Source organism: Eptesicus fuscus, chromosome 19, assembly GCF_027574615.1.
Source record: "Eptesicus fuscus isolate TK198812 chromosome 19, DD_ASM_mEF_20220401, whole genome shotgun sequence".
Taxonomy (NCBI): domain Eukaryota; kingdom Metazoa; phylum Chordata; class Mammalia; order Chiroptera; family Vespertilionidae; genus Eptesicus; species Eptesicus fuscus.
In genome coordinates, this window is record NC_072491.1 from 50,675,907 (window position 1) to 50,747,550 (window position 71,644).

The following is a 71,644-nucleotide window of genomic DNA, read 5'->3' on the forward strand; positions in this document are numbered from 1 at the left end:
TGTGTGTTCATCACCCCGAGTCAAGTCTCCTCCCATCATTATTTGTCCCCCTTTATCCTCTTCTACCTGCCCCACCCCCTTTCCCTCTGGTACCCCCATACTGTGTCTGTGAGGTTGTTCATTTTTGTTTGTTTGTTTTGCTTAATCCCTTCACCTTTCCCACCCAGCCCCCAGCCCCTTTCCCCTAAAAGTCTTCATTTTAGAGAGTGTGTTCCTTAAAGGGCTTAAATGTTTCTGTGACTAGCAAACCCATGGATGCCATAGAGTTACTGAGTCATTTAAAGGAGAATGTTACACACACAGCACCCCTCCTCCTTGATAATGGAGGCTCCTGGGTCTTTAGATTCTGCTAGTGTTGTCAGTGTGCCACGTGACGGTCCCCAGGCAATTAAGGAGCAGAGCAAGGTTGTAGGGGGTAGGGCTCATCCCCACTAGTGGGTGTGCAGGAGGCAGTCGATCAACGCCTCTCTCACCTTGAGAGCCCCCCACCCACCGGAGCATGACCAAATCCTACCCAGGGATGAATCGGGAAGGACTTTCACACAGTGTCTTTATTAGGGGTTAGAATTTACTCCCTAAACCTCAAATTCAACCTCCCCCAAGGCACACAGCATGTCTTTTTGCTTGTCTAGAACTGCTATTTTTCTTGTTTATAGTGAAAGAGGGAAATCAGGGACTTCAGCATGAGTGAGACCTAACTTTCCAGAATATCAATTTTTATTCCATAAACTAATAGGTGCTGATATGGAAATGCCAGGATTTGAGGCTACTTAGCTATTGATTTTTAGAAACATTTTACACGTTTACTGTTTACATTTAAATTGATACAATTCTGGTGATAAGACAATATGATGCCGCCTTAAGTTAGCTGCTCTGGTTGATGGCCGGTCAACAGGGAAGAAGCAGGCAAGTGGAGAAGGCAGGGCGGACTGAGCCAGCTGCTGCGCCGACTCCCTCCCTGCATCTGACGTTCTCTTTTGTAACGGAGTCGGGACGTGAAGAAGCAGCCTCGCACGTTCCTGCCTGTGGCACGCCTCCGGCAGGGACTAAATCCGAGCCTCAGCACCCGCTGTTTTGTTCGCTGTTTCTCTCCCTGGTCCCCATTTCTAACCTTTGGCGTCTGCAAGCGACCTCTAGTCAAAGCAGGAGCTGAGACTTATGCACACGTGTTTAAAGAAACGCCACACACGTAAATTGTCATCCCATTCCCTTAGCAAGAAAAGTAGATTCCGCTTAAGAAAAAAGAGAAATTTGTAACTTAGGTGATTGGCAAGCAAAGCATTGATTACCAAACTCACTGAAACAGTGGCTTCTTGAATGTTGAAATTTCACAGTCGCTGTGAGGCCCTCTTTAACCCGCCGGCATGGGTGGGGCCACATCACCGTTCCAACAGGACCTGAATGGAGAAACGGTTTGCCTTTGGGGGATCCATCCGAATCTCATGTGCTGGTGGAGTGATGGGAGAGAGAGTGGGCAGATGCTGTGAGATGTTATCTCTGGACACCCAAGGGGATGACATTTCTTAACTGAGTAACTCTCATGGCCCAGCTCCTAGTGGGGATTCTGTCTGTGACTGCGCACGAGGTCATGTTTACTTAAGAAAACAAGGTCGCAGGGCCCCGTGTGCCTTGAACTGAGGGAACGCAGAGGCTGGCTAAGGGCGGTGGCTGTGGGAGACACACACGTTCCCCAGGGCGCATTCCGGTCTCCTGGGCGCTGCCTCTGAACAGAGGGGGGATTTAAAGGGCAAACCCACAGCCAGTTGTGCTTCGTGCGTGTCTATAAGAGTCGCCTCGTTACTTCTCTGCAGCAGCTGTTTGAACGAGGCGATCCGATCCGGAAACTCCCGTTTCCCCTTCATGCACACGCGCCCCCTGCACTCACGTGCACAACCCGCAGCCACACCGCAGCTCTTTCTTAACGACGCGCCAGGACGCTGTAAACGTGCCGCCTCCTCTCCCCCCGCAGGAGTGGGCTTTGCCACCAGGAAAGTGGCCGGCATGGCCAAGCCCAACATGACCATCAGCGTCAATGGGGATGTGATCACCATTAAATCGGAAAGTACCTTTAAAAACACGGAGATCTCCTTCAAACTGGGCCAGGAATTTGACGAAGTCACTGCAGACGACAGAAAGGTCAAGGTGAGGAGTGAGGGGTTGGGGCGGAGGCAAAGCCTGGTTTCCAATGACCAGCCACTGCCCTGAACGGCCCGTGAGAGGAAAGGCCGCCCCCCACAGGCCGGAGCCCCCTGACCCCCGCCCTCTGAACTTGGTTGCCTTAGATATTTAATTGGTGACTTTCACTCCTTCTTATAAAGTTGTCCTTATTATTTTAAGAAACAATTAACATAATCCTTTGTCATTTGATGTATATAGTATTTGAAGCAGATTAAGTAACATAATGTTAGAGAAATTTACAAAGTGTTTCCAAATTACTTAGGATACTACTATCTCAACGTAGATTTATGATCTATATTCTTTCACAGCATTTTTCGAATGCATGTTTGTATGACGTTCTGATCATAGCGTGCGTTGACATTCATTTAATTTCTTGTGGCAACATATTCTCATAATTTAGAGTTTCGAATGACCCCCAGGACGCCGCCCCACAAGGCGGCGCGGTTCTAGGTGCTTTCCCTGCGCGTGTAAAGCGCACCTGCTTTCTGTCGCCCCCAGAGCCTCATCACCTTAGACGGAGGCGCCCTCGTGCAGGTGCAGAAGTGGGATGGGAAGTCAACCACCATCAAGAGGAAGCGAGTGGATGATAAACTCGTGGTGGTGAGTATGTTCTCGCTGCCAGATCCTCCTGCGGGGCCATCTCCAGCCACCATTCCGCCCCAACACGCGGATAACCGCTGCCGCTGTTGGGGCACAAGCAGTGACTCCGGCGGGTTATGGGATTCATTCTGTTGCCTTGGTGCCTGCGGCTCAGCCGGGCACGCTCTCCACCGGGAAGCACGGCCTGACCCGGAGCACGCACCACGCTGCATCACGCACTTCTGCTTGTCCCCCTCACCCCCATCTAGATTGCGAGGCTCCTTAAGGGGGAAACGTGTATCTTCTTGGTCTTAATATCTCCCTGATTTATTACATCAGGTGTATGTAGGAACAAATAGCTGTCCTAACCCTGAAGGAGACAATAGACAAAGGGACGTGGCTGACCGAGAATGTTTTTGTGTGTCTAGGAGTGTGTCATGAAAGGCGTCACTTCCACCAGAGTTTACGAGAGAGCGTGAGCCGAGGGAGTGACCTGGACGGACGTTTGCATCGAGCTCTGTGACGTTCTGCTGGATATATTGTCCAAACGTATATTGTTGTTGTCCACTAATTAGCAAGCAACTAACTTCCCCCAATCAGAATTTATTCAATGTGGTTGCATTGGTTAAATAAAACATTTTAGAGTTAGAAGGTGATGTAATGATTTCTTCATTGTGCCAGAGAATTCTTCTAACTCAGTGCAAGAAATAGGAAATTGTACCATTGCTTTGTTTCTGGTGTAAGCAATATGGCTTTTCATAATAATCCAAGGTAAAACGTATAATATTCATGAATTCCCCATGTCTTGGTAATCCAAGGTAAAACGTATAATATTCATGAATTCCCCATGTCTTGGTAGAAATTGATAAACATGCTATTATGAAATACGCAGTTCTTCTTTAGTGCGTCTTCAGTCAAGTGACTCTCGCAGAGCAGAGACCGAAGGCAGTTTTAAAAGTGCAGTAGCTCCCCCTTCTCCACGGGATACGGTCCAAGAACCCCGTGGCTGCCTGAAACCACGGAGAGTACCAAACCCCACACATGCTATGATTTTTCTATAAACCCATAACTATGGTAACGTTTAATTTATAAATTAGGCACAGTAAGATATTAACACAAGTAATAATAAATATGGTAGAACAATTATAATAATGTACTTCGTACAAGTTTTGTGACTGTGGCATCACTAAGTAAAATAAGTCTTACTTGAACACAAGCACCACCAAACCGGGATCCTTGATCTGACATCCAGGATGCTGCCGAGTGGCTCACAGGTGGGGAGACGCTGGACAGAGGGATGAGTCACGTCCCAGGCGGGACAGAGAAGGACAGGGTGAGTGTCATCGGTGAGTGTCATCGCGCTCCTCAGAACAGCGTGCGGCTTAAAAGTGATGAGTTGCTTATTTCTGGAATTTCCCATTTATATTCTCCTACCTCAGTTGGCCTTGGATAACTGAAACTGTGGAAAGTAAAACCGTGGTTCGGGAGGATGACACACACCCCTAGGAGATTTTGTGGGTTCAGTTCCAGACCACCTCTGAGATAAAACAAGTCACATGAAATTTTGGGTTTCCCAGGGCAAATAAAAGTTATGTTTCCACTATTAAGTGTGCAATGGCATTATGTCTAAAACAATGCACACACCTTAATTAAAAAGTTCTTTAGTGCTAAAAAATGCTAACCATGATCTGGGCCTTCAGCGAGTTGTCATCTTATTGCTGGTGCAGGGTCTTGTCCTAGTAATATCAGAGATCACTGACCACAGGTCTTAAGAAATCCTATATAATAAAAGCCTAATATGCAAATCGACCAAACTGCGGAACGACAGGTCACTATGATGCACACTGACCACCAGGGGGCAGACGCTCAACGCAGGAGCTGCTTCCAGCCTGTAGGCTCCAGGCCAGCCAATTGCCCTGCTGGTCACCCCACAGATCGGCCCTGATCACCAGCCAGGCCTAGGGACCCTACCTGTGTAAGAATTTCGTGCACCAGGCCTCTAGTAGACTAATAAGAATAAAAAAGTTTGAAATATTGTGAGAATTGCCAAAGTGTGACCCAGAGACATGACATGAGCAAATGCTGTTGGACAAATGGTGTCGATAGAATTGGCCAACACAGGGTTACCACAAACTTTCCATTCATTGAAAAAGCACAGTGTGTGTGAAGTGCAACAAAACCAGGGAAGTCTGGTTCACAGCCTGCTGGCCCGGGCGCGGTCACTCACACCTGCCTGTCCTGGAGCAAGGAAAGAGAAGTGGAGTCACAATGCAGGTCGTAGGAAAAGGTTCTAGGCTGCCATTTTTAACCTGAAAAGTCGTTGGTAAACCAAGCTATCTCTGGAGTCTCTCAGGAATGAGTGTCTGGGTTGAGGCCGCAGACGCTGCAGGATCCTGAGACGCTGAGCGAGGCGGAGGGAGGCTGGGAAGCCCTCTCCTGGCCAAGGACCATAATGAAGGCCCGTCACACAGGCAGGCCCGGCGGGAGCAGACAATCCCACAATATTCATTCTGGAAACGACGCGACAGCCTGTAATGAGTAACGATAAAATTGTCCTCACAGTGGTTCCCAGGTTTTTCTCACCCGTGGAACTTTTTATTCATATAAAATATTAAATATATTCTGGAATTTTTTATTCAAATAAAATCTGCATAGAATTCCAACATATAACGCAGACAAAATGCTAATGAGGCTTTTCAGGCAGAGGTGTGTGAGTTACTCCTCTGCCCTGTGGGAGCTTTGGGGCACCTCTCGCGAGCACTGAAGGACCCTGCACATAGAATGAAATTTCTAAACTATATAGTAAGCCAGCATCTGCTAAAATGTGTGCTGCAGGTGATATAGTCGTGTTTCTGATACTTCCTTTAAAAACATGCTCATTATTTTCTGAACACCTAGCCTATGTCCTGTATATCACCAGCATATGAGGAGGCCAGGAGATCCGTTGCTGATCAGAAGAATTGAGCTAAAATGCAGCAGCAGTCCAAGGGTCTGCGGACAGATGAATGGATAAGCATATGTGGTCTATTCATTCGATGCAATATTATTAAGCGTCAAAGGAAGTTCTGAGCTAAGCTACAACGTGAATGAGGCTTGAGGACGTGCTGAGTGAAATCAGCCAGTCGCACCAACAAAACGTCCCCACCGGGTTCTGTATGATTCCTCTTACATGAGTTCTTAGAAGAATCAGAACCATAGAGACGGGATGTAGAACGGTGGTTGCCAGGGCTGGGGGAGAGGAAGAGAGGGGAGTTATTGTTTAATGGGGACAGGGTTTCCGTCTTGCAAGATGAAAAGTTCTGGAGATGGATGTTAGGGCGGTTGCACAACAATGTGAATGTATTTAATATCACTGAACTGCATTGGTTAAGACAGTTAATTTTATGTTATGTGTATTTTATCACAATAACAAAATTAGAAAAAAGTACAGTATGGTTAAAATAGTATATGTACAGCAACAAATTACCAGGCATATCTCTGGTATGCTTAACTTCACAGTATGTGTCACCAATGGAGAAGGTAGCATCTCAAAATTAAAATTTATTAAAACTGTTTAGTACCTAAAATGTCATGAGAAAGGAAGTTTATATAGACAATGAGATATTGGAGAAGCATATAAAATGAGTTAATGAAGAAATAAGCACTGAAATTATCATGGAAACAGGACGTGTAACTGTTCTATAACAAATTAGTGTATTCTAGCTCCTTTATTAGCATTAACAATTAAGAACATTCAAACTTGAACTATTTTTACTTGAGGAAATGGTTTGGGTTTGGTTTGTTTTTATGCTCAAACAAAGGTGCCAAAGGCGGCGGGGAGTGGGACGGGGGGGTGGGGGGCGCAGCACGAACAGGACGGTCTGGGTTGAGGCCGCAGACGCTGCAGGATCCTGAGACGCTGGGCGAGGCGAGGGAGGCTGCGAAGCCCTCTCCCCGCCGAGGACCATAATGAAGGGCCCGTCACTCAGGCAGGCCCGGCAGGAGCAGTGCATTCAAACCTCATCCCTGGTCACTGCTGGAGAGACTGGGATCAGCAAGGAGAGAGACTCAGTGAAAAAGAAGTAAATGCCGCTGATGGTCTTTGTTCACTCACCAGGCCCTTACTGAGCACCTACAGTATGCCAGGCACCGTCTTAGGGATGCAGAGGCGACTAAGACATGGTTTCTTTGCTTGGTGCACTCATAAAGTAGCTCGGGGGCCGCGGGACCTTAACTCGTTGCAATACTATGCGGAGTATTCTGCAAGAAACGTCTGTGACGGGGAGCTGTGTCACATAAAAGGGATCGCCAGCTCTGAGCCCGTGCCGCAGGGACGCTGGAGTTGGGCCTGGAGAGACCGCGGTGCCGAGAGGCTGTGCGCATGGCCAGTGCCCAGGCTGCGTGGAACCGCTGCTCTGAGAGTCCAAATTCATGATTCCAGGGAAGCTGTTTACAAAGGCATATCGATGACGAAGGCTTGAGGTGCAAGTCACAAAAACTCCAACACAAAACTCGTGAAAGATTAATGGAACTTATTAGTCAGATGATCAGAATTTCAGAAACAAAGTGGCCCGCTCCTCCCGCTTTGCTCTCTGCCATCCTGTCTCCACGTTACCTTGGAGTCGGGCTCTCTCAGGGGGTAAGGACATCCTATAGAAGCCAGAATCTGACTTTCCCATTGGTCTCACGGGCCTTATGGGTTCTAAAAGGGGCCACCACATTGCTTTCTGGATCCATCAATGGCAAGGGGACTGGAGAAAGGGTGGCTCCACTAATGGGAGACCTTGTCCCACTCGCCCACTGGCAAACACGAGTGGCCATGTAGGTCTGCTGTCTTCCGGAGAGATGTGTGCACACTTAGAACCGGTTAGGCAAGATCTCTTCATCAGAGCATCACCTCTGAGGACTCTGTCAACTGGGAAGGCACTTAATCTTGAGCCCGGGTCCTAGTTTCCTGAAATCAACTCTAGGGTTTTGCTTCCCTATGTACTTTAGTAACTATTCCACCTATGAATACACTGCATTATAAATTTCCTCTTGTGTTCATCAAAAGAAATTCTTTAGCCTATTTATGTTGTAAACTTGTGGTGCCAAAACACCAACCTTTAAAAAAACTTTTTCCCCACAAAGAGATGGTTTGAATAAATACTTCTTTGAAGAATATTTAACACTAGAGGCCCGGTGCATGAAATTCATGCATGGGGTGGGGGGCTTCCCTCAGTCCAGCCTGCACCCTCTCCAATCAGGGACCCCTTGAGGGATGTCTGACGGCTGGTTTAGGCCTGATCTCACAATCCGGGACCACTGGCTCCTAACTGCTCACCTGCCTGCCAGCCTGGTCGCCCCCCAACTGTCCCCCTGCTGGCCTGGTTGCCCCCAACTGACTCCTCCCCCCGCTGGCTTAACCGCCCCCAACTGCCCCCCTGCCAGCCTGGTCATCCCCTAACTGTCCGGAAGGAAGTCGGATGTCGGGAAGATGTTCATTCACCCAGTCTAATTAGCATATTACCCTTTTATTAGTATAGATAAGTGGAATCATATATATGTGGCCTCCTATGTCTGGCTTCTTCCACCTGGCATAATGTTTTCAAGACTCATCCACGTTGTAGCATGTATAAGTACTTCATTCCTTTTTATAGCTGAACTAGAGGCCCAGTGCACAAAATTCGTGCATGACGGGGGAGGATCCCTCAGCCTGCCCTACAACGACATAAGCATTCTGCGCCCGCCTGGCCAGAGGCCAGGCTCATGAATTTCAAACCGATTCATTTGCCAACTCAAAAACCATGGCTATAATCTCAACTGCTATCTGATTTTAATCTTCCTGAGTATTTACATATTTTCTTCTCTCATCCCTCCCAAAACTAATCCTAGAGTTTTGAGAATCTGGGAACTTGGGCAAAGGAGAAAACAACCAAGAAATCTGAAATCTCAGTTCATTACCTCAACCAAAACCAACAGTGCCTTTTTGTTTGTATTGGCCCAACTCAAATGATCAGATCATGTGAATCATAAAGCACAAAATACAGGTGTCCTTACTGACTGTGAAAAGTCCAAAGTGTAATTAAGTGTGCTCTTTCTTGGTGGCAGTGTCATTTACTCTATGCTTAAACGTTTGTGTTTCCTCTCTCTTTGTCATACAGGGACACACGGTTGCATCATACTCAGCGTCATCTTTGTTGGATTAATTTGCATACTCACTCCTGATTGGCTGGTGGGTGTCACGAAGGTATGGTCAATTTGCATCTTTCTTTTTTATTAGTGTAGATATACCCACAAGGTCCATCTCCATTATCTGGGTTGCAGAAGATGCTTTCAGACACACTGCATAAAGATTTAAATCACCTGCTCCTTGGTCTTTAGAATGCATGTATCCAAATACTGTATTTCTCCAGAAAACTTTCCTCACAATTTCAAGTGGTATATTTTAACACCGACCTTACTTTGTAAGCCTAAAAAATGAATTTTCCGAGCATTAGCTCTACCTCCCTTTCTGAGCTTAAATCACAGAACACTAATCAATGACAATTGCTACTTTTCCTTCCAGTCCACAATTACTCTTGATGAAGAACAATGATAATATTAATAATAGCCCACACCTCACTCCAAGCAAGTGTAGTATTACAGTTACATTAACTATTATCAGTTCATCAACCCTCAAGGAAGGGAGTGGAAGATACTATTTTAATGAAGAGAGTTCTCAGGCAAACAAAAAACTCCTGAGGTGAAGCCAAGCAAGGGTGTGCTTGTACCGGGTGGGAAAACACCTCAGCCAGGTGTTCCTTAGACATCGCCAGGAGATTCCTTCAGAGTTGACTAGGCATTCATTCAAAAGGCTGATCTCTATTGGAGTGTTTCCATTCCACAAGCTATACATATCAGGTGACCCTGGCGTATAAATCTCTTTGCTAGAAGCTATAATTGTTGACCTAAATTCAACTTACATGTTAATTTTCTGCACTTTAATTTGGAGGTAGATAAAATGAGTCCACGCCAGTGCCCAGACACTCTGGTCTTGCTGCTGCCCATTGGCCATTCCAGAAGTCACATGACGAAGGTGCCTTGTAAATGAAGATGTGGGGAGCACTGGATTGCCCATGTTTCCTGGCTTCCGGGTGTGAGCGCCTCTCCTCAGCAAGCTCTCCATCATGGTCGAGCCCTTCTTGGGAACCTGGAAACTGGAATCCAGTGAAAACTTCGAGGAATACTTGGAACAACTGGGTGAGAAATACCATTGCAAGGTTTGGAACCTGGCCATACTCTTGTGATAGGGCTGGGTTTGTACTTCACCATGGGTGTTCTTATAGTTCTCTCTTTCGTTTGTGATCCTAAGGTATGTTCACTTGAGATTAACAAAGTTTATGTAGCTACTTTTGCTTTTTCTATTATTAGTAATAATTGTCTCTTTTGGGACTACAGGACTCACATATATTTCCTTCTAGTCATCATCCATATATTTAAGTCCATTTATTCTTTATGGAAATATTTCAAAATATTTTGGAAATAATCCCCTGATAGAGTTTCTCTTTAGCTTGATCATTTCATCAAGTAGCTTTTCCCAGCTTCAAATTTATGGACACTAATAACTATCTATAATTAAATTTATCAACTAAATTTGTTCCAAGGTTTGCTTTAAGTTATAACTTCAAAAGAGCAATAACAACAAAGTTTTCAGTTGGTTAATTTTTAGAGTTCTGATACCTGTGGAAGATATTTTCAAAACATTATTTTGAAGAATTTCAAAAATTTTATTGGGAAAATGGAACGTTTTTCCTCATTAAATGTCTCACCATTAGCTATTTCTCAGAAGTGTAAACTCTACCCACTGTTGCACTCTTATCCACATTGCATAAACATCTATAATAGTGGCTTGGGTCTATAGCAACTAAACTATTCTTTACTAATGCTAGAAGAACAGTAATTATTTACTATCTAATTTAGAAATTTTAAATAATTCAGAGAAACCTCCCTTGAAATAACAAACTGTATATAAAAATAAAGAATTTTTTAACCAAATTTAAAAACTTGGCTGAAATAATCAATGCATCGTAAGAAGTCAATGTGTTCATAATGTAATCGTTGTTTCTCTTGCATAATCAGTATTAACTTCTCAGGGACTAATAAGAAACATGTTTCCCTATCTCTTCATGGATTCATAGACTCATCTGCTTTGAGTTTAAATTTGGGGGCATCTAAGAAACTTGGGGCTTCTGGCAAGAGTAGCATTTGTGCTGATTGGGAGCTTGGATTAAACAGAGGCAAGAGAGCATACAGCTGAGCACCTACTATGTGCCTCTTACCGTCTAAGTCCTCCCACTTCATCTCCCACACACCTGTGAGGTAAGGCCCATAGTTGTGCGCATTTGACTACTGAGATAACGAGCCCGGGCTGCGTGCTGGAGCCCGGCTTTAACAACTCACCCTGCCCTCCTCTGACCACGGCCGGCACTGCTTCCCGGCAGTCGGACCGGTCCCGTCCTCCCACGGTCTGAATGTGAAATGAGCTTGATATCAACACTGGGCGTGGAGTCAGCTCTTCGCTGCCTCCTGCAGGGGCCATGTGTGATGATGGACAGTCCCAACCTGAACAGCAGGGCCAGCTTCTCAGCCAATTGGTCTGGTTTGCCACCTCCTCTTCCCTCGGCCAGACGGGACTGAACCTGCATGTGAGACAGGACCTTGCACTTCATGTCATGTTCTTTTAGCACAGTTTAGGTGCTTTGAAATTTGTATCTATAATAATAAAAGCATAATATGCTAATTAGACTGGATGACCTTCCAAATGACTTTCTGGAGACCTTCCAGATGAAGCCGCAGTGGCAGGGGCCGGGGCTGTGGTGGGGGCTGAGCCCCTTGCACAAATTTTGTGCATCGGGCCTCTAGTTTCTTGATATTTTTAAGAAAAAATAGTGTATTAAAATTCTTTTTGTTGTTGTTTCCAATGCATTTATTACTAATATAAAAAATGTTAAAAAGAAAAAAAAATTCATTTTCAGTTCTCCAACGGCTCTCACCCGCCTCTTGCCCACACATCTCCTAACCCATAACCTCAGGGCCAGTTCAAGACTGAGTCTGCTCACTACCGTTTTCACAGAAAACAACCAGCGGCAGCGACACAGGGACGGAGGTGGGGAGAGGGCACAGGACTGTGCAGGTGGAGATCACAGGATTCACACGGAAGGCCTGGGGCCTCCCAGGACTGGTCTAAGGAACACGGCTGTGGAGAAAGAGGGCAGGCCCACCAGAGGGTTTAGAGCACACCTCATGGCCCGTGTGAAACCCAGAAAAAGCGACACCAGAAGAATGGGGGGCCAGGGAGGCAGTCTCGTGGGAAGTTGCCAGTGCTCCCTTGATGGGGTGGGGAGAGCCTAGAGGCACCCCAGCCTCACTCGTTTTGACAGAAACATTAGTGGGGGGGCCGCAGACATGCCCCGGTCCCGCTGCACGTCCCCCAAGCGCAGTGATCATAGGCCATGGCGGTGGGGGCCATGCTACTGATGGCGAAGCTGCGGGTCCAAGAGCAGGAATTCAGGAACGGACTCTGTCCTGTCATCCAAACTTGACCCCAGGCCAGACAATCTGGGAGTTCCTCAGAGCGGCTGCCAACATGAGGGGACAGGGCTCGCACATGGGGGACTGGAAACAAGCAGCAGAGGGAGTGGAGGACCCTGCTCCAGGCTCAGGGTGGCCCCGGGGCTGGTGGACAGAGACAGGAGGCGGCACCCAGTCCCCTCCTGCTCGGCAGGCAGTGGCGAGGGGGGAGGACCCAGGAGGCAGCGAGGGAGCAGAGATGGGGTCCTGAAGGCCAGGCTCTGGAGGCCGGATCAGCAGAAAGAGTGCCCACCTCACCCCAGTGATGAAACACAAGTCTGGACCCCAAATGGGGGAGGGGTGGACGGGGTGGGTGTGACTGACTGAGGGCGGGGGGGGGGGGTGGAACAGTCCACAGCAGCTGTCCGGGGCCACCGGGACATGCGTGGCCACTGGGTCCCGAGGGCGGCCTCCAGCTCGGCGGGAAGGCAGTCTCACAGGGAGGCACGTTGCCGCCTGGGTGGCAGGAGGCACAGAGGTCCTCATACCGACAGTGGCCTTTTTTGGCAAAGTGTCGGCAGACTGGGCGGTTAGATTTGTCTTCATAACCCGGGGTTCATCCTTGGGGGGCAGGTCTTTTTGACATGCGGCCAGCTTTTGAGCCTTCGAGGATGTCTCCGTTCTCTGTGGGAGCCTCCCCTGGGGCGGGGGGGGGGGGTCTACCTAGGTCTGGCCTGGGAAAGGGAGGGTCAGCACTGACCCCCCACCAACCACGACCATGTGGGCCAGACCGGGGGCCTCAGCCTCCCCAAACGGGGCCTCTGCCCGGGGAGGAGGGGGAGACCGGCAGTGGACCTCTGCGAGGAGAGCGCACACTGTCATGTCTGGCTCCTTTCGCTCAGCATCAGGTGTGAGGTTCGCCCAGGTGGCGGGTCGCAGGAGTTCGCTCGTTTTCAGTGCAGCATCGTCTCCCGTACACACACACACACACACACACACACACACACGGCCTATTTGTCCATCTACTGGTGGTGGACATGGGCGGGTCCCCGTTTGGGGCTGACTTGGGCCACCAGGCTCTCCATGGGCCATGGGGTGGGCCCAGAAGGCTGGGTGGTCCCGCAGCCGCCCATCGCCTTCGTCCCCGGCCTCCTCCTGCTCGGGCACCCGGGGCTGCGCAGCGGCTGCGGCTGAGTCTGCTTCTCTAGAGTCTTGAACAGTTAGAAAACCCGTGTTTAAGTTTCGCTCTGCTACTCACCAGACACCTGAGCTGGCATGAGCCTCCGGACCGCTTGGGGACACCGTGTCCTCCTCTCTGAAATGGGGATCACAACACCCCCACCCCGCATCTGATCCCCTCAGAGGCCCCGTCAAATACTCGTTTTAGATGAAGCAAAGGGTCAAAAAGTGAAGCTGCTCTGCAAAACGACCCGTGTAACTCCCAGACAGACCTCCAGGCGGGCGGGCTGGCTCCATCCAGCCGGCAGGCCTAGAGAGCATGGGAGAAACGGGAGAGATCACCGCACAGCTCCGGGACTTCCGGGGGGCCCGCACGCTTTTTACGCTTTTTACGTTGCTGCCAAGAAGACGGTTGGCACTTCTTCCTAAACGCCGCTGCTGTGTCTGCCCCGCAGGAGTGCCCGGCACCATCCGGCACCTGGCCGCCGTGGAGAAGCCCAGGATCCGCATCAGCGCCCCTGGGGACAAGGTGAGCATCAGGACAGAGACCTCTTTCAAGAACTTCGAGATCTCCTTCAGGCTGGGGGAAGAGTTTGACGAAACCACAGCAGACGGCCGGAAAGTGAAGGTAAGAACCAAATGGTCCTGGTCCTTCCCATCAGGAAAAGCCTAGAAGGTGGATGGGCGAGGTTCATTCATATCTAATTCATATTTGATTGATTACCTTGTTGTGGTCATTAATGTTGCACATCTCCAAAGTCAACCTTTTTGCAAATTATTCTGATGGTTGACAGGGCCCAAACCTTAACCTGTTTTCACTTTTTTTCTGATCTCTCTTTGCTGTCGGTGGGGGGGTTAGAGAGCAACCAAAGGACTTGTATGCATGCGTATTAGCATAACCAATGGACACAGACACTGGGGCGGTGGGGGCTTGCCTGGGGTGATAATAGCTGGGCGGGGGGCCGGGGGTCAATCAGGGAAAAAGGAGACATATGTAAAACTTTAGACAACAACAACAACAAAAAGCATATAGCCCTGGCCAGTGTGCCCAGTGGGTAGAGCGTCAGCCCGAGAACTGAAGGGTCTCAGGTTCGCTTCCCAGTCAAGGGCATGCACCTGGGTTGCAGTTCCATCCCAGGCCCTGGTCTGGGCGCGTGCGAGAGGCAACCAATCCATGTGTCTCTCTCACATGGATGTCTCTCTCACATGGATGTCTCTCTCTCTCTCTCTCTCTCTCTCTCTCTCTCTCTCTCTCTCTCTCTCCCTTCCTTCCTCCCTCCTACTCTCCCATCCACTCTCTTAAACATATCCTCGGGTGAAAATTAACAAAAAAATATAAATAAAAAAATAAAAAAATTGAAAGCATGTAGAGGAAAACAGTTCTCCACAAACCACTTGGGTACGTCTGTCTGGTGGAGGAGGGCACTAAGTGAACAATCTCTGGAGGCTTCTCTAGTCTGACGGTATTACATTATAACAAGAACTGAGATGAGGATTTGGGAGGAAAAAATTTCAAAATAGAAATTAAAGTGTCGTCTTGTGTCGGTTAAAGTGTTTCTAACTGATTCCTTTATGCATTCATAGAGCGTCGTAAGGTTAGACGGCAACTCATTGGTCCATGTCCAAAAATGGCTTGGCAAGGAGACAACAATCGAAAGACAAGTCGTAGATGGGAAAATGGTGGCGGTGAGTTCTCTCCAAATGGAACTCTTTAGATGCTCCTACTGGAAGCAAGCCTCCCGAGTGGCTCAGCTTCTCCATCTGCACCCGACTGTCGGGACTGGGGAGCAGGGCCACAGGGGCTTAACCTGTCAGCTATCAACTCTAACAGCCTCCTCTTTGCTTTCAGAAACACACCATGAATAATGTCGTCAGCAGGCGAGTCTTCAAAAAGGTATGAAGAAAGCAGCCACATATGTGAAAACGCACTCACTAAGAAAACACGGGGGTTGAAGATCTGCCTCAGGGCTAGGGATTTTAAAAATTGCCTAGTATAAACGCTCAATAAAAACATCAGCTTAGGTGCAGTTTCAGAGCTGTGTTATATTGGGTTTGGGACATGGTGATAAATCGGTGGGGCAGGAAGCTACTGGCCTGTGGTGTGATTGTAGGAGCACCAGCGCCCTCTTTGTTCTCTGCCACCTACCCCCCAGGGCCTGCGGTTCCCTCCAGGGGGCCCGGTCCACTGCTTTGGGCAGCACAGATGCTAAGAGCTAACATCGCTGGCTTTTTATTTTTGCAGAAGGTTGGACCTGCTTAAAGTAGTTAGGATGGATGGATGGATAAATGGATGGACAAGCAAATAGGTAGATAACAAAATAGAACCTGGACATTAGACACTGTGTTTGAATTACAGCCTTTTTCATCTCATGGCACACATAAACTAATTGCTAAAATTCTACAGCACACTGATTATATTTTTTGCTGATCTGACAAAAAAATAGGTATAACTTTGATTTATTCACACCAAAAGTCTATTGTTGTGTTGGTTGTTGTCATTTTTTAATTTGACAAGCTAAGGGAAAAGAGGTCAGTGCCCCTGACTAAATAGTCAGGTATTGCATGTTTTACAAATTCCTGAGGCACATTGGTTGAAAATTGCTGTTATCGAAGAACATTTAAAAACAATTATTGTCTTATTACCCATAAACCCATTTAACCAGGCTGGTATATCTGCTGCCACAGTTTACAACATGGTATTCACAGAATGACATATCATTACATGCCAGCCCTGAATTTCTAAATGTTCAGTAAGAAACTATTTGTTGAGCACTAGCTGGTTTGGCTCAGTGGATAGAGCATCGGCCTGTGGTCAGGGGTCCTGGGTTCAATTCCTCTCAAGGGCACAAGCCTGGTTGTGAGATCGATCCCCAGTGGGGGGTGTGCAGGCAGCAGCCAATCAATGATTCTCTCTCATCAGTGATGTTTCTCTCTCTCTCTCTCTCCTTTCCTCTCAGAAATCAATAAAAATATATTAAATTAAAAATAAATAAATAAATAAATAAATAATAAATAAATAAAATAAAATAAAATAATCATTGGAGCTACACAAAGTCCCAATGGTTTCCCCAAGTACTTTCAGGGCTCAGAGCAAACCTAGTAATACAGATAAAATTAATGGGTAAAGCCTAGAAAACGGAGGCTATTTGTAGCAGTGAGAGGAGGAAAGGGAGAAAGAATTATTTAAATACTAGAGGCCTGATGCACGAAGATTCGTGCAAGAATGGGCCTTCCTTCCCCTGGTTGTCGGCACTGCCTTTGCTCTGGCCAGAGCTGCCTTTCTACTCCGGCCCGGAGCCGCCTTTCCGCCTTCCCATGCTGTCCAGAGGCCCAGAGCGGCTGGGGTGGTGCCGAACGCCTGTGTCCGACGCAAGCATCCTGCCCCACCCCCAGCCACTCGGCACCTGCGTATGCAAATTAACCCAACAGCTTTGTTGGGTTAAGTTGCATACTCACTCCTGATTGGCCGGTGGGCGTCACGACGGTATGGTCAATTAGCATGTTACTCTTTTATTAGGCAGATTGTGTGCACCTTAAATTTAAAAATAGATAATAGTTGGTTAAAAATAAATCTGGAGTCATGTCCAATGTGTGCTAAAATGAAAAGTCCGTGTTGTTTGTCATCTGAACTGGGTGAGAAATGGCACTGGCCAGGACCACTCTCTGTGATCACACTTGGGTAACAGGCATGGACTGAAGCCATCCCAGGCAAACCAGGGCAGTCACGGTGTGAGGAGAGGATTGAAGGGCAATGCACAGGAGGACTGAGCAGGTCCAGGCCAGAACTGAGCCCCTGGCAGGAGAGGAGGGAGGGCTGTCAGATGAACCCTGATGACCTCTGAGCACACAGCCGTGTACCTGCAGTGACCACTTGGTGGTGGCCACACCCCTGCTGACGTGAGCAGGGACAGCCATCCCCACAGGACTTGTCCCTGCCCTTCCCTAAAGGACTCAGGTGTGTAGAGAGGTGACCATGCTCGCTCCCCAGGACCCACAGGGGCTTTCAGCCCCCCAGGTAGTGTCCTTTGCACAACAGGACCAGGGACCAACGCCTCCGTAGTCAGAGCATAGGTGCCTTGGCAGAGCCTCAGCAGGTGGAGGTGTGATTCACAACCACCAGGGAGAATATTTTACTCCAAAAAACACTAGACACTGACTCATTGAAATCTTTGGCATTACAGAGGCATAACTAAGAAAAAAAGTATACAGTCCTGAATCTTCAAGACTTATTTCTCTTCTCATAAATGGGACAGCTCAGTACAAAGAGCCCCAACAAGAAACAAAACCCTGGTGCTGGGTGTTTAGCAGGTGGCGCCTTCGTTCAGCGGGTCCTGACTCAGCCCCACTGCTGCCCATGCTCTCGGGAGCTGCACACAGGCACTGGGTTAGACGTGAGGTTCCGACTGCCTTCTGACGTTGCCAGTAGCAGAGGCATCACGAAGCCCTACGGCCTTTATTTTTATTCTCAGTCAAATGTCTGTAAGAAATAAGTTTCTACTGAGACTCCTTAGTCTTCTTAAGGAATTTTTATAAGATCAGCCTCTTGCCCTAGCCAGTTTGGCTCAGTGGATAGAGTGTTGGCCTGCGGACTGAAGAGTCCCAGGTTTGATTCTGGTCAAGGGCACATGCCTTGGTTGTGGGCTCGGTCCCCAGAAGGGGGCATGCAGAAGGCAGCCAATCAATGATTCTCTCTCATTATTGATGTTTCTATTTCTCTCTCTTTCTCCCTTCCTCTCTGAAATCAATTAAAAAAAAAAGATTAGCCTCTTGGCATATCTGCCTTGCCTTCAAAAGTCATTTCCTATATGTGAGTAGTCACAGTAATCAATTGCCTTAGATTTGTCATTATCTATGTACAAGGAAATGATAAAATGTCATTGTATCAAGTTGTATTGGAAATAACAAAACTATTCATTATAATGAGTTGAGCAACGAAAAGCCATTATTTATTCACTTGCCAAAGGGTTTGAAAAAAGGAAGTGAGTGTAGGTTTTATAAGCCACACAGAAAAATGCATTTTGTTTTAAAAAATGTTTATTAAACAATAAAGAACTTAAAAAATTTTTTTGTTCTGAATAATTTAATAGTAAACTATTCTATTTTAAATACAGACTGATGCTTGTAGGAAAACATAAATGATACCAAAATCAATCATAATAAAACCATGATTAATACTAGTATTAGGGAACTAGAGGCCTGGTGCATGAAATTCGTGCACGGGGTGCGGGTGTCTTCAGTCCGGCCTGCACCCTCTCTAATCTGGGACCCCTCGGGGGATCTCCGACTGCCTCTTGCAATCCGGGACCACTGGCTCCTAACCGCTCACCTACCTGCCTCCCTGTTCATCCCTAACCCCTCTGCCTGCCTGATCGCCCCTAACTGCTCCCCTGCTAGCCTGATCACCCCTAACCACCTCTGCCTCACCCCACACCTGGGACCCAGGATTCCCTCCTTCGGCCGGCCGCAGGCACCCAGGACCTGGGCCGGCTTCGCCCGGGCTGGTCACAGCTGCAGGGGACCATGGGTGGGCAGCTTTGCCTGGGCCTCAGCTGCAGGCACCTGGGACCATGGGGTGGGCGGCTTGTCTCTCTCCTGGGCCACAGGTGCAGGCGCAGCTGCTGGCGCCCAGGACCGCAGGGTGTGCGGCTTGTCCCTCTCCCAGGCCACAGCCTGGCTGGTTCCCATTCCTCTCTTCCCAGTGTCAAGTGTCTAAGCAGTTGCAGCATGATGGCGTGAGGGCGTGACAATGTGAGGGCATGATGACCATTTGCATATTAGTTCTTTATTATATAGGATAATTCACTGGATTTCTTTTCTTTCTTTCTTTCTTTTTTTTTTTTTTTTTGGTATCCAATACTATTTAGTAACTTACTGGCAAAAATAATTTTTGAACATCCTTAGTGTATTTAATTTTCATACTTTTACACAAACATTTAATAAACACAAATGGACATACTTTTTTTCACTGGCCATAGAAAGAGCTGACTAACTATTCCAAAATTAATAACAAAAAATTGATAGAAAATTAGGATAAAGTGTTAGGGCATAACCTAATCTCCAAATTATAGGTTCTAAAGGTTTCTTTTTGAACATTTAGGGGGAAATAGTGTCTGTCCACTTTGATGTTTGGTACCTGGATGCTGTGTGGTTTGGGAGGGGCGAGGAGGGGAGGGACCACCTACCCAGAAGCCCGAGACACACAGAGTCCATTGTCACCCAGAGACCCACCGGGTGAAGTTGGGGAAGGACCTGAGTCCTCCTGCCAGCGACAGCTGTGTGAGCACGAAATGAGCTGCTCAACCACCGAAATTCTCCTTTGCAAAATGGAGAGATGGTCACAGTGCTGTGGGGAGGGTTGAAGACCGCGTGCAATGGACCAGCACAGGAAAGCCCTCATGATTTTCTTCTTTTTGAAATCTTCACCCAAGGATATGTTTTCTTATTGATTTTTTGAGAGAGAGAGAGAGAGAAACATTGATGTACCAGAGAAATGTCAGCCAGTTGCCTCCCACACATGCCCCAACCACAGATCAAACCTGCAGCCTAGGTTAAACAACCACCTAATCGCAATGGTGAGGGCACAGCTCTGGCACTGGGGACCTGAGCCCTGGAGGCCAGCAGTTCTGCTGTCACGAGCAAGTGGACCACAGGATGCTTGATGGCTGGAAGAGTGCCAGCCTGATATACACATATAGTACCAGCTGCCTCACAGCCAGGAGGAAAGCCAGTGCGAAAAGCTGCTAGGAAAAGGCGTGGCAGCAACGAGGCATTTTTCCCAAGAGCAACACTCCTATTCGAGGTGGTTTGACATTTGCTCCCCCTGATCAAAGACTGGGGCTCTGATGACCGTGGGAGCCTGGGGGGTTCAGCTCATGACCTTCACCTTTCTTGACTTGAGAATGGGTGTCCCTGTCTAGTCCTGGTGACGTCAGGATCGCCTGACCATAGCCAGGGCCTCTGTGCACAGAGGCATAGGAGGAGCTGTGCAAAATATTGGTCTAGAGTCCCGGCACCAGGAACAACTCCCGGTTCAAATCCTGCCTCTCCTTAGTCAAGTGTTGGGAACAAGTTACCTAACTGCCATGACCCCCGCTTTTCTCTTTGGCAAAATGGTTAAAATACCAGTACCTAGCGCCTGGAACTGTTAAAGATGTATACATTAGGATTTATTTTAAAGGACTTAAACTCAAAGTTTCTGTATTAACTAAGAGCCTGCCTAATTCAGACGCAAGGGTTTTCTTAGATGACGATCTTCGCTGGGGCCAAGGAGCGTGTGGTGGCCCTATTCTTGTCCCCCGTGAATCCAGGCTCTGTCCCCGCTCTAACACACTGGCTGTGTTTGCCGCCCACTCTGCCCCCCTGAGTATGTGAGCTATGCCGAGCCTCCCTCACCTATGACCACGTCCGCACTCTGCTTCTGGCTTTTCTCTCCCACAGCCTGGTGGAGGCGGGCATCACAGTGCTCAGGGACATTTCTCCCTCAGTCTTCGCTTTCAGTAAGAATTCTTAATTGTGCAGACTCAGGATTGAGAGTGATCAAGATGCCTGAACACACACACACACACACACACACACACACACACACACACACGCCTTCATTCATTCATGCTCAGATCATTTAGTTCGGTATAGGACTCAACTACTGGAGTCTTTTCCAAAGCATTAATGGCCTAAGCACTTCTTAAAAATGTAAGATCAACCGAAAATTTTTTTTGAAAGTTCAAATAGTACTCTCATTGATTTTTATAAAAATTTTTGGAAATGAAAGGAAACATTATGTGGAGTTTTCTTTTGTCCTAATGGATGATTTATGAGCCATTCATTGCCTGCGCCTGACTCTGCCTTTCCCCATTGGGTCTCTGTGGGCCTCACGTGCCATGGGCGTCTTTGAAAAGCGCCTTCTGAGGCTCCAGCGTCTCACGGAGCCCCCTGGATCTCCCCGGGAACGGGGCTGCACTCTCCACAGCACCATGAGCAGCAGCTTTGTGGGCGCCTGGAAGCTCGTGTCCAGCGAGCACTTCGATGACTACATGAGAGCGCTGGGTAAGGAAGGCTCTTTCTTCTCCGGGTTGCCAAGGCTCGTTTGGAGACACTATGTGACTGTTGCCTTCTTCCTCCTTTTCCAGGAGGCTGGGGAAGTCTGCAGGCTGAAGTGCAATCCTCTGCTAGGGTTGATCCTCTCTTGTGCCAGATAATGGGTTTGCATTTCCTTTGTGGCAATTTTAATAGATTTTAACTTACATGAGAGTTGTTTAGATGCATGAAACTCCCACAATTTCCAAGGCGGTTTCGTATCAATAGGGCTTTGGGTTCAGAACCACAGGAAAGAAGTCTTTGATGTGTAGTCAACCCATTCCTCGGCTTTCCTGAATGCTGGCTTTGTAACAACTAAAGAGCTCATAATAGAAGGAGCTGAAGATACTGAAGTTAAAATGTTGATGTTTAGCTAAACTATAAGCTTTCTCTCTCTCCTTCTAGGTTGTTCATTATTACATAATCATGTAGATAGAGAGTTTGTAAAAAGAAGATGCATTAAAGCAGAATAACTAGGGAAGTTATTCTGATAAAAAGAATGGGTTGTGGCAGTGAATTCAAACTCAATTACACTAACATTAGACTTTCTTGGAGTTGGAGCAGTGGATGGAGATGGGAAACCCAGTCATTAGTGACATCAACTTTATTTGACACTATTTCTAGAGACTGTTCCACGGAAATGAGCCCCATCGATGAGCAGAATCCTTGGACACTTCCAGAGCTGTATCAATCCAATGAACAGTGATGCCAATGACCCAAGTTGCCCTGCTTGCCAAAATGCCTGTAGCTTTATTTACCTGTTCAGAAAGCCAGTGAGAAAGGTTCTTTATAGATAAAAATGAGCAAAATCCTGTCATGTTGCCTAGAAAACTATGAGACCTTATCATGGTCGATCGGCACTGTCAGATTAGTTAGATGCATGGACTTCACTTTAGAGCTGAGGAAGAGGCAAAATATGAGAATGTCTCCATGAAGGACTCCCTAATTCTGTCATTTTCAACATTTAGAGTGCACAGGAATGCCTGGCGGGTGGTAAAATGTAGATCCTCAGGCTCCACTGCAGAAATTTAGCTGGAAAAACATTGCCCTAAAGCATCCTATCTAATAATAGACAAATATGCAAATTGATCATACCTCCGCTACACCCAAGCCACGCCCACCAGCCCAAGCCACGCCCACCAGCCAATCAGGGCGAGTATGCAAATAAACTGAACCAAGATGGCTACAGCCACCGAGAGCAAGGTTTCCCAGGCAACAGAGGGAAACAAGCTTTCTGCCTGCCCTTGACAGGCCTAAGCCTCCACTCAAGCTACAAAGTTTCAATTATAGAAGGTAAACAAATTCAAACAGAATGGCGGCAGCCACGGAGCTGGAGAGACCAGGCCAGGGTTGCCCGCGGTAATGGAGAAAGCAAAGCTTTCCGCACACCCTGGCCGGGCTCAGGCCTCTGCTTAAGGCTACAAAGTTTCAATTATAGAAGGTGAATTAAGCCAAACAGAAATGGCTGCTGGCCGTGGAGCATGCAGGAGGCTTGGCTCTGTTCCAGGCTACAAAGTTTCAATTGTAGAAGGTAAATAAATTCCAGATACCAGTGCCTCCGATTGGGTCGCCAGGGGGCGTGGCTGGCTTGCAAACCACCACAGGCCCCTTGGTCAGGCTGCCCCATGCCCCAAGGGAACCCCCACCCTTATCTGGGACACCCTTCAGGGCAAACCAGCTGGTCCCCACCCATGCACCAGGCCTCTATCCTCCTATCTAATAAAAGAGTAATATGCAGATTGACCACCACTCCAACACACAATATGTCTGCCCCCATGTGGTCAAAGATCCTGCCCCCATGTGGACACAAGATGGCCACCACAAGATGGCCAGCAGGAGAGGGCAGTTGGGAGGCACCCGGCCTGCAAGGGAGGGAAGTTGGAGGTGATCAACCCTGCAGGGGAGGGCAGTTAGGGGTGACCAGGCTGGCAGAGGAGGGAAGTTGAGGGCAAACAGGCTGGCAAGGGAGCAATTAGGCATCAATCAGGCTGGCAGCAGAGTGGTTAGGGGGTGATCAGGCTGGCAGGCAGAAGCAGTTAGGGGCAATCAGGAAGGCAGGCAGGCAAGCGGTTGGGAGCCAACAGTCCTGGATTGTGAGAGGGATAACCAACTGGCCAGTCGGACATCCCTCGAGGGGTCCCAGATTGGAGAGGGTACAGGCTGGGCTGAGGGACACCCCCCCCCCTCCGTGCACGAATTTCGTGCACCGGGCCTCTAGTATAAGATAATATAAGATTAATCAGAATTAGAAGAGTACATACAGTTCACCATTCTTTATCAGGTCTAATTCGTCACTTCTTATTAGGTGGACACAGGGATGGGCAAAAGTAGGTTTACAGTGTAGTACAAATAAATAATACAATAATTTTAATAAATAATACAAGAAGGTGTCCCAAAAATGTATACATATTATAACAGCTGATAGATCAATTTTGAAAATGAAATGTATTTTAATAAACACTGCCTTTATAATTATTCAAAGTGTGTATGCATTTTTGAGGGACACACACACACACACACACATATATATATATATTCTAGTTTTCCCTTCATATATTTTAATATATTTCTCTCATTGGACATTTCCCCTTTTCCATGTATTTGTATAATCTTGGATACTAATAATAATACTTGAGTCTAATTTTGTTTTGTTTTTCAAATGCAGAAAAAAATTAATGCTTTTATTTACTAACTAGGGGCCCGGTGCACGAAATTCGTGCACTGGGGGTCGGGGGTCCCTCAGCCCAACCTGCCCCCTCTCACATACTGGGTGCCCTCAGGGGATGTCCTGCTGATGGCTTAGGCCTGCTCCCCACGCTCCTTTGTGGGAGGCAACTGGGCTGATCAGGGGAAGGCACCAACCCCATCACCCTGCTGCTGTAGCCACTGCCAGTCACCACAGCCACCAAGGTGTTTTCATCAACACGGACTCCAGTCCCTTCACCAAGAAAAAATGACAACTTTCTTTAGGCATTTTCAAGATGTGTCTTTCATAGGATATTCATTTTTTTTTAATCCTCACCTGAGGGTATGTTCCCATTGATTTTTAGAGAGTGTGGAAGAGAGAGGGAGAGACAGAGAGAAACATCAATGTAAGAGGGACACTTTGATTGGTTGCCTCCTGTATGAGCCCTGACCATGGGCACCAGGCTGGGGGGCATGCAGGGACCCCTGGGCCGCACGCAGCGGTGTCTGCTGGGGGTCTCCACACACCCCAGAGGCCAGCAGCCAGCCCCCCATCGTGTGCGCCAGGCTGGGGGCGTGGACCCAAACTGCCTCTTGGTGCTGGAGCATTCCCAAGCGGCTGGGGGCACTATGGTGACACGGGATGTTCCTGTCCCGCCCCGCCCCCAGCCCCTTGGCACCTGCACCTATAGGCTCAAAGTGGCCAGGGGGCGTTCTGGGACCCCTGCCACTCAGGACCTAAGCAAGGGGCCTACAGGCTCGGACTGGCCTGGGTCCTGAGGATGTTTGCGGGACCCAGCCCCTTGGCACCTGCACCCTTAGGCTCCAAGTGGCCAGGGGGCATTCTGGGCCCCTGCTGCTCAGGACCTAAGCACGGGCCTACAGGCTCTGAGCAGCCTGGGTCCGGAGGATGTTTACGGGACCCAGGCCGCTCAGTGCCTGCATATGCAAATTAACCGCCATCTTGTTCGCTCTGATTGGCTGTGGGCGTAGCGGAGGTGCGGTCAATTTGCATGTTTGTCTATTATTAGGTTAGATGATCATTTGGAATGGTACAGGTAGGTCTTGAAGGGAAATGGATTATTTCTTCTACCCACTAGATTAAGGGGCCGCAACAAATTTCAGAAATGAAATTCAATCAAGGATGTGGGGGGACTCTTTGCTATATCCATAATATGTTACTGAGAGAGAAAAGTCACGGAACAGTGTGCATCTGTCATAGCATCATTTAAAAAAAACACGTTATAATCTGTGTGCGAACTAAACTGTATTGGTCCATACAAAACTACAGTGGTTGATGCCCAGTGGAGGTGCGGGTGGATGTGGTGAGTGATTTTCAATGGAGGTACCGTTGGATGACTCACACTATTTGGGCTGTACACTTCTACCTTGCAAATTTGCAGACGTTACCTTTGTAACGAAACCTAAATATTCAAGTTTGCGACATGCATTTCCATTAGGAAGTGAAACATGGGAGGAGGTTCTTAGTTGTGGTTGTCACCACCTGCCATCTGCCCACCTGAGCCCAGAATGTGGCCCCCAGACTCTGTAGGTGCTCTCTCGGAGTCAGCATAATTCTAATTCTACCTTGATTTTCAGGTGTGGGGTTAGCCACCAGAAAACTGGGAAATTTGGCCAAACCCAAAGTGATCATCAGTAAGAAAGGGGATATTATAACCATAAGGACTGAAAGCACCTTTAAAAATACAGAGATCTCTTTCAAGCTCGGCCAGGAATTTGAAGAAACCACAGCTGACAACCGGAAAACAAAGGTAAACTTCAATGCTTCTCTTCAAAGTCTCCAGCTTGAGAGAGGATAACTCCGCTAGTGTTGAAAGGGTAGACTACTTCCTTCTGTTGGAAATGAACGTGCTTACTAACGCTTCTTTAATCAACCAGCGGCCACGAAAGTCAATTCTGTGAACTTGTCTTTGCAGAGCGTCGTAACCTTGGCCAGAGGCTCATTGAATCAAGTGCAGAAATGGGATGGCAAAGAGACCACAATAACGAGAAAGCTGGTGGATGGGAAAATGGTGGTGGTAAGTGTGTGTTTACTTCTAGATACAGAAATGATGCCATTGAAATAAAGAACTTGGTTATAATATTTAAAAAAATATTCTTTTTTCTTTGGAACCCCAACGGCTAAGAATGGCTGAGAGTGAGGCAGAATTAGTGTTTGGGTGATGCTTAAACTAAACTATCAAGAGTTCCAGTTTAAGGCTTGAGAACTTAGAACTAAGAAAGCCCACTTGTTACTTTAGAAATAACAACACCTAAAAATGATAGTAAAGTTAAAGAGGTATGGATAAATCTCACCAGTTGGGAATCACAAAGAAAAAAGCAAGTCTAAGTTCTACAAGCAAAACAAATCCAAAAGGCTCAGTTAGTGAATATTTGTGGATATCTGAGTGTTTTCAAGGATCCATAGTAACTTGGACTAAACCACGTCAGTGACTGAAGTTGAGCTCACAGCAGACCTCATTAGTCGGCAGATGAGAAGGGTGACAAAGGTTACGTGAGGTGACCTCTGATGGTTTTTTGAAGTTTTAGGTTCTGTGCTCACTAATTAGCACATACATTGACTATAAGTAGATTCACATGCTGTTTTGAATGTCTCTTCCTTTAGAACAGAGGGTTTTGGTCCCTGGCTGCACAGTAGACTTACATGGGGAGTAAGTTCCAATAGGGGCCATCACAGATCACACCTCTTGGGGCGGAGGAGCATCCGTATTTTTAAGTGTTCCCCAGACAAGGCAAATGTGCAGGCAATTTTGAAAACCACTGTTTTAGTAGACTTAAAACATGCATATAATGTTATTTATCTATTTATTTTTCCACTCAGTACTATTTTGTATTACTTTCAGGTGTACAGCATAGAGGAAGTTGCCATTTTAAAAGAATTCTTCTGCCATAGCATAGATCAACTTTAAAACTGTTTCTCCTGCTTTAGGGGCCATGGATTTAAATGACTGGAGACTGACATGCTGATATTTTAACCTTTTCTGAGTTTAATCTCGTGGGATGGTTTTTAATTTCTGTTATCACTACAAATTTGCCGTCCCCTCGTTTGGGCTTTAGTATCCAGTTGACCTCTCTCTTTTTTAAAGGAATGTAAGATGAGAGGCGTGGTCTGCACCAGGATCTATGAGAAGGTCTGAGAAAATCGATGCCTCGTTGACCTGATATTTGCTCAGCTGTTTCCGTGGCAGAGTCTGACAACACTGCAGTTTGCCTGTTCTTGCTTTCATCTTAATAGATCAGACAGGCAAAGGCCTCCACTGAGGATTAATTTACAATCCAGCATTATTCAAAGATGTTCAATTTGCTTGCATCTTTGCTGTCTTAAAGTGCCTAGATTGCCCTGACCTAAATAGTTGATAATGTCATTTAATTATTTGTAAAATTCTAACCTGTATTTTGCATACTTGCAATGATAATAAAAGGAAGCAAACATACTGATCAGGGGCCGCTCACACAAATACCTGCCAGGCGGAGTGCCGAGGGGAGGAGCAGAAGTGAGGGAATCCAGAGGAGCAGCTTCAAGGCGAGGGTTCCAGTTCCAGCCGAAACAAGCCGTCTCTACTCGACTCCAGCCAATTTTTTCAAATTGAGGTTAACTTATAGACAGCGAAACGCACATATCTTCAAAGTTTAACCCATTGCATGCACCCATGTCACTCACACCCTGTTCAAGACATGGTACATTTAACCCATTTAACCCATTGTTTAACCCATGTCACTCACACCCTGTTCAAGACATGGTACATTTCCTTAAGCCCAGAACGCTTTCCCATACCCTTCCCAGGTCATGTCTTGCCCTGTCCCATCTCCAACAAAAACAAACAGTGGCTTAGTTTCCATCACCATAGATTCGTTTTGCCTGTTCTCAAACTTCATGTAACTGGACTCATACATTATGTGTTCTTTTGTTTGCCTTTTTAAACTCTGCATGTTTTTGAAACTCATCCATATTGTTCCTGCAGCAGCAACGGTTTTTTTTGTGTGTGTGTGTTTTTTTTTATCGCTGAGTAGTATCCCATTGAGTAAATGTATCACAGATTCTATCTCTTATTATCTTAAAACAGTTGGGCTATTTCCAATTTGGGGCTATGATGAACAAAGCTCCTATAAACATTCTTATATGAGGCTGTTTGTAGACACATGCGTTCCTCTCTTTTGGATAAATTACGAGGCACAAAATTACTGGGTCCAGTGGGTTTGGACAGGCAGGAAAAGGGAACACTGTGTTCCAATAATAATGTAACTATTTCAGATGTATTACGTGATTGAGCAAATGAGAAGATGTATGAATGTTAGGAGCCAGAATTTTCCCTCTGGAAGAAGGAACATGTAGCTGTGGAATGAGGGGGAAACCAACAATGTGAAAATGCGCTGAAATAGATGGAAATTCACGGTTTCTAACGCATGTATTTGTATGTGTGTGTACAATTTGACATGTACTGATGTGTGTATGCACATATGTGTTTATGTGTATGTCTACAGTAGTTCCCCCTTAGCCTTAAGGGATACGTTCCCAGACCCCCAGTGGATGTCTGAAACCACAGATAGTACCAAACCCTATATATACTATGTTGTTTCCCTAAACATACAGACCTATGGTAAAGTTTAATTTATAAGTTAGACACAGTAAGATATTAACACCAATGAGTAACAATAAAATAGAACAATTATAACAATATACTCTAATAAAAGTTATGTGAATGTGGTCTCTCTCAAACATCTTGTATTGTCTTCACCTTTTCACTTAAAGGAAGCACTTTAAGGCATATCCGAAGCCAGCAGCACTCCTCTTGAGTTTTGGGGTCAATATGCAGTAAAACAAAAGTTGTTTGAACACAAGCCCTGCGATGTGATAACTCAGAGGCTGCTCAGTGACCCCTGGGCATGGAGCGTCTACAGTGTAGAGACGCTGACAGGGGAGTCACCTCCCAGGCTGGGCGGGCAGAATGGCGCGAGATTTCATCATGCTGCTCAGCACTGCGGAATTTAAAAGTTCTGACTTGTTTATTTCTGAAATTTTTCATTTAATACTTTTGGACTTCATTTACTGCAGGTAACTAACTGAAACCACAGAAAGCAAAGTTGTTTCCCAGCTCTATCTGCCAAAGAGCTTAGAAGCAAAGACACCTCCGTAGGAATGAGCACACCCAGCACCCGCACCTTGGTGTCTACACCTCATGCCCCACTAAAACGAAGGAGGGTCCCTTGGGAAAATGGCCAATCCCAATGTGCAAGCAGTAGGAACCACCTGAGTCTAAAATATCTTGTTATGCCAGAAAGTAAGGATGTGTTCAAACAAATAATGGAGGTATGTCACCCAAATATTTAAATGAGCTTGAAGGCGCTCCCATTGATTGGCCCAAACTGGGATAATTGGAGAAGCAAAATAATAAAGAAAAATCATAAATTATAAACCACTGGGGAAAAATAAGTATCGGTGAGTAACACTGGAGGGAGAGAAAGAGAGAGAGAAAGGAGAGGGAATTGTCTTCCTCACTGTAGAATGCCCTGGGCTCACTGGTAAACGTGGAAGAAGTGCGGGAATTGGAAAGTCATCACTTTTCAACCATCACAGTAAGTCATGGCTCAGGTAAGAATGATCAATGATGTTAAAGCTAGAGGGAAATTCTGGTTAGGAGCAGGGTATTAGCAATCCACACAGATTGCTCATTAGTTACAAGGGAAAGAACAGCAAGTGCGCAGTGGGAGAACTGGATGACCTCTTGACTGGGTCACTGACGTGAACCTTGCCCACGAAGCGCGGGTGGAAAACATGTCGCTTCCAATGTGACACCCTGAGAAGGAAGTGACATCCCTTGTGTCGTATTCTGGCCTGGAATCCATGTCTGGGTCTAATCGTGAAGAAACACAGATAAACTCTAAATGAGGAATGTGCTGTAAAAAAGGGGACAGGGGTGTTGGTTGAATTCTTAAAAAATGCCAGCGTCACAGAAGACAAACAGAGGCTCTGGGGAAATGTCCCACGTGGATGTGCACTAAACATACCTGGCACCACACGCAGTCAGTGCCTCTAGCTGGATGTGTGCAGATAAAATAAATACTCCGAGGGTCAATATTAGAGGCACTGGCAAGCTGCAATAAAGATGGCAACTGCGATTAGAAGTTTACTGTGACTACATAAGACAATATCCCTATTCTTGGGAAATACACATTGAAGTATTTGGGGGTCATGGTCCATAATGTATGCAATTTACTAAAAAATTTCAGAAAAAAACATTATGTGTAATATGTACATTACATACATACCTCCAGAAAGAGCAATTGATATAGCAAATGGGATAAAATTTAACAATGCATGGATCTAAGTACAAGCGATGTTTTCTTTGCCTTAGTCTGATTCTTGAACCTATTCTGCAAGTTTAAAATGATTTCCAAGCAAACTTTAAAAAAAATAAAAGACCTTCTCTGTCTCTGAGGTGTGCTTTATTTTTAAATTTTTTTTGTCTCCAGCCAACTAAACCCATAAAAAGGAGTGTTTCAAAACCGGTGCTATTTTTGGCGTTTTTTGGTAATATGACTTGCTATAAAAGGTATTCCTCAGTAAATACAATTGCACTTTTATACAAAAGTCATGGGTACTTTCTGCTTTCCAAACAGGAAACATGGCACTACACTGATAATGAGAAAGAGAAAATAATTATTTTAGCAGGTGATCATGTTGTTGGATGTGAAAAAGATTTTCAAATAACCGGAAAGGTGGGGGTGGGTGGTGACTAGACTTCTGCAGTATTCAAAAATAATCTTGGAGAATAATTTTGATTCCCTAGGTATTTTTTTAAAAGATTTTTAAAATTGATTTTAGTGAGAAAGGAAGGGAGAGGGAGAGAAACATCAATGTGATTGACTGCCTCCTGTACGCCCCCTACTGGGGATCAAGCCTATAACCTGGGCATGTGCCCTGACTGGGATTGAACCAGCAACCTTTTCGGTGCATGAGATGATACCCAACCCACTGAGCCACACCAGCCAGGGCTTCTAGGTCTTTTTGATAAATATGTCAGTTAAGAGCAACCTGACTGCCTAGTTCAAATTCCAATTTGCTACTGACTAGCTGTGTGTCATTGGATAAGTTAATTAACCTCTCTGACTCTGAGTTCCTTCATCTGTCAAGATGGAGATAATAATAGAACACACCTCAGAGTTGTGAGTAATAAGTTGATATATGCAAAGAGTTTAGAACAGTGCTTGGCCTAGAAGAAGCATGATAGAAGTATCTTGTGTTATTATCATTTATCTAGTAACTAGAGGCCCGGTGCATGACATTCGTGCACTTGGGGGGGGGGTCCCTCAGCCCAGCCTGCACCCTCTCACAGTCCAGGACCCCTCGGGGGTTGTTAAGCTGGCAGGCGGACTTCCCCCGAGGGGTGCTTAGTGTTGCTGGGGAGGCAGGAGAGGCTCCCACCACCACCACTGCACTCGCCAACCATGAGCTCGGCTTCTGGCTGAGTGGTGCTCCCCCTGTGGGAGTGCACTGACCACCAGGGGGGCAGCTCCTGCGTTGAGCATCTGCCCCCTGGTGGTCAGTGTGAATCATAGTGACCAGTCGTTTCACTGTCCAGTCGATTTGCATATTAGCCTTTTATTATATAGGATGTGCATGACGTTCAAATAGATCATTTTAGTCAACCTCAAAATGCAGAGATTGTACAAGATCTCAGAGCTGTTTATTTGCACATCAAACGACCAAATTTATTAAGAATACTAGTGGCCCAGTGCACGAAATTCATGCCTGGGGGGGGGGTGGGGTGGGGAGGATTCCCTCAGCCCAGCCTGCACCCTCTCCAATCGGGAACCCCTTGGGGGACTGGGCCTAACTGGCGGTCGGACACCCCTCTCGCAATCTGGGACCGCTGTCTCCTAACCGCTCACCTGCCTGCCTGCCTGATTGCCCCAGCCTCTGCCTGCCTGCCTGATTGTCCCTAACCTCTCTGCCTGCTGCCTGATTGCCCCTAACTGCCTGCCTGCCTGCCTGATCGCCCCTAACTGCCCTCCCCTGCTGACCTGATCTTGCCCCCAACTGCCTCTGCCTGTCTGATCACCCCTAACTGCCCTCCCTTGCCAACCTGATCTCGCCCTCAACTGCCCTCCCCTGCAGGACTGATCTTACCCCTAACTGTTCTCTCCTGCAGGCCTGGTTGCCCCCAACTGCCCTCCCCTGCTGGCCTGATCTCGCTCCCAATGGCCCTCCCCTGCCATCCTGATCTGACCAGCAACAGCCTTCCCCTGCCGGCCTGATCTCTCCCCCAACTGCCCTCCCCTGCAGGCCTGATCTTGCCCCCAACTGCCTTCCCCTGATGGTCTGATCACCCCTAATGGCCTCTGCCATGGCCCCCACCACCATGGCTTTGTCCGGAAGGAAGTCAGACATCCAGAAGATGGTCGGTTGACCCGGTCTAATTAGCATATTACTCTTTTAGTAGTATAGATAGATTATATAGGATAGGATTGCTTAAATGGGGTGGGGGGAAAGCCTTTTTCATCAGGAGGAGATGCTCTTGGAAGACAAAAATACATAATACCTATATCTGGACTGATAGCCAGCCATGTGCAGTATACTGCCAAACGGTCATTAAAAATTTGAACCTCTTTCTTACACCTTACACCAAACAACTGTTGCCCTTAAAACCCCTCCTCAGCCCCCACCTTAGGTTCTGCCTTTGCAGTTCATCCAGATTAGGTTTTGATTGGTCAGTTTCTATGCCAGTCAGCGTCAAAAGCTCCGCCTCCTAGGCAGCCATTGGCTCCTCGCACCTCACCCAGATTTGGTTCTGATTGGTTGGTTTCTATGCCATTCAGCATCTCTGGGCCTATCAATGGGCCTGATCAGAGAGGTGGGGCTGATCAGCAGCCCCAGTGGAGGCCTGAGAGAAAGAGAGGCACGGCTGCTGGCCAGGCCTAGAGTGAAAGAGAGAGGCAAGTGCTGATTAACAGCTGCCATGGAGGCTACAGATCAGACCCTGCTTCTCTCTCCAGGCCTCTCTTTGGGCCTGATCTGCAGCCCCCTCAGCAGTCAGTGCTAGGTCCGGGCTCCTGCAGCCAGGGCAATCAGTGCTGGGTCGCCACAGCAACCCTGCACTGACTTTCGGTCGGTCAAGCCTTTGGTCATGTTGGATGTTACAGACCCTGGTTTTTATATATTAGGATTATTTACATAAAGTAAATATTAAGATGGATCCATAGAAAGCTTACAAACATTGCCAAATAACTCTGCTGATATACACAACTTTAAAAATGGCAATTGATGAGTATCTATTGCAACCTAAATAAGTACAACTCATCCCCAAAGGATAAGTAACTTACTGATGTCAATCAGATAGAGATTGGCATACCTGATGTAGTTCTCTTAGAAGCAGAGCTGGCTTAAACTGTCCCACAGAGCTGATAGTTAGATTTTCAGGAATTTGGCACACTGGGTGGTAGCTTGAAATCAGTCATGCTGGGAGAATTTACACCAGGGAAATAGGCAAAATACAACTGGTTAAGGCTTTGTTTCTTGAGGATATGGTTTTAAACACTTATTGGCACACCACTTCCTAGAAGAAACATAGTATTTGGGTTTTGCTAATGAGAGTCTTAGTTTCATATTGATCATATATTTCCACTTTTTGTCTAAAGAGTTACTTTGATATTTATTAAAAAGTCACTCTGCTTAGGTTTTAAGATTATTTCTCCTAAACCAGGTGGCACCTCTCTAAGTATGGGTACACAGTAGAATCATCTGGAAGCTTTTAAGCATTCCAACACCAAGAATGCACCACAGACTCACTGAGTCATAATCTATGAGTCATGGGTGAGACCCAGGCATCAATATTTTTCTTAAAACACCTGAGGTGATTCCAGTGTGTGGCCAGTTTGAGAACCACTGTGCCAAGTTTTTCAAAGTTAGACATTTAACGTAGGCTATTATCATGTTGCTATTCATTAACTTGGAGTGAAAAGTCATCAAAGTCAAGAGTACTCCCCTAGCCAGTTTGGCTAAGTGGTAAGAGCGTCAGCCAGGGTTGTGGGTTCAATTCTGGTCAAGGACCCATACCTCGGTTGCAGGCTTGATCCCCAGTCAGGGCGCAGGAGACAACCATTGGTGTGTCTCTCTCACCTTGATGTTTCTCTCTCGCTATCTCTCCCCCTCCTTTCCACGCTCTCTATAAATCAATGGAAAAAATATCCTCAGGTGAGGATTAACAAACAAAAAAGTCAAGAGAACCTAATGTCTCCAACGTGACACTAAATAATAGCAGGTAGTGAAAATACTACCATAATGTCAACCCAGATGTAATCAAGTCCTTTGTTTTGGGAAGCAAGTGTTGACCTCTTATCTTTGTCATTTCCACGGGAGGCAACCCAATTAGCCATTATCTGTGACGTAGGGGAAAGTGAAGATTTAAAAATAGCAAAATCGGCCCTGGCTGGTGGGGCTTAGTTGGTTGAGTGTCGTACCAGGTATGGAGAGGTTTCTGGTTCAATTCCAGGTCAGGGCACATGCCCTGATTGTGTGCTTTATCCCCAATAGGGAGCATGCAGGACGCAGCTGGTGGATATTTCTCTCATCGATGTTTCTCTTTCCTCTCTCTCTAAAATCAATAAAAATATATTTTTTAAAAAAGAAATAATAAAAGACAGGTCAGTCTAGGAATTAGTATTATATGATTCAGATTTATTCCCACATGTAACTTGGAGTATAAGTTGGAGCTGCCATTTCCAACTGCACACATGCTGATTTTAGATTTTTTGAGTGTTGACGTAAGTGCAAAAACATTTGTGTGGCGAGGACACAGGAATCATCAGAAAACCACAGAATGAACTTCCTTTCAGCCCCCTGGGTCCTCGTGAGCTGCATTTAGTGTTCATTAAACCTAGAATTCCTGCAGTATTTATCAGCATCCGCATAGCCGGCCTGCTGATTTGTGTCTGTTTTGATGATTCAGCTGTGGAAATGGCTTTCACTCAGACTAGTCCAACTCAACAGATGTCTACACTAGGCATCTGCCTCATTTTGGGTCAAAACTCTCAGTACACAGTGGGTGAGGTGGAGAGAAGGCATTTGAAGTAACTCCCAGGGAAACACTGGAGTGACTCCCAGGTGCCCAGAAAGGGACATCCATCCATCCTGATGAGAGAGGCTCTCCTGCGGGGAAGGCAGGGAACAGGCAGCATCAGCAAATATCGAGCCTGGTCTGTCACGCTCTGCAGCATGTACTGCAGAAAATAAAAGGACGCTCACAATCCACAAGAACACTATGCCATTTCCCCACCCCGCTTTCTTGATCCCAATGAACATAGTGAAAAGCACATTGTTTCTACACCATCATTGTTAACAACCTCATGTTAAACATCACCTTCAACAAGTCCCCTGCCCAGCAAATCACAACCTAAATTCCATTGGCAGTCCTCAATCAACAGACATTACTGCTGACCAAGGAGGAAGGAGAAAAGGCCCTGCCTTCATGTAACTAAGTCATCTTGGTGAACCACGGGAGCTGGAAGACAAGGGCATGTTAAGGGTGGTTCATTGAGAATAAAACGTACAATTTTAATGAGCTGTTTGCTGTTCTTTGAGGATAGGTTTCAGGGAGATGGTTGACATGAGGTTCTTAAGCATAAATGTTCGGTAGCCCTGTCCTATATCATCCACTGTCAGACTTCACGGCATGTCTATACCTGGGTCTTCATAAGAGAACTTAAATCAACATTTCCCTTAGGACGGCTGTGTGGCTCTGCAGGACCTGATTGAGGGGGAGTTACCTGCCCTGCCCTTGTGGTCACAGACTAGGATGCCCGAAGATCTTAACACAAATGAGTCTTACCTGCCTGGCTGGGAGCCTCATCGCCAACCATGACCAAACCAAACCGCAGAGTCCATGAGTATGTGGGAAATCCTCCTGGGTAGAAGGAAGGCATCTGTTAGCTTCCACTTTCTGGTATGGTAGGAACCCTTGTGGAACTCAACATGGGTCTTTCTGATTTCACCAAATTATCATGATCTGGGAAGCCACTTAAGTACAAAGGTCAAATTCTGCTTTTTCTTTATTAAAGAGTCTACAAACTTAGTAAAAGGCATTAACTGAGAGTCTGAAGAAGAATGCTGAACCAATAGCAAGGTATACTTTAAATGTTTAAAAAAGAATTTAATTAAAATGTTCACTTCCAGGCTTTCGTGAAGTACATTTCTTGCTAACAATGTACCTGATTAATAGGGTAGGTTCTAGAAACAAATAAATTCTTTTTATAAAACAACTAGTGGCCCAGTGCACTGGAGGGGGGGTACCTCAGCCCAGCATGCCTCCTCTCACAGTCCAGGAGCCCTCAAGGGCGGGAGGTGACCCGGCAATCAGGGGAAGGTGACACCCCATCACACCTCTGCTGCTGCCACTGCCGGCAGTGCAAGCCTCGGCCGGCCCTGGTTACCTGAGCCTCGGGCGGCCCTGGGCAGCTGGGCAGCCACCATCCAAGGCTTGCCTGCACATCGGGCCAGCCCTGGGTGGCTGGGGGGCTGAGGGGACTGGGAGACTCCAGAGGCAGGCTGCACGCCTGCTGCCCTGGTGGGGCTGAGGGGACTCGGCGCTGCCATCTTATGGCTGTGGGCACCACCATATTTGAGGGTGTGACAGTCAATTAGCATAATCCCTCCTTATTAGCTGTGGGCACCACCATCTTTGTGAGGGTGTGATGGTCAATTAGCATATTCCCTCTTTATTAGATAGGATACAGAATAAGTTGTTTTAGCAGATATTTCTCAATGTTTTAGAAATATTGTTCTTTTATGCCTAGAGCCCAGAATCAGAGGGAGTGAGGGAAAGATTTCTCTCTGTTAGTGCTTTACAGTTTAGAGCAATCTGAGTGCAAATAACATGATGGAACCCATCCCACTTTGGGAAGTCGCAGTTCCTGTGTAGCTCACATGACCTGGTGACCGCAGGCCCCAAAATTATGTATCAACATTGTTAAAATTTTAAGAGTTTATTTGAGCAAAATAAGATTTGGATCTGGCAGGTCAAACCGGAAGTGGTTAGAAGTTCCCCATCCACAGGAGCTCGGGAAGAGACTTTTATAGGGAAGAGATGGCAGCAAAGCAGGGAAATGATCTGATTGGCTGTGGCTGAGTTTGCCTCACTTGGAAAAAACCAGTGGCTCTTTGTGATTGATTATCCTTAGGTTTTGATTTATTAACCTTGAGGCATTTACAAGCTTAGGTTGTAGTTTGCTTCCATTGGCTGCTAAGGCATTCAAGCCACCTCAGTCTAATGTTCCTGCATAATTAATTTTACACATACTATCCTATATAATAAAAGGCTAATATGCAAATCGACCAAATCGTGGAATGACCGGTCACTATGATGCATGCTGACCACCAGGGGGCAGACATTCAATGCAGGAGCTGCCCCCTGGTGGTCAGTGCACTCCCGCAAGGGGAATGCTGCTCAGCCAGAAGCCAGGCTCACAGCTGGTGAACACAGCGACAGTGGTGGGAGCTTCTCCTGCCTCCGTGGCGATGCTAAGTACCTCAGGGCTCCTGGACTGTGAGAGGACACAGGCAAGGCTGAGGGACCCCCCACAAGTGCACGAATTTTGTGCACCGGGCCTCTAGTCTATATTAATAAAAGGGTAATAAGCTAATTAGACCAGATAGACCAGATGTCTTTCAGATGTCCTTCTGGACAAAGTCATAGTGGCGGAGGCTGAGGCAGTGGTGGTTAGGGGTGATCAGGCAGGCAGGTAGAGTGGTTATGGGTGATCAGGCAGGCAGGGGAAAGTGGTTAGAGGTGGTCAGGCAGGCAGGCATGCAGAGTGGTTAGGGGCGATCAGAGAGGCAGGCAGGTGAGTGGTTAGGAGCCAGTGGTCCCAGATTGCGAGAGTAATGTCCGACTGCTGGTTTAGGCCCGAGGGGTCCTGGATTGGAGAGGGTGCAGGCCGGGCTGAGGGGCCCAGCCCTGTGCATGAATTTCATGTACCAGGCCTCTAGTATGAAATAAAGAAGGGAGAAAGAATAATTTAAAATGGACTGAAATATTCTTTTAATAGTTCTTTTGGAGAAAGTTGTGAAAATTTATATCACTTCTAAGTTACATAATGATCAACTTCAATAGATAATAACTTTTCTACTTCACTTTGCCTAAGTAAAAACTTTAAATAATATTTATTGAGCCTTTATAAGCTGAAACTATTTTAAGTGTATTATATACATAATCCTACTTTGTTCTTACAATAACCTATATAGAAGGACCTTTATAAAACACACCCTATTTTACAGACAGGGCAACTGAGGCACACAGTGGTTGGGACCTCATTCAAGGTCAAACAGATGGAAATTAACAAGTCTGGAATTTGAATCAGGTAAGCTTCCTTAAAGCCAGTGCTCATGACTACCATGCATACAGCCAAATACCAGTTTTCTCTCATTTGCCCATCAAATATGATTATTAAATTGCATTTTTAGTCAATTTAAGCTGAGCTGAGCTATTAAATTACCTTAACTAGATTTAGCTAAGCTATTAAAACCACTTACTTTAAAAATGTTGTATTGTTTGACCTGCTATTTCACTTCTAGGGACTTAGTTTAAGGAAATTTGCAAAGATGTACCAGTGATAAGATAAAAAAAAAAAAAAGAGTGGATTTTAAAAAAATCTGTGTGCAATAATGATGTAGATCTAGCTTTATTGACATGGAAAGATGACCGCAACATATTACTGGGTGAAAAAAGGTTTCAAAATAACATGAAGAGTTTAATCTCATTAGAGAGAGAGAGAGAGGGAGAGAGAGAGAGAGAGAGAGAGAGAGAAGAGGCCCAGTGCATGAAATTTGTGCATGGGTAGGGTCCCTAGGCCTGGCTGGCGATCAGGGCCAATTGGGGCCTTCCTTCCCCAGCTGCTAGCTGCTGGCCAGGGCCTTCCTTCCCCAGCTGCCAGCTGCCAGCTGCCAGCTGCTGGTGGTCAGGGCACGTCATAGCGAGTGGTCAAACTCCCAGTAGGTCGAACTCCTGAGGGGACAATTTGTATATTAGCCTTTTATTATATAGGACTAGTGGCCCGGTGCACAAAATTTGTGCACAGGAGTGTGGGGGGGGGTTCCCTCAGCCCAGCCTGCACCTTCTCAAATTGGGGACCTGCAGGGATTGGGCCTAAACCAGCGGTCGGACATCCCTCTAGCAATCTGGGACTGCTGGCTCCTAACTGCTCACCTGCCTGCCTGATCTTGCCCCCAACTGCCTCTGCCTGCCTGATCACACCTAACTACCCTCCCCTGCCGACCTGATCTCGCCCCCAACTGCCCTCCCATGCCAGCCTGATCTTGCCCCAATGGCCCTCCCCTGCCGGCCTGATCTTGCCCCCAACTGCCCTCTGCTGCTGGCCTGATTGTCCCTAACTGCCTCTGTCTCGGCCCCCACCACCATGGCTTTGTTTGGAAGGAAGTTGGATGTCCGGAAGATGGCTGGTTGACCCGGTCTAATTAGCATATTACCCTTTTAGTAGTATAGATAGATTATATAGGATAGGATTGCTTAAATTGGGGGGCGGGGGAAGAAAGCCTTTTTCATCAGGAGGAGATGATCTTGGCAGACAAAAATACATAGTGCCTATATCTGGACTGATAGCCAGCCATATGCACTATCCTGCCAAACTGGCCATTAAAAAATTGAACTGCTTTCTTACACCTTACACAAAACAGCTGTTGCCCTTAAAACCCCTCCTCAGCCCCACCTTAGGTTCTGCCTTCGCAATTCACCCAGATTTGGTTCTGATTGGTCAGTTTCTATGCCAGTCAGCATCAAAAGCTCCGCCTCCTAGGCAGCCATTGGCTCCTCACACTTCACCCAGATTTGGTTCTGATTGGTTGGTTTCTCTGCCAGTCAGCATCTCCGGGTCTATCAATGGGCCTGATCAGAGAGGCGGGGCTGATCAGCAGCCTCAGCAGAGTCCTGAGAGAAAGAGTGGCGTGGCTGCAGGCCAGGCCTCAAGAGAAAGAGAGAGGCAAGGGCTGATCAACAGCTGCCACGGAGAGAGAAGACCCTGCTTCTCTCTCCAGGCCTCTCTTTGGGCCTGATCTGCAGCTCCCTCAGCAGTTAATGCTGGGTCACAGCACCCTCAGCAGCGGGCAGTCAGTGCTGGGTTGCTGCCAGCCCTGACTTCTGGTTGGTCAAGCCTTTGGTCGTTTTGGATGTTACAGACCTTGGGTTTTTATATATTAGGATGGATATATATATATATATATATACATCAAAAACATCTCTGAGGGATAAGCACTATTTTTGTTCCTACTTTACAGATAAGGGAAAAGTGAAAGATTGAATAACTCATCCAAGAATATGAAGAAAGCAGAATTTTACAGTGCTCACAAAGAGTGATTCTTTCTGGATGGTGGGATTTTGGGAAACTTAAGCATAGTTTTCTGTATTTTAAATTTTCCCTAATGAATATTAATTGTTGATATATCAAAAAATACTTTTATTTTAAGAAGAAAGCTTTTTATTGACTAATTTGTTTATTCTGCAGACAGAAAACTTTACCTATACAAGATGATCTCTGCTAACAAGAGAACCAGTCACAATAACACCATTTTCTCTAGTGGGTCTCATGGTACAACCTGTGGGATTGTGGCCAGGAATTGAAAGCTGGCCTTCATAGGTAGGACAAAGCAGAGGTTTAATGGGTTTATCCAGAGACTTTGTATATTACCTCAGAGTAAAAGTGTGCGTCTTAAAAAAATGTTTTTATCGATTTCAGAGGGGAAGGGGTAGGGAGAGAGAGATAGAAACATCAATGATGAGAGAGAATAATTGATCAGCTGCCTCCTGCATGACCCCTACTGGGGATGGAGCCTGCAACCCAGTCTTGTGCCCTGAACAGAAATCCTCTGTGACCTCCTGGTTCATGGGTTGATGCTCAACCACTGAGCAGCCCAGCTGGGCTAAAAGAGGGCTTTTTGAACTCGGGATCAGGTTGGAAGTTCCTCTTCCCACCGCCTTCAGCACAGAGGTGATGTCACTTCTCCTAGGGTCCAGGGAAGCCTTCACTGAGAGAGAGGGTCCCCCAACAAGTGCCCTGTGGCTGGCAGGCCCCTTTGGAGGAGGGCACCTCTCTCGGTTCTGTGCAGTCACGACCAGAGGACATGAAGCTTGGAAATATACTGGTGAGGACTCGACACCAGACCTCTGAGCAATTACAGACTCGGGACTGAGGACTTGCCACAGTCATTTAAAACCCCCGTATGTGGCAGTGATCATTCCAGGGCAATAAAGCCTAACGTTGAACTTGAAGTGGATTTGAGTGCAGCAAGTTCCAGCTGGATATAGACCACACCGTCGTGCAGCGCTGCCTTCAACCACCTCCACTAGAGCTGCAAGGATTCCTTGCCAACAGAAGAGGAAATTAATGCCAGGACCAGACCACTGAGTATTTCCATTTTCTGATATTTTTCATATTTCTGATTTTTAAAACTTTACAATAAACAAAAGTATAGTATGGCTCAGTGGTTGAGTGTCAACCTATGAACCAAGAGGTCACAGTTCGATTCCCGGTCAGGGCATATGCCTGGGTTGTGGGCTTGATCCCCAGTGTGGGGTCTGCAGGAGGCAGCCGATCAATGATTCTCTCATCATTCATGTTTCTATCTCTCTGTCCCTCTCCCTCTCCCTTCTCTCTGAAATCAATAAAAAAATGATTTAAAAAATAAACAAACAAAAGTATAAAACTAGCGTAGAGTTCCCAAATATGCTTCAGATTCACTCATCCAAGTGAGTCCCCTTTGGCAGTTTTAACCAAGGCTCTGGTCAGCCAACTGGAGTGACAGGTCTTAGAGAATGTGCCTCAGCAGAGTTCATGGCTGTGTGGCTTTATGACAAGTCACAACAGCACATTTCATGAGCAGCTATTTTGGTAATAACCAAACAAAGAGACATGGCATCACTGCATCTCAAACAGCATGTGCCACATGTGCACATTGGAACTGGGTCAGCCAGAGCACTACATGTCATCAGCGTGTTCCTTTATGGAGTCGTTGCCATGTTGCAAGAATTTCACCGGCTGCCCTTTGTTTGGAGTGGTTTACTAGGAGGTAATTTTCTTGACTCCCCCACCCTCTTCGGAGAGCTAACTCTCACAAATAACTATAAATCAGGGGAATCAGCCCCAGTCACATGGAAAATTATTCTGAACAATGCATAATGTCATGGCAGGCTACCAAACCCTGGGGAAATGTCAGAAGGAAATCATTAGGTTCTCAATGTGAATGACAAGGATGTTAGCTCACAATGGCCAATCAGGACCGGTTAGACTGGGGTCCCACGAGAAAACACTTTCAATGCGGCTGAGGTCACCGGAGCGAACGATCTTATCGTCATTGGATCAGGTCCCGACCGGCAGGACACAGGCCGCTTCTCTCACAGCCTGAATGTTGCTGGTTTCCTACGTGTGTGCAGATCTGGAGCAGGGCTGGCAGGGTCCGGGTTCGGTCAGTTTCCTCTCAGCATCTCTGCCCCAAGCTTTACTCCCCAAGAAATATGCTCAGTGAAGAGCAACAGGCCATGTTCTGATATTTAACAATGTTACTCTAGCTCGTGTCACTGCTGTGGCACCAAGATGCAGGGAACGCCGACAGGAAGGCTGTGTGTTCCTCCTCCTTCACCTGCGCCATCCCCTCCCTCCTGTCCCTTCTCTGATCCACTGCTACTCAGCGTGCAGTCGAGGACTGGCCGTGTGAGCATCCCCGGGAGCTTTTAGAAATGCTTAGTGTCAGTGCCCCCGCCCCCATGTGCCGAGTCAGAATCTGCGTTTAATGAGACCCCCAGGTGGCTCCATGCACATGACAGTACATAGAACATCCTCCGAAAGTCACCCTTTGTCCTGACGACACAGTAGCTTAGGGCATTAACCCTTTTCAGTATTTTCATTTCTACATCTCCACTCTCATCCAAGGAATGAACAACCAGCCCTCTCCCCCCAGGCTGATCTAAGACCAATACAGAGCAACGGGCATCTGTTGAACCCTTGACGACTTACAGCACACTTTCAGACCGTGGCCCGTTGGTGCCGGCAGCATTCCTGAGAGGTAGACAGGGGTCCAGTTTCACGTCACAGAGTGGGCAGCCCCGGCTATCAGATGGGAAGTGACACGCGCCAGAGCACCCACCACTCCTGCCCCCGCCCAGGCATGGTTGGGCAGAAGCTCTGAGCCAGAGTGGCAGGCAGGAGGAGAGGGCGAGGGCCTGAGACAGAAGTCACTGGAAAAGCTGGTGGGAAATTGGTTGCATCATTTGTAGCCACCTTATCTGATTTCATCCCCGACGACAGGGACATACAAACACATCTGTTAGATTTTCACAAAGGAATTAGGCCTCTTCCTGAGTAGGAGTGAACACTATCCCAGGCAAGGGAAGCCGGGAAGCCCGGCCCTGCACGTGGGGTCCCGAGCGCCGTCCCCACCGGCTCTGAGCAGCCCGCGGGCAGGCGGCAGGCGGTGGCCCCGCCCCAGGTCGGTCCTCTAGGAAACTTTTGGCTTGTTCCACCAAGTCCACACGTTTCAGGACCGCCTGTCAGACCTCATGTGACCACCTGCTTCTGACGCGCTCCCTTTCTGGGCAAAGCAGCATTTGCTCTGTATGTTCCTGTGCCCTCGGACAGCGTCCTTCCAGAACAGGAACCTTCAGCTGCGCTTCGGGGGATTTCCTCGTTAGGGACAGTCATGCGAGCCTCTCGGACAAGAGTTTCTGTGCCAAGGTCATCGCCAGGCACACGTCCCCTCCACGCACGGAGCTGCCTGGGGCTCTCACGCAAAGGTCAGGCGCTGACCGTGGCCGCAGCCTCTGCCCTGGCTCTGTGCCCACTGCAGGCTGGTCTTCAGCAGGCCACCCCGAGAGGACAGCATGAGACACCTTTGCCAACACAGATCCCATCACCCAATTCCTACAGGCTCCTTTCAAGAGTTTCTGGGTGAAAGGAGGTTTGGCAGTTTAGGAGGTCACTGAGAAAGTCTGGGAAGGCAAGCCTTCCCTATGCAATTTCCAAAATGTTTTCCTGGATATTCGAGGAAAGGCCTGGCACATACAGGGACGTGCAGGCCCTCGCCATCGCTCAAGGATCTGTTCTGTAAGTGAGGGGCTGTTTCAAAGCACGGAAGGGCTGCGGCCCACGGCGTGCTCATTGTGGTGGGATCTTCCGAAATAGCCGTGCTTGGCTCCCTGGGAACGTGAGCCGGAAGACAGCCGGGTGCCCAGGATGGAGAAAACAATACAGAACCAGGAATGGACAAGCTGTAAAGTAAATGCATGCCAGCTCGGCACGGGAGAGACCGCCGCCCATCCGAGTCCAGCGAGACCCGTTGCAGGAGGACTTCGCCCCGCCCTGCAGCAGCCAGGACTGCCGGCAGCCGGAAGCCGGCCCTGCCCGGTAGCTGTGCTCCTGGCATTTGGCGGTTTTTTCTATGCACTTCTGAACTACATCATCCTAGTGGCGTCTATGTGTACGGCACACAGCCTCTCTTGGCCATCACATTTTAATACTTAGTATTGGTTCATTGATAAATTCTATTACTTAACTAATAAAGAAATAATAGATGCTACAGTGAACACGAGGAGGCATGGGTAACACATCTAACCATGGGCACCTGCAGAGGATGGTGCTGCAAACACACACATTGGGTCTTGTCACTAACCTTGCGTTCCTGCGGCACGTGTCCACCCATCTTCTGCCCGGGCCTCGGCGTTCTCGGCCTGGAGTTCTCCTCCTTCCAGTCTGGCGTCTTCTCCTGTCTCTGGAAAGAGGACTCCCTCAGCCATGTCATCTGAAGCAGCTGCCCTCGTTAACCTTTAGCAGGTCAGATCACTGCTACTTCACAGCATCTGCTGTTGTCTGTTACCGCATTATTACATGTTCTGTTTGCCTGGTCATTGCCCATCTTCCCCAGCAGCGTGCCAAGTCTCGAGGGCAGGAATCGTGCCTTTATTCTCGCAATCCAGCTTCCAGCCAGAAAGAAGTAGGTGCTCAATAAATATATGTTGAATGATCGATTAGATGTTTGACTTTTCCTTATTTGTTTAAACATTTTCTAGCTCCATTTTCTTGAAGCCAAACCCAAATTTTTCATCAACATATTTTTTACCTCCACACACGTGTCATCATACAATGTGGCCATTTTAGCCTGAGAGGCATCTCCTGAATTTGAGAAATAAATAGTCCTCTTGATTCTGAAATCTGACTTAAAAATGAAAACGGCTGCCTTTCTCCACGGGATAAACTCATTGATGGAAAAGACAACTTTTTAACCACTGGCTACAATCAATGACAGAAAAATCAACTATTCTTAAAAACAGTGCCAACTCCATCGTTTAGTTCGTTTTAAAGAATATGTCACTGGTTTGGAAACTCTGATCTCAGACTCGTCACGTCAACAAATACCCCTTGATCTTTCCTGTAGCTGTGAACGTTCCTATCGCAATTGCGGAGGTTTAGACACACGCAGCTTCGGTGAGTCCTCCGATGGGAACCGCACGGCACGGCCCCCGGAAGCCCGGTGGCTTGTAAAGCACTGGAGGTCCCAGACCGGTGCCGGCGTCACCAGCATGCTGTCTGCGCGGAGGCAGAGCTGGTTCCCGGGCTCTTCGCTTTCCTCTCCTGGTGGTCAGACCGAGTTCCAGTTGAGCACATGACCCCCAGGAATACAGATGGCATTTGCCAGAATTACGGTGACATTTCTGGCTCCTGTGCAGCTATATGTAGTCATGTGACTGAGTTGTCCTCAGTGGGATGCCTGTGGAGCCCACCTATCTAAGGTCACAGTTTTACAGGAAGGGGTGCGCCTCCTTTGCCCTTGAACCCTGTTCTGCTGTCTGGGATGTGGGCTTGGGAGTGAGGCATTTGTACCCCATTGATGAGAGCAGGGTCCTGGAGATAAAGACCTGGGGAAGCTGCTACAGGGCTTAGACTTTAACCCGAGAGCTTTAACTGCCCATCTCCTCTAATCCACTGTTACCCCGGCTGCCACGTTGACATCCCAAGGGCTGTGCCTACATAGAGTTCTTTGCCCCAAAATTCTAAATGAAAGAATGTATTGATTGTAAGTTCAAACTGCTCCCCCCGCCCCAGCTTTCTATTCTCCCCGGAATTCTGCAGGCATTTCCAAGGACATGAAACAACGGACTGTGCCTTGGGATGGGAGCTGTCTCCAGTGCCGCCCCGGGGCGACTTTTACAGGTGCCGGAAAGCCGTCTGGGATGACGCTCGGAGCCAATGAACTTATTGCCAGGACGCGTTTTGATGCTGAGGCCCATCTCCAGGAAGGGACAATTCTTTCCTCCCAACGAGGATTGAGAAGAGTAAACTGAAATCCTCATTCAGAACACACCGCGGCGCGGAGAATTCTCTCTGCCCAAACCTGGTTTTCAGAATACAGAGCACATGGAGCCTCTGAAGTCACATCCGGCAGCCAGCTCTGGGGGCGGGGAAACGCTCACTCCTGACCTGCCCCAGCAGCACCTGTAAGCCAACGTGCCCTCGGAGAGCCTTTCCTCCGTTCGCCGTGTGGAAGTCACATGGCTGCGAGTCACCACGTTCCTCAGAAACCGGGGTCCCGGAGCCCGCAGGCTGACAGGGCAGTGCTCTGCCTGTAGGAACATGCTTATTTGTGAGGAAACTGAGGCACAGAGAGATGACACACTCGCCCCGGTCCCACAGCTGCAGGCCAGGCTGTCCAAGCTGACTCAAGATCTTCTGGTAGAAGACTGAACTTCTGCAGTATGTAACCCCAAGTCAGGAATTTGCTAGATTTCAGGAACTCAGTGACCCCAAAAATGGCCAGAGCCAGTGTCCACATGGACGCCAACACTCCTATACACAGCCCAGTAACTCCCGATGCCCCCCCTGCCCCCCCCCCCTCCCCGCGCCAATTCTGACTTGCACTTGGTCCTGTTGAGCATGTGGGGACAAATTTTCCCTTTCTCACCTGAAGTCTAAAACCTGTAATCCACCCACCTGCCCTTTCTACCACATACTGTGGCCTTCGTTTGCCCTCATTTCCTGCCCTTGCTAAGCAAACACAGAGGGAAGACAGACCCGGAGCGTGCTCTGGCCGCCCAGGGCACCAGCCATCTTCTCCTTCAGAATCGGACACAGACACTTTTTTAAATATATATTTTATTGATTTTTTACAGAGAGGAAGGGAGAGGGATAGAGAGTTAGAAACATCGATGAGAGAGAAACATTGATCAGCTGTCTCCTGCACACCCCCCACTGGGGATGTGCCCGCAACCAAGGTACATGCCCTTGACCGGAATCGAACATGGGACCTTCCAGTCCACAGGCCGACGCTCTATCCACTGAGCCAAACCGGTTTTGGCCGGACACAGACACTTTTGCACGATGAGGCCATAGCTTCCAGGTTGCACAACCATCCATGTGCTTGAAATACCGCACCCGTCAGCACAGATGCCTCTGTCTTTGCCTCCTGGCTCCGCATTCTGCTCAGAACTGCTGAGCCGCGAGGCCCCGGGGAACTGGCTGCCAGCACGCTCTCCAGCACCTGGGCCAGCACCAGAGGAGAGTGCGGTGCCCTCGCCACGCTCGACTCCAGCCTTTGCTGGCACAGGTGACACTGTCCCGGAGGAACCCTGGCACAGCCGAGTAGCTGGGGGTCCAAACTGAGTGCAGACCGAGCAGGCAGCTTCACTCACAGGTGCTGCAATGCCACCGCCTTTAAGGAACCAGAAACCTTTCTTTAAATAATATTCTTTACGCAAGCATCCAAGGGTTTCTGTGGCCTGGGGTTGGCATCCAAACCATCGTCAGAAAATATCATCATGTAATTTTATGACTGCAAGGGACCAGCTGGTCATAGTCAGGGTGCTTTTCAACAGATGTCTGCGAGTTGCCCCATTCTGGTCACTCAGCGAGCCCCTTCAGTGGAATTAGGTGACTTTTCCTTGCCATTGAGTTGTGCGTGGAAGGAACATGTGACTCCCAAGTGCTGTGTGGGGGCCTCCACAGCTGGCTTTGCTCTGTGGTGCGCAGCCAGCTGTTTGCCACGGCGGCTGCATGGTGCTGGGCCTGGTTCCTAGAGGCAGCACCGAAGGGGTGTGCTCTGACTGAATGGTCACCCTGTGTTGTTTGAAGCCATTGACCTTTTTGGAGGTCGTGTGCTATCACAGCATAATCCACACAAGCCTGATGGGTATAGAAATCAGTATCCATAATTAATTAGGAAACATAGTTAGGGTGGCCCACCAAACCAGAATACATAGCAACGTTTGAGGAACAAAGCGATGCCTGCTGAGCGGACTCTTCCTGGAAGCCCAGAGGGTGGCGTTCTGTGTTTTTCAGTACATCCTTACCTGAAATAAAGGGGAAGCTTTGCCATACTTAGTAAATGCAAGGTCTTTGTGGGGACGCATGGGACTTGGTTGGGAAGCTTGTAAGGAGGAAAATTCCGAAAAAAAGAGTGGGCTGAAGATGGCCCACCCTGTTTCTTGGAATTCCAACTTTGAGGAGTTTGGCCGAAGGCAGCAACCCCTAATTGTTCCTTGACCTTTCCCAACAAATCTGTGCACATGCAGACCCCCATGTGTTTACTGGAATCCTTATGCTTAATCTTTAGGTGCCCTTGCTTAAAGGACACTGTAGACACATGTGTCCTCCAAAGATTACTTACCCTACTGATTGTATCTAAAAGATAACCTTTATCTCAAACTGCTGTTACAACAAAAGCCTGAAGAGGCAGGTGAATGGGGCTCTCTGGCTCCTTTAGCCAGGCTGTCTCTTAGCCTTCTCTTTCACAGCAAACATGTCAGAGTAATTCATCCATCGCTCAGAGTTTGCTGGTCAGCCCTGGCAGGTCTTAAGAAGAGGTTTGAAAGCTGAATACTAGCCATGTGTGTTGATTATTTGGGGGCAGCATGTGATGAGGTACTGAGTCTGAGTCCCTACCTAGACACAACCTCTCCTGCCAATCCGTGCTGGACCTGTGAGCACCTCTGCTCTGTTATGCAACTGAAACTTAGGGCATGCTTGTTACTACTGCAAAACCGAGCCTGTCCTGACTGAAATGTAGCCCCGTTGGCCTCATTTTTACAAAGAAAAAGCTGAAAGAGCCTTGGTGAATGCCTGAATGTTTCAGAGCAATTAAAACCAATCTGTTTGGTCACTGTGAATCAGTGTGTGTCCTTTCTGGCACCAAAGAGGGTTCTCCCCAGAGAGGGAGGTCTTTGTCCCTTAACCCCCATCAGAGCTTGTGCTCAAAGAGACCGGAATGGGAGGTCATGTCCATATTCCAGCTTAAGGAGGAAGAAGACGAAGCAGAAAACCTATGTCGCCACAGGAAACACAGCCTCAGTAATTCTTCTGAAACAAGCATCTGGAAACGGCAAGGAGAAGTCTGAACTGTTCACGTGACTTCCCAACCAGCACCACACCGTGGAGGCTCTATAGACAGATGTAAGTAAACTATCAAGGATTAGACATAAACTTCGACCATGGCAGGCAGCACCTCCGATCCTGCAGTGTTTGCGAGGGACTTGGGCCTCAGATGCTTTTCTGTTGTATCTCCCACTGGGTGAAGCCACAGCAAAGGCTGGAGGTCAGAGGAGCAGGACTCTGGGCTCGGCCGCCCTGGTCTGTGGGTGGGAGTGACTGAGGGCAGACTTTCCATGAGATCAAAGGACCATTTGGAGGATGTCTGCTGGCTCTCACACAGAACCCATGTTTCCCAGGAGAATGTTTACAAGGCCTTTGCTGGAATGTGGTCCTGTGCCTCCATGTGCAGGGAGTGCTGAGCAGCTTCCCATCAGCCCCGGAGTTAAGCGAATGAGGACTGCACACCCCGTGTCTGCTTAGGCAGTGTGCACCAGGGGCGATTCGTGTGTTCACTAGAAACGCCTCCTCTCTTGGCCTTCCTTCAGAGCAGCCAGTCTGGCAAAGCTTTCAATCCATGATGGCTCTTGGCCTTTCTGGGGTCATGGTTCCGTTTGAGAAGCTGATGGAGAATATGAACTCTCTCCCACCAAAAAGGCATATGTATGTGCTTAGATTAAAAAATGCTCATGGCAGGGATGCACGAAATTCCTTCTGCCTGGGGGAATTGTGTGCCTCAGTTCTGTTTTAGGTACATAAGGAAGGCACGTACATGCTTCTGCATGCGTACTGTATATACATACATATTCTTTCTCGTGACTCAGCCATGTCAGCAGAACAGCAGGGCAGAGTGTGCCGATAACATGCAGGCAGGGAACTGCCATTTCTGGAGCATCCCATGACCCGGGGGACCATGGAGAACCCGGAACTGGCTCCTTGCCAGTTTTTATCGGACTGGAGCCTTGGGCTGGCAGTGCTCGCTCAGGACATAAAAGGATGTTGTTCGATTGCTTTACTCTCCCACGCTGACAGCTCAGGTCTGATTCTTCAGAGCAAAGCTGGTCATGTCTCCCTCTATGTGGATGGCTCCCGCTGAGGCTGGACAACATAGAATTCCAAGACTGACAGGCACTGCAGAGTGATGAGGCCATGCAAAACAGCTGGAGGCTGCACCCACTCCTTCTGTGATCGATCTATCGATCAATCGATTGATTGTGTTCCCTGCCAGGCCCGCCTCGTGACACTTTGGCCCAGGCCCACCCCTCTGACAGGGCTGGATAGTGTCTTGCTTCATCCTAGAAAGTGTTCTCCTGTGATAAACAACAAGAGCGTGCCCTGGCTGTACAGAGAAAACATACTTAATTCATTATTAGAGCTAATATTGGGGTTCACATTTGGTGGGAGAGGTATTCAGGGGAGGTAAGATTCCTGGCATTTTTAAGATCCCACAGGTGAGGGGAGGGGAGCACCCACAGGTGAGGGGAACACCCACAGGTGAGGGGAGCACCCACAGGTCAGGTGAGCACCCACAGGTCAGGTGAGCACCCACAGGTGAGGGGAGCACCCACAGGTGAAGGGAGCACCCACAGGTGAGGGGAGCACCCACAGGTCAGGGGAGCACCCACAGGTGAGAGGGGAGCACCCACAGGTGAGGGGAGCACCCACAGGTGAGGGGAGCACCCACAGGTCAGGTGAGCACCCACAGGTGAGGGGAGCACCCACAGGTCAGGTGAGCACCCACAGGTGAGGGGAGCACCCACAGGTAAGGGGAGCTCTCTTGCCAAGTGTAGCTGGAGAACTCCCAAAGCGGGCGGGGCTCCCACAGTCAGTCAGCTTATTGCATTGCTCATGCCAGAGCCAAGAATAAATCTAAGACACATGGAAGGGCTGGGGAGCTTCTTTTCCTACCATTTGGAAGTGGATCGCCGTTGCCTCTGAAATACAAAAGCAGCCTCATCTCCTCCGTCTCACTAAGTAGTTTACGGTTCTCTTCATCTGTCCCATTGTACAGTAACACCAGGAAGTATGGCCAGCGGGTCCCCTCCGGAACTCCCCACTCTGCCCTGTATCTTCTCATCAAACAGCCCATTGCTCTCCCACAACAATCACTTTTCTAGTTCCAATCACTGCCTGTATCCAGGACAGGCGCTTTTCAAAAGGCGAGGCAATAAAACCTTGACTCGCTTCCCTCGGACTCAGAAAAACATGTCCCGAGTCACGCAAGCCCCAGAGGTCTCCTTAGCTGCCAGAAGTCCTGGCCATTGTCAAGCTGAACTCCGTGTCCATCGCCACATCAAGTGGCGAGAACAATGCCCTTGCAGCTGCCGACTCAGACACACCCCAGGGTTAGTGTTGTCCAGAAATAGTAAAGGAAAAAGGCTGGGTGCAGTGTAAGTCTTCGAGGGGGAAGGGAAACTTGGGAAGGAACCGGCGTTCTGACTGAGCAGGGCCTCATACAGTTCATAAATTACTCAGCCATGTTAGGTGCTTAAATGAGCTTCAAAAATGGTAATCAGTCGATAATTTGCACCTCCAGGCTCCCACTTCCCGCCAAGTCTCTCTTTTCTAACCTCATCCACTCCTTTCTCCTTAGTCTTTAGCCTCATCAGCTAACCCAGCAATGAAACCTGAGTTCTTTGAATTGTTTCATTTCTCCAGGAGAGCACAGGGCTACTCAGGAAATGTTTCCTAAGTGCCTCCTATTTTGTATTCCCCCCACACTTCAAGAAAATGAAATGAAAAGAAAATTAAATGCACTGTAAAACAGGAATCTTTGTTTGAGATATTCTACACACAGGCAGGTGGTAATAAGTATGACATCAATTTTGTTAATTTCAGATAAATTGGTAAATCACTTTTTATTGACTAGAGTATAAGTGAACACAATCGGTTTTTATTTTATTATTTCAGGAGCTTCTACAGTTAGCTTTACGAGAGCAAGGCCCTGACTTCCAGATCCAAGACGTGTTCGCGGAAGTCGGGCAGCCTGGTTCTTTCTGTCCATGAGAGCTCGTCCGAACCTACAGAAAACGCTTTTCAGTTTGTTTGAGCCAAACGTTTCCAGACATGCCCTGAAGCCAGATCTGATGAATGGAGCAAATGCTCCGGAGAATGGCAGTTTTGCAGCTCATTTCCTATGTTGACGTCAAAGGGGAAAAAAGAAGGTGCATGGAATCCACTGGTGGTGGGTTGCGGAGGCAGGGGAAGCCAAGGGGGCATCTCCAGGATCAGGTGAAAAACAACAGGGAGACGCACATTCCTTCGCTTTGGCGAGTGCAGCAGAGGCGACAGTGAGGCTCCCAGCACCTGGAGGTGGGTGGGGTGTGGGAACAAGAGCACCTGCAGCTGCCCTGGCGCCTGAGGCTGCGCCCCAGGAGTCCAGAGAGAAACGACTGGACTGACGTTTCAAAGGCTTGTTATCTCAGGCGTGGAAGCACCGGACAGGCTCCCTTCAGGCAAAGCTGACCTTCGCAGAGGAAGCTGCAGGCCTGGGACGGGACCTGCCCGGGAGGAATCTGTGATCGGAGCAGACCACCCTGTGTGGTCACTTTCGGTCACTGCGCTCATCAGGTTCATTCCGCGCCCTCCATCGCATTCGTTGCTGGTTTGTTCAGGCTCCTCCGGGTTGGTTGTGGGGTGCACTAATGGAATGATTTATTTTTCTGTCTGATTTCCATTTCCCCCATCACATCAGTTTATAATAATTTTTGATGGAATTCCTAGCAGCACAATTTTAAAGACGCATATTGGGGTTTTTCTGAGTGAATTTCCTCCAGCAGCATTATGTGACTTCCGAAGAAAATTCACTGATGGTCGCTCAAGGGCCTTGGACACAGCCTATGTGTGAGCAGTTCGACACAACACCACCGACTCGGGTTTCGGCACCAAGGGAAGGCGGGGCCGTCTTCTCTCAGCAGATTCTTATCACTTGACCAGTTCCAACTTCCCTTACGTCTTTTCCTCAGGGAGCGGGTGCCCATGTAACAAGGACAATTGGAAGTGTGCTAAGAAGAATGCTGGGGGTTCAAAAACGGAGCAGCCAGTCCACCTTGAAAGTAGAGCCTAAATCCTCAACTGGGAAAGGCACATCTGGCGGGGCCTTGTGCTCAAGGACCCCTCTGCCAGCATCTGAGGTAACTCTCTTCCTGCTGTAGAAGCTGCTTCAACAATTTGCCTCTTTCTCTCCCCCCCCCCCCCCCCCCGCCCCGCTGCAACCCCCATGCGAGAACTCTTGCCAGGGGGGTGGGGTTTTCTCAGAATCAGAATGTGGGCTCCGTTCCATTCTCTGTTGTTTACTCTGCCCAATGGATCCCCAAGAGTTCCCAGAAAATCAAGAAGCTCAGACTAAGGAAATTAAGAAAAAAAAAAAAGCAAAAAAAAAAAAAAAGCTCTGAGGAGCTGGCCATGAGCAGACACGAGTCTGTCCCCAGCTTCTGAGTAAAACTGTCTGGGGCTGACTCATCAGGATGGTCCCGGGACACTGGACCGCTCCTGTCCATGCGTTCAGTCCAATACAAGTGGGCTATTCCCACAGGAAGTGGGTGGAGGTGAGAGAAGTGAGACACGGCCTTGAGAGAACCACTGGGATGAGAGGAGGAGAGAAGCACTTGCTACGTCCCCCCTCCTCGGGGCACCGGGCTGGAGAACCCTGAAGCTGATGTGTGTATTTCTTCATTTGTAGAGTGGAGGCACACAGATTATTTGCATAAAACTAATCCAGTCCCAGATTTAATGTCTTTGGAGAGAAACAACTGAGGAGGTCTTTCAATCAGATATTTTCCCAAAGAAATATCCGATTGTAATCCCAAGGAGATGGGCACAGCTGTCTTACTTACTACAAGGAGTAAACCACGCTGAGGGCCACGAGTAAATGACTACATTTAGGGGTATCGAGGAAGTAACTTCAGGTGAAGAAAAAAATCAAACAAGATTCTTCAGTGCTTGGTTTGTGGAAATATGAAAAGCAATTAATTTTAGGATAGAATTTGGAGAAATTCTAGGGAAAAGTTGAATGTGGCTCTCTCTACAGCAGTCAACCAAAAATGTAACCACTGAAAATGATTTGTGAACATGGAATTTAGAAGTTGTGGGGGGGGTGTTGTGTGTTGTGTGTGTGTGTGTGTGTTTCTTAATCCTCACCCAAAGATATATTTTTCCATTGATTTTTAGAGAGAGTGGAAGGGGGTTAAAGAGAGGGGAGAGAAAGAGAGAGAGAGAGAGAGAGAGAGAGAGAGACAGAGAGAGAGAGAGAGAGAGAACATCGACATGAGAGACACATAGATTGGTTGCCTGCCAAATATGCCCTGACCCAGCCAGGGATCCAACCTGCAACCCAGGTAGGTGCCCTTGACTAGGAATGGAGACCCTGACCCTTTGGTGCGTGGGCCAACACTCTAACCACTGCTTAGGGCTAGGGTTGCAGGCTAGGGCATAACTCATTTTTAAATTATGTTGGGAAAAGGAAGTGATACTGTAATAATCGGGGCACTCAGAGGGTAAGTGACAATTAGGTGATAAAATTGCCAGTGCATTGTTAACACTGGGGAGCATTTGTCCTCTGACTGTCCGGACTGTTGTCTGTGAGCAGGAGGGTCAGGTTCTCTCAGGGGCCTGGCCCGACCACAGAGCCATCCAGCTCCCTTTGCCGTGGTTGCTGGCTGACGCGCCCACTCTAAACCTTGATTTGCGTTCTGAGCCACTGGATAAACTACTCCAGTCTCCTTCCTTGAGGATACCTTTTAAAAAATGGTTTCTGGTGCTGCTGGTGGAAAATGGGTTCTTCCACCGGATTGTGAGAAAGCTGAAGGGCCCACGCACGGGAGACTGGAGCGGCAAAATTTATTCGTGATGCAAAATCAAAGGCGTTCCCCTTCTGGGTCCCCAGTGTCCCACGTCTGTCCGTGCACCATTGAACAAGTCCAACCTTGTCTTCATCAAGGCCAAAGCAAAGCCCAGTGTCCAGAGTTTCTGCTTCATATTAAAGCTTAGTCTTTGGAACCCACGTGATCAGCTGCAGGCCCCAGGTGGCTGCTCTGAGGTGAGAAAGTGCATGAATGACAGGTGAGTACAGGTCAGAGACACAGACAGACAGAGAAAAAATGCTTTGTCCCCAGGGGTTATAGTTTCCTGGGCCTGGGAAGAATCAGGAGCTTTTTTAAAATGACCAATAAACTTCCCAGGCTTTCCAAAGCTCTGTTGGGTCCACCCTGACCAGCCCGCTGTTTCCCAGGTTAGATCGCCTGGCCTCTAGGTCAAGCACGGCCCTCCCTCCCCCCTCCAACCCCACCCCCCCGTGTCATTTTGACTTCTATTGAGCACGTGCTTTCCTCCCCTTGCCCCCTGACAATCCAGTACCAGCTGGGGGAAGGGAAGGCTGTTGGTTGTTGGTGGGGCAATGCCTGGACCCCCTGGACTGTGTATGAAGCTGTAGTTTCCTGGTGAAGCAAGCAGGGTGTTGGATTCTCTTTGCTTCCTTTCCTTCTTTAATATCTAGCTAACTACAGTAACATTAGGTAACATTTGTTATAATATATATACCTGTAGTCCTTTCTTTTTAAAGTAGTGTTACTGAAAAAAATCACATGTACAAAAAATCATATAGACTTATAGGTATTGTTTAAATAATAAATACTTTTTAAAAAAGTACCCAACATACAGGTTAGAATCCCGTAATTACATCTGCAGGATGGCCACCATCCTGTGTTTTCATCACCTCTTGCCTTTCTTTATCGTTTTCTCACTTCCATATCTACCTCTAGCTCAGTGGTTCTCAACCTTTCTAATGCCGCGACCCTTTAATACAGTTCCTCATGCTGTGGTGACCCCCAACCATAAAATTATTTTCGTTGCTACTTCATAACTGTAATTTTGCTACTGTTATGAATCATAATGTAAATATCTGTGTTTTCCGATGGTCTTAGGCGACCCTGCTAGCGGTTCTCAACCTGTGGGTCGCGACCCATAGGTTGAGAACCACTGCTGTGCTCAGTGCATTTTTAAAAAATATTTTTATTGATTTTAGAGAGAAAGGGAGAGGGAGAGAGATAGAAACATCAATGATGAGAGAGAATCATTGATTGGCTGACTCCTGCATGCTCCCTACTGGGGATCAAGCTCGTAACGGAGACATGTGCCCTGACCAGGAATCAAACTGTGACCTCCCGGTTTATAGGTCAACGTCAACCATTGAGCCATGCCAACTCGGCACACGATGAATTGTTTAGATTTCTTCATGTTACATGGTGCATGTAACTGAGGTTATTTCAGTTCACTGCTGTGTATCTGCCATGATATGACTGTAATATAAGTTATCCCGCTACAGGGACAGGTGTTTAGTTTGTTTCCAGGATTTTAGTCAACAAGCAATGCTATTGTGAACATTTATATGTACGCCTTGCTCTGTACATGTGCAAGAGTTCCTTTGAGGAATATGTCTAGGAATTGAATTTCTGGGTCAGAGAGTTTGAATTTACTAGGAAAGGCCAATGTTTTTGAAAAGTTTTATCAGGTTACCCTTCTCCCAGCACAGGTAAGCACCTCTATTGTTTCATATCTGTATAAACACCCGATATTATCTGGCCTTCTAATTTTGCCAAGCTGGTGGATGTGAAATGGTTTTAATTTACATTTCTATGACTAATGAGGTAGGCATCTCTTCCTATTTATACAGGCCGGACTAGAGAACCCAGAAAACAGACCGCACACGTGCAGAAACCTGGCTTAGGACAGAAAGAGCATTGCAAATCAGCGAGGCAAACATGGACTGTAATAATTGATTCTCCTTGTAATTAAAATAACAGAGTTCCTACATTACATCCTGCACAAAATCTTAATTTCAAGTGGATTAAAGACATAAACATAAGAAAAAAACTACATATGGCCCTCAACTTAGAATTTTCAACTTCATGATGTTGAAAATTCAGTATTCAGTAGAAGCTGTGCTTCTAATTTTGAATATTGATCTTTCCACAGACTAGGATATGTGGTAGATACTCCGTCATGATGCTGGGCAGCCTCATCGAGATGCAGCTCCCCATCAGCCCCACAATCATGAGGGTCAACACCCGATAGTCTACAGTGTAGTCACGTGTTATATGATTTACCCAACTGTGGGCTAATTCAGGTGCTCTGAGCACATTTAAGGCCAGGTTGGCTAAGCTATGATGTTCAGTAGGTTAGGTGTATTAATTACATTTTCAACTTACCAATATTTTCAATTTACAATGGGTTTATCAGGACATAATCCCATCATACATTGAGGAGCATCTGTATAAAACTTTTAGATGATAATTTAGGAGAATGCCTTTATTATTATAATAAAGAAACACAAATATTATCAAAAAATCTTTTAAAAAAATTTTTATTGTTGAGAATATTACAGATGTCTCCCTTTATCCCTTCATTGCCCTCCAGTACCCAGTTCCTACCCCACTCCAGGCCTTCACCACCCTATTGTCTGTGTCCATGGATAATACATATATGCATATAAATTCTTTCATTAATCTCTTCCCAGCCCCCTCCCCGTTTCCCTCTGGGATTTGTGAGTCTGTCCCATGTTTCCAGTCCTCTACTTCTATTTTATTCATCAGTTTATTTTGTTCATTAGATTCCTTGTTCATTTATTTTGTTTTTTAGAATCAATTGTTGATATACATTTATTGCCATTTTATTGTTCATATTTTTAATCTTTTATTTCTTCTTCTTAAAGAAGACTCTTCAACATTTCATGTAATACTGGTTTGGTGCTGATGAACTTTTCTACCTTTTCCTTGTATGTGAATCTTTTTATCTGACCCTCAATTCTAAATGGTAGCTTTGCTGGGTAGAGTAATCTTGGTTATAGGTCTTTGCTTTTCATCACTTTGAATACTTTTTGTCACTCCTTCTGGCCTGCATAGTTTCTGTTGAGAAATCAGCTGACAGTCGTATGGGTGCTCCCTTGTAGGCAAATAACTGCTTTGCTCTTGCTGCTTTTAAGATTCTCTCTTTGTCTTTAGCCCTTGGCATTTTAATTATGGTGTGTCTTGGTGTGGGCCTCTGGGTTCATCTTGTTTTGGACTCTGTTCTTCCTGGACTTGTATGTCTATTTCTTTCACCAGGTAGGGAGAGTTTTCTCTCATTATTTTTTCAAATAGGTTTTCAATGTCTTGTTCTCTCTCTTCTACTTCCGGTAACCCAATGATACTAATATTGGTGGGCTTGAAGTTGTCCCAGAGGTTCCTTACACTATCTTCATATTTTTGGATTCTTTTTTCTTTATGCTGTTCTGATTGGATGTTTGTTTTTTGTTTTTTGCTTCCTTATATTCCACATTCTTGATTTGATTTTTGGCATCTTCTACTCTACTGTTGATCCACCGTAAATTATTCTTTATTTCAATTAGTGTGTGCTTCATTTCTGGTTGGTCCTTTTTTATGTTGTTGATGTTCTCACTAATTTCTTTGAAATTCTCACTAAGTTCCTTGAGCATCCTTATAACCATTGTTTTGAACTCTGTATCTGGTAATTTTCTTGCTTCCATTTCATTTAGTTCTTTTTCTGGAGATTTCTCATGTTCTTACATTTGTGACACATTTCTTTGTGTCCGCATTTTGGCTGCTTCCCTGTGCTTGTTTCTATATATTAGGTAGATCTGCTATATCTCCCAGACTTGGTAGAGTTGCCCTGTGTAGTATATCCTTTATGGCCCAGTGGCTCAACCTCTCTAGTCAGCTGAGCTGGGCATTCCAGGTGTACACCACCTGTGGGAACTGTGTGCACTGTCCTCTTGTAGTTGAGCTTTGATTAATGTTGGCTTCACTGGAAAGGATTGACCCTCCAGGCCAATTCGTTGCAAGGACCAGCTGCTACTACAGTGGAGGAGCTGCTGTGCAAGAGACACCCCTATGGAACAGGACTTGCTTTAGGGGGACTTTGGTGCTCGTTGAGACCACCCCCTTGAGTGTGTTACTTGTAGAGGTGATAGGATTGTAATCTGGTGTGGTCAAAGTTGACCACCAGGTACACTGGCTCTGGGTCCTCCAAGGAGGTACAAAGTCAGCCTCTGCATGAGCAACAGAGCAATGAGCTACAAAGCAATCTGCAGATAGATGCTACTTGTATTGAGCTTAGAGGTGCCCAGGAGAGGCCAAGCTGTGAACTAGGGAAGGTTGCCACTAGTGTGAGGCCTGGGGCCACTTATTGAGAGGTACAGGGCATGCTGATGCCAGCTGATGCTTGTTTGAGAGATTCTAGGAAAGTCTAAAGCAGGCGTCCTCAAACTACGGCCCACGGGCCACATGCGGGTGTTTTTTGCTGTTTTGTTTTTTTACTTCAAAATAAGATATGTGCAGTGTGCATAGGAATTTGTTCATAGTTTTTTTTTAAACTATAGTCCGGCCCTCCAACGGTCTGAGGGACAGTGAACTGGCCACCTGTTTAAAAAGTTTGAGGACCCCTGGTCTAAAGCATGAGGCAAGAGAGACCAGTTTTATGGAAAAAGCCACTGGAGAAGATTAAAAAATGGCAGCAGAGTAAGTGGAAGGTACACTGACACTCTCCCAGGATCAAACTGGAAATAAAGTTAAAATATAGAAAACTACCCTGAAAAATCAACTGAAGACTAGTTGGAGAGAACCCTGATAACCAAGGATGGAAAGTGCAGAGCACATAGAGAAAGGTAGGAAGTGTGGAGGTGCAAAAGGGCTGGCTGGGCTCCCACAGACAGCAACTGAAGTTTTGAAGGGATATCTCCACTGTGGGGGTGTTCCCACTACGAACTCTGAGGTCTAAACCCCAAGCTGGGCTCCCCAGCCAAGAGCATCAGAATGGAGGAAGGTGTCCATATAACATCTGGCTGTGAAAAGCAGCAGGGTCGCTGTCTGCCAGCAAGAGACAGCTGGAAATGTAGGCACCCTCTTAAAGAGACAACACACACAATCTGTGTGTAGCCACTCATCTTGGACTCTGGCAGAGGGAGGGCAGAGTACACTGGATCTGTGTGAACAGAAGCCAGAATTGGGGGCTTTAGGGTTGGAGCTCAGAGGACAGCTACCCTGGTTTCCTGTGATGAGTCATTCCCTCACACTGCAGAGGACATATTTGTCTGTGAACCTTTGCTATCCAGACAGTTGTTGCCTAGGGGAAGGCAGTTTCCCCATGCTGTTGGAAGACCTCTCACCTCACCCTGTGGTCAATAGCCTGAGGCTAATCAAGACTGAGTGTCTATGGGACTGCAGGCAGAGGCAGGTCTCTGGAAGCTTTGAGTCTTTGCCTGATCTAATCCCTGGCCTAGGGCTAATAAAAGCAGACCTGGTGCACATCTTGGTCCTTTTCAAAGGCACCAAGCCACAGCAGAGGGAGCCACAATCTGTGAATTGCTGATAGCTCCAAACAGGGTACTCAGGGCCAGTCAGAAACAGCATCTGACACTGTCCTGCACTAAAGATTGAGAGTTGTAGCAGATCTATCTAATACACAGACACAAACTCAAACAAGCATCCAATATAGGGAGACAGAAAAACACACACACACACACACACAAAATAAAAACCAAGCCCCAAGTGAAAGAACAAGAAAATTCTCCAGAAGAAGAGCTAAATGAAATGGAGATAAGAAATTTATCAGACATAGAGTTCAGAAAAATCATCGCAAAGATGCTCAATAGCATGAGACAAGCTATAGTAACTATGAAGAATGGCATAGCACTAATACAGAACTCAGTGGAAGAAATACAGAGCAGATTAGGGGAAGCCAAGGATCGGATGAGTGAATTAGAAGACAGGGTAGAAAAAAATCAATCAGAGAACCAAAAAGAAAAAAACAATTAAAAAACAGGAGGACAGCTTAATGGAGCTGTGGGACACCATGAAATTTAATAATATTTGCATAATACGAGTGCCAGAAGGGGAAGAAAGTGAGCAAGGGATAGAGAATGTGTTGAAGAAATAATGGCAGAAAACTTCCCTAACCTGGTAAAGGAAAAAGTGACACAAGTTCAGGAGGCACAGAGAGTTCCAAGTAAGAAGAATCCAAACAGGCCCATGCTCAGACACATCATAATTAAAATGCCAAAAATTAAAGACAAAGAGAGAATCTTAAAGGCAGTAAGAGAAAAGCAATTTATTACCTACAAAGTAGTTCCCATAAGGCTATCCGCTAATTTTTCATCAGAAACTCTACAGGCCAGAAGGGAATGGCATGAAGTATTCAAAGTAATGAAAAGCAAGGATCTGAAAACAAGATTACTGTAGCCAGCAAGGGTATTGTTCAAATAGATGGTGAAATAAAGAGCTTCCCAGACAATAAAATAAAATGGCTAAAAGAGTTTATCACCACCAAACCACACTGCAAGAAATGCTAAAGGGACTACTGTATGAAATGAGAAGAATTAGAGAGAGAAACATAGATATAAAGAATTAAAGTGGCAATAAATAAGTACCTATCTATATATATAAAAGGCTAATATGCAAAGTGTCCCCACGAGAGTTTGACTGGGATACCAGAAGTTCTATCGCTCTCTATAATGTGCGCTGACCACCAGGGAGTGGCATGGAACAAAGGAAGGCCCCGGTTGGCAGCTGGAAGGAAGGCCCCAGCCAGCAGCCAGAAGCTAGAAGGCCCCAATCTGCCCTGATCACCGGCCATGCCTAAGGACCCTACCCATGCATGAATTTCATGCACTGGGCCTCTAGTCTATGTATATAAAAGCCTAAGTGACTGTTAAGACCAAACAACCAGAACGACTGGTTGCTATGACATGCACTGACCACCAGGGGGCAGAACTTAATGCAGGAGCTGCTCCCTGGTGGTCAATGAGCTCCCACAGCCACAGTGGGAGTGCTGCTCAGCTGACTGACCCATCCTGGCAGCCCACCAGCCCAGTGGCAACCACTCACTACATCAGTAGTCCTGCAGGTCCAATCTCCGGAGAATGGGCCAGGCACTGATGGACCAGTGCTGCCAGAATGATCCTGACAGCACCGCTGGCCTCTTGGAAGTTGGCCTCAGGCACCCAAGCCTCTTCTCCTCCCTAGACGCTCTGTAAGGAAGAAAAGATATAAAAGCGACAAGGTGGCTCCTGACAACTGGCACAAACATCAGCGGGACAGATCCAGATCCCCGGCCAGCAAGGGCATCCCACCACCTGCCCAGAAGGCCAATCACATCCCAGCTCCCCACCCCCAAAATGTCCTTCAGAACCCCACCCAGGCACAAATTTGTGCACCAGGCCTCTAGTCAATAATAACCTTCAATGTAAATTGACTAAATGTTCTAATCAAAAGACATGGGGTAGCTGAATGGATACAAAAACATGACCCAATTATATGCTGTCTAGAAGAGACCCAACTCAGAACAAAATACTCATACAGAATGAGAGTGAAGTGATGGAAAAAATTTTCCATGCAAATGGAAACAAAAAAAAGCTGACAAAATAGACTTCAAAATGAAGGCCATAACAAGAGACAACGAAGGTCACTACATAATACTAAAAGGATTGATCCAACAAGAGGACATAACTCTGGTAAATATGTATGCACCCAATATAGGAGCACATAAATATATATGTAAAGAAAAAAAAAAAACTTCTAGAGGACTTTAAGGGAGAGATCAATAGCAATACAGTCATAGTAGGGCACTTCAACACACTGCTGACTTCACTGGATAGATCTTCCAGACAAAAAATAAACAAGGAAACAGAGACTCTAAATGACACACTGGATTAGATGGATTTACTAGTAATAGACATTTACAGAACATTTCACCCCATAGCTGCAGAATATACATTCTTCTCCAGTGCACATGGGTCATTCTGAAAGATAGACCACATGTTAGGACACAAAACAAGTCTCTACAAATTCAAGAAGACTGGAATCATATCCAGCATCTTCTCAGATCACAATGGAATGAAATTAGAAATTACCTACAGTAAAAAGACTCAAAAACATTCAAACACATGGAGGCTACACAGCATATTTTTAAACAATGAATGGGTTATCAATAAGATCAAGAAAGATATAAAAAACTTCCTGGAAACAAGTGGAAATTAACACACAACAAGCAAAATCTATGGAACACAGCAAAAGCCGTTCGAAGAGGTAAGCTCATAGCACTGTAGGCATACCTCAGAAAAACAAGAAAAATGAATAATAAACTATTTAACCATACAGCTTAAAGAACTAGAAAGAGAACAACAAGAAAAGCCCAAAGTAACTAGAAGGCAGGAAATAATAAAGATTAGAGCAGAAATAAATGACATAGAGGCTAAAAAAAAATCATTGAAACAAAGAGCTGGTTCTTAAAAGATAAACAAAATGGAGGAAACGTTAGCCAGACTCATCAAGAAACAAAGAGAGAGAACCCAAATAAATAAAATCAGAAGTGAAAGCAGTGAAGTAACAACTGACACCACAGAAATACAAAGGATTGTAAGCAAATACTGTGAACAACTATACATCAACAAGCTGGACAATGTGGATGAAATGGACAAATTCCTAAAAAATATGATCTTCTAAAACTCAATAAGGAAGAATCAGAAAACCTGAATAGGCCAATAAAAACTGATGAAATAGAAGCAGTAATCAAAAAACTCCCAGCAAACAAAAGCTATGGTCCAGATGGCTTCATAGGAGAGTTTTATCAAACCTTCAAAGAACAATTAACACCTATCCTCCTACTAGTAAAACTATTCCAAAAAATCTAAGAGGAAGGAACACTTCCAGCTCTTTTTATGAGGCCAGCATTATCCTAATTCCAAAACCAAATAAAGACACCACAAAGCAAGAGAACTACAGGCTAATATTTCTAATGAACATAGATGCTAAAGTCCTCAATAAAATATTAGGAAATCAGATCCAGCAATATATTAAAAAGATCATTCACCATGACCAAGTGGGATTTAATCCAAGGATGCAAGGCTGGTACAATATTCATGAATCAATAAGTGTGATACATCATGTAAACAAATTGAAAGACAAAAATCACATGATCATATCAATAGACACAGAAAAAAACATTAGGCAAAATCCACCACCATTTTTTTTAATAAAAACTCTCGGCAAAGTGGGAATAGAGGGATCATATCTCAACATAATAAAGATCATATATGACAAACGTACAGCCAACATCATACTCAGTGGGCAAAAACTAAAACCATTTCTTCTAAGAACAGGAACAAGACAGGGAAGTGAGTTTTCATCACTTTTATTCAGCATAGTACTGGAAGTCCTAGCAATAGCAATCAGACAAGAAGAAGAAATAAAGGCACCCAAATTGAAAAGAAGGAAGCAAAACTCTCATTATTCACAGATGACATGATATCCTATATAATAAAAGGCTAATATGCAAATAGACCGAACAGCGGGACAACCAGAACAACTGAACAACCGAACAACTGATCACTATGATGTGCACTGACCACCAAGGGGGTGTGTGCAGAGCATGGCAGGCGTTGGCCGCAGTGGGATGGTGGAGCAGGTGAGCAGGGCACCAGACCAAGGCAGGGTACCGGTCGCTGTCACTGGGCCAAGCCTCTAGTGTTACTGAAAATTATTTGCTCCCATGCACCACGGCCTGCCTGGTGTTTGCACCCACTTCCAGCACTGGCCTCGCTTGCACCCACAGCCGGTGCCGGAGCTGCCACTTGCACCCACTGCCAGTGCTTGGCACCAGTCTCGATCACTCAGTGCCAGCAACGGGTGTGAGCAGAGGCTGCCAGTCTTGATCACCCCTGAGGGCTTCTCCACCTCCCCCTGCTCCTGAGGATCGATCAGGGCAGCATTCACCACTTGCACCTGCTGCTGGTGCCGGCCCCAATCACTCTGCACTGTCAGCGGGTAAGAGTGGGGCCAGTGCTGTCAGCACATGGGAGTGGTGGCGGGAGCAGGGCTGCCAGCAGACAGGGGACCGGGGGCCACAGCGGGAGGGGCTGGGCAGGGCCACAGAGGATGGGCTGAGACCCGCCCCTGTGCCTACTACAGCCTCATGGCCCACAGTTCCTTTCAAGTGCACGAATTCATGCACTGGGCCCCTAGTTATACATAAAAAGCCCTAAAGACTCCACCAAAAAGCTACTAGATTTAATAAATGAATTCAGCAATGTAGCTAGATACAAAATTAACACACAGAAATTGGTGGCATTTTTATACACCAATAATGAATTCTCAGAAAGAGAAACTAAACAAACAATCCCATTTATCATTGCAACAAAAAAATTAAAATACTTAGGAATAAACTTAACCAAGGAGGCAAAAGACCTGTAACTCAGAAAACTGCAGGACATTGAAAAAAGAGATAGAGGAAGATATAAACAAGTGGAAGGATATACTGTGTTAATGCACTGGTAGAATTAACATCATTAAAATATCCATACTACCCAAAGCAATCTACAGATTCAATTCAATCCCTATAAAAATACCAATGACATATTTCACAGATCTAGAACAAATATTCCAAAATTTTATTTGGAACAAAAAAAGATCCCTAATAGTGCAGCAGTTTTGAGAAAAAAGAATCAAGTTGGAGGAATCACAATACCAGATATCAAGTTATACTACAAAGCCACTGTACTCAAAACAGCCTAATACTGGCACAAGAACAGGCATATAGATCAATGGAACAGAATAGAGACCCCAATAATCAACCCACACTATTATGCTGAATTAATATTTGACAAAGGAGGCAGGAACATGCAATGGAGTCAAGACAGTCTCTTCAATAAATGGTGTTGGGAAAATTGGACAGATACATGCAAAAAAATGAAACTAGACCACCAATATACACCATACACAAGAATAAACTCAACATGGATAAAAGACTTAACTGTAAGTAATGAAACCATAAAAATCCTAGAAGAAACCATAGGCAGCACAATCTCAGACATCTCTCATAGTAATACGGTATGTTTCCAGATACATCTCCTAGGGCAAAGGAAACTAAGGAGAAAATAAACAAATGGACTACATCAAAATAAAAAGCTTCTGCACAGCATAAGAAACCATCGACAAAACAACAAGATAGCCCACTGCATGGGAGAAATTTGGCAATGATACATCTGATAAAGGTTTAATATCCAGAATATATAAGGAACTCATACAACTTAACAGAAGGAAGACAAACAATCCAATTAAACAATCCACAGCAGACATACAGATTGCCAAGAGGCATATGAAAAAATGCTCAAAGTCACTGATCATGAGAAAGATGCAAATTAAAACAACAATGAGTTATCACTTTACACCTGTCAGAATGGCTACCATCGACAAATCAACAAATGACAAGTGCTGGTGAGGATGTGGAGAAAAGGAACCCCTAGTGCACTGCTGGTGGGAATGCAGACTGGTGCAGCCATCATGGAAAACAGTATGGAGTTTCCTCAAAAAATTAAATACAAAACTCCCATTTGACCAAGTGATCCCACTTCTAGGAATATATCCTAAGAGACCTGAAACACCAATCAGAAAGAATGTATGCACCCCTATGTTCATAGCAACGCAATTTACAACAGCTAAGATATGAAAACAGCCCAAGTGCCCATCAATAGATGAGCAAATTGAAAAGCTGTGGTACATTTACACCATGGAATACTATGCAGCAGTAAAAAGGAAGGATCTCTTACCCTTTGGACAGCATAGAGGGACGTGCGAAATAAGTCAGTCAGAAAAAGACAAGTATCACAAGATCCCACTCATATATGGAATCTAATGAACAAAATAAACTGATGAACAAAATAGATCCAGAAACACAGAAGCATGCAACAGACAGTGGAATCTCAGAGGGAAGGCAGAGGTGGGTGGGTGGGTGGGAAGAGATCAACCAAAGAACTTGTTTGCATATATGCATAACCCATGGACACAGACAATAGAGTGGTGAAGGCCTGGGTGGGGGCAGGGGTGGGCGAGAATGGGTCAATGGGGTAAAAAGGGGTATAGGTAATACTTTCAACAATAAAGATTTAATAAAAGAAAGAAAGAAAGAAAGAAAGAAAGAAAGAGAGAGAGAGAGAGAGAGAGAGAGAGAGAGAGAGAGAGAGAGAGAAAGAAAGAAAGAAAGAAAGAAAGAAAGAAAGAAAGAAAGAAAGAAAGAAAGAAAGAAAGAAAGAAAGAAAGGAAAGCCATTGGAAATGGCTTGGATGATCCTGCAAGAAGGGAGGGTTGGGTCTCAGGGAATCACCAGGGCAGGGATAAAAGTGTGAGCCAGGTTGATGGAGATTCAGATATGGCGCAGCCTGTCAGCTCTGTGGCAGGGAGGGCTCAGCAAAGGAACAATGGCCTCTGCCAGGCCTCCATCTTGGAGAAAGCTGCCCCTCCAGCTCTTGCCCTGATTCCAGACAAGTTAGTTCCTCCCCGAATGTCCCAGGTTCCTTTCAAGCTGCTGCCAGTGCTGGAGCTCAGAGGAAGTGAGTCCAAGTACGTCCATGCTCGGGCCCTTTAAGGGGAACTGCCTGGGACTCCAGCAGTCCCAGCCTACCTTGGCCACCATTTCTGCTGTTTTTTTTACAGCCAGAAATTACAGGGACTTCTCTTTCCAGCACTGGAACCCTGAGGTTGGGGGGCCTGGTATGGGGCTGGGTCCCCTCAGAGAAACCTCCACAGCCAAGCTACCCCTCCTCCATTTTAAACCCCAACAACATGGGTGTGGGACCAGCAGGTTCTGTAAATCTGTCCCGAGTCTCCCCCACTCCTACCAGTCTCAGTGTGCTTCTTCTTTAATTCCCAGTTGTAGGACTTCTGTTCAGCTAGATTTCAGGTGGTTCTGAATGATGGTGGTTCTGTGCTTTAGTTGCAAATTTTGATGTGGTTGTGGGAAGCAGCGAGTACCACGTTTACCTACACTGCCAGTGTGACCGGAAGCCATCAGAAAAATCTTGATAAATTCGACTACATTAAAATGATGTACATCCTTGACTCACCAAACCTCTGTGCTCGCTCTACCTTGGGAATTACTCATCATTTTCTCTGCAGCAAAATGAGTGGTCAATTTTTGTAATTGTTTCATGGATTTAGGTTTTTCATATTCTTATTTACTTATTGATAAGTTGCTCAGTCGTGTGCTGCAAGAGCTTCTGACTACTAGGCTTCCCTCTGCTTCTCCTTGTAGTTGTGGTACTTTTAAATGCATGATTTATGTCATGCTGTGTTCGTTGGTTCATACATATATTCCTTGTTGGGGATCATAATGTTTATCACTATAAAATTCCCCCCACTGCCTCATTTAATTCATTTTCCTCTGAACTCAGACTTGACTGAAATACACACGACAGCCGTTGGATTCTCTTTTGTGACATTTGTTGGGTTGCCTTTGCTCTTCCTCGTTTGGTCAGCCTCTCTGAGGGACGTTGCCGCTCTCTTCTTAAAGCAATAGGCTTGTCTAATATATGTAACAGATATTTGAGAAGAAATAAACAAGTTTGTTTTAGCCACTAAAACGGCAGCCAGAATGCTTGAGAAAAAGTCCTAGTTCAGACTCCTTCCTTGTAAGGAATAAAGCAAAATGGTCCCGAGCCATCAGAAACAAGCTCACTGTGCCCAAGAGGGACCGAGAGCAGAAGGTCACATGGCTTTCCCACAATAAGTAGGAAGCTCTCCATAATTGTGGATCTGTTACTTTCTGAGCAAAATTAATTATTCCATTTCCATTTAATTACTGCAAAGCAGAAAGTGCATTCAGACCAGTGTTGGCTAGTGGGGATGTACCAGCACGCTGAGCCAAGTTAGGCTTCTCGCGGGCTCTCCTTGCTTAAAAGCACTCGTGAAGATAACAAGCCAAATTCTTGTGAATTTGTTGGAATTGTGACTTTATTGTTACTTTACCTGTTTTTGTCCTTCAGTCAATATTTTTCTCTTTAATAAAAGCATCATAGCCACCATCTTATTCACATTCTATGAAAGGCCATTCATTTATTTGTTTAAAAATGTTCATAGGGCTGTTCATAGGGCTATTTAAACATGTTCGTAGCAGATGCTGTATATAAATTCCTCACACTTAGTATGTGCACTCTTCTGTGTGTAAATTCCATTTCAATAAAAAGTGTGTGTGTATGCCCTGGCCAGTATGACTCAGTTGGTTGAGCATCATCCAATGCACCAAGAGGTCACTGATTTGATTCCTGGTCAGGGCACATGCCTGGGTTTCGGGCTCAATCCACAGCAGGGGGTGTGCAGGAGGCAGCCGATCATGTTTCTCTCGCTCATCCATATTTCCTCTTTCTCTCCCTTCCTCTCTCTGTCTCTAAAGTCAATAAAAACATATTTTTTAAAGTGTGTGTGTGTGTGTGTGTGTGTGTGTGTGTGTGTGTGTGTTGGTTATTACAGCATACGAACAAAAAGTGTGGTTTCCACAGCTGATTGGTGTAACTCATCTCCAGGGAGGGGAACCGCCTCTTGCTTCTGCGTGACCAGCATTTTGTCTCCTGGTCACTTAAGTCTTCCTGATTGTCAACCTGACCGTTCAGGTAAATACTCAGGGGCTTGTCGCTTGCCTCCTGAACCACTCTCCGGGCTCTCCTCTTTCCTCAGCACCTGCCCTGCCTTATGGAGATCACACCCAGGGGGATGGGCACCGGTCAGCTCCGTGCAGAATGACCCACCAGGGCTCTGCCCCTCCATCCTCTGCCTTCCGCTCGGAATCTGCACTCAGTGTAACAGCCGCCCACACAGCCGCTCAGCAGCTGCTTGAATCCAGCCCCGAGGGGTCTGATGTGCACCCCAAGGACGGCTGCCTCTGCCTGTCTCCCTGCCACCCCAGGCCCCGGCAGATGAGGTCAGCGCCGTTACCCCTTGCAGCCAGCATAATAAAGCAAAATCCTGACATGTTTCCCCCGGCTCAGCATTCGGCATTTATAAATGTGCTGATCTGTTATCAGATACTAATCTGGTTCAATGAGCTCTCGGGAGAACTGCCCAAATCAAAAAGCTTTTTGTTTCTCTTTAGATGCCACAATGCCCTGCTTGATAAGCCAGCTGTGCTAAGCAGGGCTTAACACTGAGCCTGGACGCAGGGAAGCTGGGATTGGCTTATGATGAATGTGAAATAAAATGCAAGTTAATTCCCAGAGAGTTCTGAGTTCCCCCATTCAAGGGGTAATGTTCGGGGGTAGGGGGGGGGGGGGTGGGTATGTGAGGAGAAAGAACCCAATATGCAGCATCTATAGTACTCCATTGCTGTTTCCCATGTATGAGAAGAAACAGGGACGTGTCCCAGCTCAAGAGGAGACAGTGCTCAGGATTTAAAAACAATTAAAAAATAGACAAGCCCAGGACTTGGTGCAAATAGAAGTTGGTGTATGAATGTCTCCCTTGGGTACCCAGTTCCGTCAGTTCCCTCTGCCCTCTTCCTGCAGGTACCGGGCTCAGCTCTGCTGCCAGCTGGGTTAGGAAGCAGGTCCTGGGAGAGTGGACGACCCAGAACTGGAATGTCGGAGGTCGCCTTTGTTTCTCAAATGCAGGCCTGATTGTGTTTTCATTACCTTTATTTAAAGGCTGAGTTACACTACGAATTGTTCTTCAACAAACAGTGAACCACCCATGTGTGTATAGTGGACCATCTGCCTGCGTGCGTGCAGAAAGATGACTCTCACAGGGGCCCGCAAAGGAGACAGGCAGCTGCCAGCAGGGAACCAGCTGAAGGTGCCCAGGTCCGTGCCCAAACCTGCCAACGCCAGTGTTTCTCGTTCTACCGTCACGGCCCTTCCGATACCGAGGACTTTTAAATGCCCCTTGCTTGCCAGTGACCCAGCGAGGCTAACACTTTAGCTTTCTACAGAAATAGGACACAAAACGTTTTCCTTTGCAGACTGATGAGTGGGCTTCAGCCTTATTTCCTAGGCCTGGCTCTTGCTTTGGCAAACTTCTTCAGTGTCTGCCCTGGGCCTGTTCTCTTAGGATGTGGGCCTGACCTGAGCCCCTACCCAGGGTTGTCCTCCACTATCTCTAACAGATGTTGTTGTTGTTGTTGTTTATAATGCCAACAGCCCGGCTTTCTGAGCACGCGCGTTCCTGGATGTCCCCGTCATCGTAGTTCACTGGTCGTGGGTCGCTGGCGACCTGGGCTTCCTTTAGGCAGCACATCGCTTCCCAGGGACTTCTGTCTGGAC

General features: G+C 46.8%; 3 protein-coding genes across 4 annotated transcripts in view; all 3 read left to right on the forward strand.

Annotated features, from left to right (window-relative positions):
• LOC103299944 (fatty acid-binding protein, adipocyte) overlaps positions 1 to 3,642 on the forward strand; it is a 4,595-nt gene extending 953 nt beyond the window's left edge. Inside the window, exons 2-5 of one of the 2 annotated variants that reach the window (XR_008554545.1) lie at positions 1,970 to 2,142; positions 2,677 to 2,778; positions 3,186 to 3,528; positions 3,576 to 3,642. Coding sequence is in view for 1 of the 2 variants with exons in the window: in XM_008156809.3 (XP_008155031.1) it covers positions 1,970 to 2,142; positions 2,677 to 2,778; positions 3,186 to 3,236 (326 nt within the window). In the remaining variant the exon portion in view is untranslated. Of the gene's footprint in view, positions 1 to 1,969; positions 2,143 to 2,676; positions 2,779 to 3,185 lie in introns of both variants that reach the window. The other variant, XM_008156809.3, reaches the window with a different exon arrangement.
• A 6,191-nt stretch (positions 3,643 to 9,833) lies between these two features.
• On the forward strand, positions 9,834 to 15,346 carry LOC103299943 (fatty acid-binding protein 9-like). The gene is given in 4 exon segments (XM_008156808.3): positions 9,834 to 9,957; positions 13,902 to 14,074; positions 15,031 to 15,132; positions 15,296 to 15,346. Coding segments are annotated over 4 exon segments (450 nt in total).
• Positions 15,347 to 21,416: 6,070 nt separating this feature from the next.
• On the forward strand, positions 21,417 to 27,362 carry LOC103299942 (myelin P2 protein). Its single transcript, XM_008156807.3, has 4 exons — positions 21,417 to 21,489; positions 25,804 to 25,976; positions 26,142 to 26,243; positions 27,312 to 27,362. The coding sequence occupies exons 1-4, from the start codon at positions 21,417 to 21,419 to the stop codon at positions 27,360 to 27,362; spliced, it is 399 nt and encodes a 132-aa protein (XP_008155029.2).
• The last annotated feature ends 44,282 nt before the right edge of the window (positions 27,363 to 71,644 follow it).

Excerpts from the sequence above, each read along its gene's own strand:
- LOC103299942 (XM_008156807.3), top strand. The coding sequence starts at position 21,417 with ATGAGCAGCAGCTTTGTGGGCGCCTGGAAGCTCGTGTCCAGCGAGCAC. Across the intron at positions 21,490-25,803 it reads TGACTACATGAGAGCGCTGG|GTGTGGGGTTAGCCACCAGA; the intron begins GTAAGGAAGGCT and ends CTTGATTTTCAG. Across the intron at positions 25,977-26,141 it reads CTGACAACCGGAAAACAAAG|AGCGTCGTAACCTTGGCCAG; the intron begins GTAAACTTCAAT and ends TTGTCTTTGCAG.